This window comes from Lolium perenne, chromosome 7, assembly GCF_019359855.2.
Source record: "Lolium perenne isolate Kyuss_39 chromosome 7, Kyuss_2.0, whole genome shotgun sequence".
Lineage (NCBI taxonomy): Eukaryota > Viridiplantae > Streptophyta > Magnoliopsida > Poales > Poaceae > Lolium > Lolium perenne.
In genome coordinates, this window is record NC_067250.2 from 189,264,911 (window position 1) to 189,336,999 (window position 72,089).

The 72,089-nt window shown below is 47.0% G+C and overlaps 1 protein-coding gene across 1 annotated transcript; it reads left to right on the forward strand.

Annotated features, from left to right (window-relative positions):
• Positions 1 to 35,347: 35,347 nt before the first annotated feature.
• Positions 35,348 to 38,385, forward strand: LOC127326257 (polyphenol oxidase I, chloroplastic). Its single transcript, XM_051353111.2, has 2 exons — positions 35,348 to 36,319; positions 37,063 to 38,385. Exons 1-2 carry the CDS (start codon positions 35,351 to 35,353, stop codon positions 38,167 to 38,169), a joined length of 2,076 nt encoding a protein of 691 aa, XP_051209071.1. The 5' UTR covers positions 35,348 to 35,350; the 3' UTR covers positions 38,170 to 38,385.
• The last annotated feature ends 33,704 nt before the right edge of the window (positions 38,386 to 72,089 follow it).

The window sequence follows — 72,089 nt, forward strand, 5'->3', positions numbered from 1 at the left end:
ATCCGTTTGCAATAGCTCAGAGCGAAATACAACGTTTATTGTCTGCAAAATAAAATATCACATGTTTCTTGTACGGGGAGGCTAACATCGGGGACCCATGAGCCAGCAGCGTCGTCAACGTTTCAAAGGCGGCAGGGGATCAAAAATAAAAAAAAAGCCAAAAATCAGTTGGTAAAAAAATACAAGAAAAGAAAACATTTATCGTTCTGAGAGGATGACATGCGGGACCCATGAGGCAGCAGCATCCTCAACGTTTCAAAGTCGGCATGAGATCGAAAGAAAAAGCCAAGTGACATAATATCAGGAGCCAAAAATAATCCAAGAAAAGAAACTTTATTGTACATAGAGGATGACATGCGGGTCCCATTTTATAGCAGCGGTCTCAACGTTTCCAAGGCGGCACAGGACCAAAAGAAAAATGAGGCAGCAGCATTCTCAACAATTCCAAGGCGGCAGGGGATCAAAAGAAAAAAAAGGAAATAGCCAGAAATTAATTAGGGGTCAAAAATAAATCCACCAAAGGAAACTTTTATTGTTCATAGAGGATGACATGTGGGACTGACCTGCCAACAGCGTCCTCATCGTTTCAAAGGGGGCAGGGGATCAAAAGAAAAAGGCAAATAGCCAGAAATTAGGGGTCAAAAATAACTCCAAGAGAGGAAACTTTTATTGTTCGTAGAGGATGACATGCGGGACCCATGAGCCAGCAGCTTACTCAACGTTTCAAAGGTGGCATGAGATCGAAAGAAAAAGGCAAGTGACCAAATATCAGGAGCCAAAAATAATCCAAGATTTATTGTACATAGAGGATGACATGTGGGTCCCATTTTGCAGCAGCGGTCTCAATGTTTGTAATGCGGCTTGAGATCAAAAGAAAAAAAAAGTAGCTAGTAATTAGGGGATGAAAAAAAATCCAAGAAAAGAAAGTTGATGGACATAGAGGATGACATGCAGGTCCCTTGAGCCAACAGCTTACTCAATGTTTCAAAGGGGCAGGGGATTAAAAGAAAAAGGCAAGCCAAAAATCAAAGGGTGAAAAAAAATCCAACAAAGGAAACTTTTATAGCACATAGAGGATGACATGCAGGTCCCATGAGCCAGCAGGTTCCTCAACGTTTCAAACGTGGCATGAGATCGAAAGAAAAAGGCAAGTGACCAAATATGAGGTGCCAAAAAAACTCCAAGAAAAGAAAGTTGATTGCTCATAGAGGATGACATGCGGGTCCCATTTAGCTGCAGCGGTCTCACTGTTTGAGAGGCGGCAGGGGATCGAAAGAAAAAGGCAAGTGACCAAATATCAGGAGCCAAAAATAATTCAAGAAAAGAAAGTTTTATAGTCCATAGAGGATGACATGCGGGTCCCATTTAGCAGCAGCGGTATCACCGTTTGAGAGGCGGCAGGGGATCGAAAGAAAAAGGCAAGTGACCAAATATGAGGTGCCAAAAAAAATCCAAGAAAAGAAAGTTTTATAGTACATAGAGGATGACATGCGGGTCCCATTTAGCAGCAACGGTATCACCGTTTGAGAGGCGGCAGGGGATCGAAAGAAAAAGGCAAGTGACCAAATATGAGGTGCCAAAAAAAATCCAAGAAAAGAAAGTTTTATAGTACATAGAGGATGACATGCGGGTCCCATTTAGCAAGAGCGGTATCACCGTTTGAGAGGCGGCAGGGATCGAAAAAAAGGCAAGTGACCAAATATGAGGTGCCAAAAAAAACTCCAAGAAAAGAAAGTTGATTGCACATAGAGGATGACATGCGGGTCCCATTTAGCAGCAGCGGTCTCAACGTTTCCAAGGCGGCAAGGGATCAAAAGAAAAAGGAAGTTGACATAATTATTGGGGTCAAAAAAAATCCAAGAATAGAAAGAATTTTGGTTCATAGAGGATGACATGCGGGACCCATGATCCTGCATCGTAAACGGCTCGATCGGAGAACGTTGAACGAGATGGCGCGATCTAGAAAAAAAACAATGCCAGAGAGGCTGCCATCTGGGCCCTACATCCCTCGGCGGTGCGGATTTGCGTTGACTCGGCCGGCGAACCCGAGATTTCGAGATGCACCACGTCCCGGGCCACCATACGCGACGTTTTGGCCGCTTTCGTCGGGCTAGGTGGCCTCAAAAACGAGAAAAAAAAAAGTTTTGACATGCACCACGGAGGGACCCAAAATCGTCGGCCATGGTACACCAGCAACCACGGCGCGACTTCAACTTCGTCGGCCATGGCAACTTTTCTTGTAGTGCACTAGGGATAAAACATCAATGCTTTGTCTAAGGATATTTGTATTGTTTACATTACGCACAGTACTTAATGCAATTGTCTGTTGCTTGCAACTTAATACTGGAAGGGGTGCAGATGCTAACCGGAAGGTGGACTTTTTAGGCATAGATGCATGCTGGATGGCGGTCTATGTTCTTTGTCGTAATGCCCTAAGTAAATCTCATAGTAGTCATCATGATATGTATGTGCATTGTTATGCCCTCTCTATTTGTCAATTGCCCAACTGTAGTTTGTTTACCCAACATGTTATTTATCTTATTGGAGAGACACCACTAGTGAACTGTGGACCCCGGTACATTCTTTTACATCTGAAATACAACCTACTGCAATCATTGTTCTTTTTTTTTCTGCAAGCAAACATCATTTTCCACACCATACGTTTAATCCTTTGTTTTCAGCAAGCCGGTGAGATTGACAACCTCACTTTTAAGTTGGGGCAAAGTAGTTTGATTGTGTTGTGCAGGTTCCACGTTGGCACCGGAATCCCTGGTGTTGCGTCGCACTACACTCCTTCACCAACAACCTTCACCTGATCTTCATCTCCTACTGGTTCGATAACCTTGGTTTCTTACTGAGGGAAAAATCGCTGCTGTTGTCGAGGGTACTCCTCGGCAATGCCCTCCGATTGGGGCTTAGGGTTGATGGAATCCTGTAGGCTGACACGAGACATCGGTTCGCAGACAAGCGGGGAGAGCGATTTACCCAGGTTCGGGGCCCTCGATGAGGTAAAACCCTTACGTCCTGCCTGTCTGATCTTTGATTATAAGAATATTGGGTTACAATGGGGTGCCGAAGGGTTCGGCTGAGATCTCGTCGAGAGACTAAGTGATGCGGCGACCTAGCTCTAGACTTCTGGTGGCTAAGATTGCTAAGATTGATCATGTCCCTCGGCAGCCCCTCTCCTGGCCTTTATATAGGAGGCCAGGTCTCAAGAGATCTAACCGAGTACGACTAGGTTTACAGTAGTCCTATCTCTAAACATTTCTTGTTCGGCTCCTTCCTTGTCTTGCCCGCCAAGGAATCTTCTGCTGCACCATCCAAGTGGCCCGCCTTGCCATCGAGTACCTTCGTGGGCCTCCAGTTAGATCGCACAGGATAGGGCAATGCCGGTTACCCGAAGGGTAATGCCCACGTCAGTAGCCCCCGAGTGTCTAGCCGAAGATAGTTCAGGTAGAGACTAAAGCATGCCTCCACCTAACGTTCTTCTCCTTGATTGTTTTTGTCCATCTTGTATCAGCATCATCTTCTTCTATCGGGTGCGTGTCCAGCGCTCCCGATGGGAGTAGCCCCCGAGTCTAGGTACGGATGCTTGCAATCCGTGCGTAGACTCAAGTTGTACCACTCAAGTGTTTTGCTCTGCTGAAGTTTTTCTGCAAGTCTTCATGGGTCATCCGATATTTTTGCACTAAGGCTTGTACTCTTCGATAAGTTTTTCCGCACGTAAGGGATAATGAGTAACGTGCCCAACTTTTGCTGGTTAACTGCCGATGGCAAAACAACGTCACCCTACGCAGAATCAAGTCCCCAGGCATGATCCTGAAGTGCAAAAAAGTTCTGTCGGGTGCGCATCCAGCGCTCCCGATGGGAGTAGCCCCCGAGTCTAGGTACGGATTCTTGCAATCCGTGCGTAGACTCAAGTTCTTCACAGGAATTTCTTCGAGTTCTCATTTCATCGGGTGCGCGTCGAGCGCTCCTGATGGGAGTAGCCCCCGAGTCTGGACAAGAGTGCTTGTGACCGGGTGCAGACTCAAGCGTGACCATCCGATGATTCTTCATTTTCCTTCGACTGCTCACGACATTTTTAATGACATCATTGATGACGTATCGCTGCTGTGGTTTGACTGACAAGACTTGACCTGACGGGCCCACCCTAGGTCTGCGCAGGCAGTTTTTAGGGAGTGACCAGTGCACGCGCATCGACCGAGGCGTCTCCTCGATTTTCGCGCGTCGTGGGAATAATGGGCCGCCGGTTCCGTTCTTCTCTTAGACGCCACGTGTATAGCCAGATCTGATCCACCTCCCACGATGCCTATGAAGTTATGGCCACGATCTTGCATCAATTTTTACGGCATAAATAGAGGGCCTCCTTGATTTTACTTTTTACGCCTCCCACTGCTCATCTTCTCGCCCATCCTTTCCTGTCACCTCTGTTCTTCCCTCAAGAGCTTCACGCGTCATGGGCAAGAAGAAGAGCGCCAGCGCCTCAGACGCGGCCAAAGTCAGCCGCGACGGGAGCGCCTCCGCCATTTCTAATCGCGACGTGAACAGGCTGCGAGCCCTCGGCCTTATCTCCTCATCTGATGATGACATCCGTCTCCCAGGTGCCGTTTCTCGTCCAAGGCCTCCGAAGGGCTTTACCGTTTTGTTCGCTGCTTTCTTATTCCGTGGTCTCTCTCTTCCTACCCACGAGTTTCTCCGTTCCCTTCTTTTCTTCTACGGGATTCAGCTCTGGCAGCTGACTCCAAACTCCATTCTCCACCTTTCTATCTTTATCACTGTCTGTGAAGCCTTCCTTGGCATTGACCCCCACTGGGGTCTTTGGATGAAGATCTTCTATGTTAAGCGTCACAATGACAGCAATGCCCCCCCCCCCCCGTCGTTGGTGGCGTTGGCTTTGTTGTCAGGAAGGAAGTCGACTATTTCGACTACCCGATGAAGGAATCCATCCAAGGCTGGCGCAACAAATGGTTTTATCTGCGAGACCCCTCGATGCCTGGGCGGCGCTCGAATCTCCCTCCTTTTGAAGATGTCCTGATAGCTCAGCCAAAGAAGTCCTGGCGAAACGTCCTTTCTCCCGAAGAGAGAGCGGTAGCTGACAGGCTGTTCGACCAGGTCGTCGTCCTGAAGAATACGGGAGGCTTGACGATGTGCGGCATGGAGGTAGTCTCAGTGTTCTTACAACGTCGAGTGCAGCCGCTAATGTCTCGACCCCACCAATTGTGGCTTTATGATGGCAAGGGCGACAAGTCTAGGGTCAGCTTTGCCGACCTGTCGGCCGATGAACTCCGAGATGAAGTCCGCCGTTTGACGTGCCTCGGTATGAAGGACAATATTGTCTTGACATCGGCTCGTCCCCCTTATGATCTAGACCATCTTCCGACCGAGGTATTTCTTGATGTTTCTTGCTTGTTGTTGTTGTTTCTTTCTTCGTTGTGCTCCACAAACTTTCTTCTCTCTATAGGCCTCCGTCGTTGCTCAATGCTATCCTCCTACGCCCGAAAGCGGTGTGGAGCCAGAGGATGACGATGATGACTCTGAGGAGACCGAGGACGTCCAACATGTCCTCGAGGACAGCGATGTCCAAGAGGATGAGGCTTCCGAGGATGATGCCTTCATCAGGAGCAGGCGACGTAAGCAGATAAACGAAGATTTTATTACAACGGCTGAATCAAGTCCTAGCGGACAAGATATTGATGCCGTTGGAACTGATTCACCTTCTCCTGCTAAGAAAGGTTCGACAGGCTTTTTCGCTGCCGAAGATGACCTGGACCTGTGAGCATCTATATCCCTTTGCGACTTATTCTCTGTTGTGTTGCATGCTAATTGTCCACTCTTCTTAAGTAGCTCTGATGATGATACTGTTCCTCTCGCAAAGAGGACCAAATTATCCTTTGAGAGAACGGTATCAACTAAGGAGCCGAATCCCTCTCCCGCCAAGTCGACGCCGCCCTTACGAACGACTGTAGAGAAGATTCCAATGTCGAAGGTTATTCCTTCCGGTGACGCTCCCACCTCGTCGGCTGCTCGCGACCACGTAAGTGTTTTATTTGTCTTGATTTCTTTCTTGCTTCGCCAAGCTTTTTTTCATCCAATTGAATCTTCTTGGTTTTCTTCGTTGCAGCCGATTTATGCCACAGTCGATGCTGTGGTAGACTTCGCCGAGCAGTTCACTCGACTGGAGTCTGAAAACACTCAGCTTCGGAAGACCGTCAAAACTTCGGCTGATCAGGTGCTGGAGGCTGATGCGTGCAATTAACACACGTCCGTTGGGAACCCCAAGAGGAAGGTGTGATGCAGACAGTAGCAAGTTTTCCCTCAGAAAGAAACCAAGGTTTATCGAACCAGGAGGAGCCAAGAAGCACGTTGAAGGTTGATGGCGGCGAAATGTAGTGCGGCGCAACACCAGGGATTCCGGCGCCAACGTGGAACCTGGACAACACAACCAAAGTACTTTGCCCCAACGTAACAGTGAGGTTGTCAATCTCACCGGCTTGCTGTGAACAAAGGATTAACCGTATTGTGTGGAAGATGATTGTTTGCGAAGAACAGTAAAGAACAAGTATTGGCAAGAGATTGTATTTCAGATGTAAAGAATAGACCGGGGTCCACAGTTCACTAGCGGTGTCTCTCCCATAAGATAAATAGCATGTTGGGTGAACAAATTACAGTTGGGCAATTGACAAATAAAGAAGGCATAACAATGCACATACATATATCATGATGAGTACTATGAGATTTAATCAGGGCATTACGACAAAGTACATAGACCACCATCCAGCATGCATCTATGCCTAAAAAGTCCACTTTCAGGTTATCATCCGAACCCCTTCCGGTATTAAGTTGCAAGCAACAGACAATTGCATTAAGTATGGTGCGTAATGTAATCAACACAAATATCCTTAGACAAAACATCGATGTTTTATCCCTAGTGGCAACAGCACATCCACAACCTTAGAACTTTCTGTCACTGTCCCAGATTTAATGGAGGCATGAACCCACTATCGAGCATAAATACTCCCTCTTGGAGTCACAAGTATCAACTTGGCCAGAGCCTCTACTAGCAACGGAGAGCATGCAAGAACATAAACAACATATATGATAGATTGATAATCAACTTGACATAGTATTCAATATCCATCGGATCCCAACAAACACAACATGTAGGATTACAAAGAAACGATCTTGATCATGATAGGCAGCTCACAAGATCGAGCATGATAGCACAATTAGGAGAAGACGACCATCTAGCTACTGCTATGGACCCATGGTCCAGGGGTGAACTACTCACACATCAATCCGGAGGCGATCATGGCGATGAAGAGACCTCCGGGAGATGATTCCCCTCTCCGGCAGGGTAGGTCAAGAGGCGCCACGGGGGCCCCACACAACAGGGCCACGCGGGCCCCTTGCTGGCCGCGCCACCCTATTGTGGCGGTGCCTCGTGGCCCCACTTCTTATCCTATTCGGTCTTCTGGAAGCTTCGTGGAAAAATAGGCCCCTGGGCGTTGATTTCATCCAATTCCGAGAATATTTCCTTACTAGGATTTCTGAAACCAAAAATAGCAGAAAACAACAACTGGCTATTCGGCATCTCGTCAATAGGTTAGTGCCGGAAAATGCATAATAATGACATATAATGTGTATAAAACATGTGAGTATCATCATAAAAGTAGCATGGAACATAAGAAATTATAGATACGTTTGGGACGTATCAAGCGTCCCCAAGCTTAGTTCCTACTCGCCCTCGAGTAGGTAAACGATAACAAAGATAATTTCTGAAGTGACATGCTATCATAATCTTGATCATACTATTGTAAAGCACATGAGATGAATGCAGCGATTCGAAGCAATGATGAAGATAATGAGTAAACAAATGAATCATATAACAAAGACTTTTCATGAATAATACTTTCAAGACAAGCATCAATAAGACTTGCATAAGAGTTAACTCATAAGCAATAAGTTCTTAGTAGAAATCTTTGAAACAACACAAAGGAAGATATAAGTTTCAGCGGTTGCTTTCAACTTTAACATGTATATCTCATGGATAATTGTCAACACAAAGTAATATAACAAGTGCAATAGGTAAACATGTAAGAATCAATGCACACAGTTTACACAAGTGTTTGCTTCTAAGATAGAGAGAATAGGCAAACTGACTCAACAATAAAGTAAAAGATAGGCCCTTCGCAGAGGGGAGCATGGATTACTATTTTTGTGCTAGAGCTTTTATTTTGAAAACAAGAAACAATTTTGTCAACGGTAGTAATAAAGCATATGAGTTATGTATAAGACATCTTATAAGTTGCAAGCCTCATGCATAGTATACTAATAGTGCTCGCACCTTGTCCTAATTAGCTTGGGTTAACACGGATTATCATTGCATAACATATGTTTCAATCAAGTGTCACAAAGGGGTACCTCTATGCCACCTGTACAAGGGTCTAAGGAGAAGGTTCGCATTGGATTTCTCACTTTTGATCATTCTCAACTTAGACACCCATACCGGGACAACATAGACAACAGATAATGGACTCCTCTTTTAATGCTTAAGCATTCAACAACAGTTAATATTCTCATAAGAGATTGATGTTTTATGTCCAAACTTAAACTTCCACCATGATTCATGGCTTTAGTTAGCGGCCCAATGTTCTTCTCTAACAGTATGCATACACAAACCATTTGATTGTGAAAACCGCCCTTACTTCAGACAAGACGAACATGCATAGCAACTCACATGATATTCAACAAAGGTAAAAGAGTTGATGGCGTCCCCAGAAAACATGGTTACCGCACAACAAGCAACTTATTAAGAAATAAGACACATAAGTACATATTCTTCACCACGATAGTTTTTAAGCTATTTTGTCCCATGAGCTATATATTGTAAAGGTAAAGAATGGAATTTTAAAGGTAGCACTCAAGTAATGTACTTTGGAATGGCGGAGAAATACCATGTGGTAGGTAGGTATGGTGGACACAAATGGCATGGTTATTGGCTCAAGGATTTGGATGCACGAGAAGAATCCCTCTCAATACAAGGCTAGGCTAGCAAGGTTGTTTGAAGCAAACTCAAGTATAAAATGGTGCAGCAAGACTCACATATAAACATATTGTAAGCATTATAAGACTTTACATCGTCTCCTTGTTGTTCAAACACCTCAACCAGAAAATATCTAGACTTAGAGAGACCAATCATGCAAACCAAATTTTAACATGCTCTATGTAGTTATTTATTAATGGGTACAAGGTACATGATGCAAGAGCTTAAACATGATCTATATGAGCACAACAATTGCCAAGTATCACATTATTCAAGACATTATACCAATTACCACATGCGGCATTTTCCGTTTCCAACCATATATCAATGAATGAGGTAGTTCAACTTTCGCAATGAACATTAAAGATAAAGCTAAGAACACATGTGTTCATATGAAACAGCGGAGCGTAATCTCTCGAATATAAAGAATGCTAGGATCTGACTTTATTCAAACAAAACAAAAACTAAAGCAAACAGACGCTCCAAGCAAAGCACATAAGATGTGACTGAATAAAAATATAGTTTCATTAGAGGAACCTGATAATGTTGTCGATGAAGAAGGGGATGCCTTGGGCATCCCCAAGCTTAGATGCTTGGGTCTTCTTAAAATATGCAGGGATGAACCACGGGGGCATCCCCAAGCTTTGACTTTTCACTCTTCTTGATCATATTGTATCATCCTCCTCTCTTGACCATTGAAAACTTCCTCCACACCAAACTCGAAACAAACTCATTAGAGGGTCAGTGCATAATTCATATATTCAGAGGTGACATAATCATTCTTAATACTTCTGGACATTGCACAAATCTACTGAAAGTTAATGGAACAAAGAAATCCATCAAACATAGCAAAACAGGCAATGCGAAATAAAAGGCAGAATCCATCAAAACAGAACAGTCCGTAAAGACTAATTTTAAAATGGCACCAGACTTGCTCAGATGAAAATGCCCAAATTTAATGAAAGTTGCGTACATATCTGAGGATCACGCACGTAAATTGGCAGATTTTTCTGAGTTACCTACAGAGAATTCTTCCCAGATTCGTGACAGCAAGAAATCTGTTCCTGCGCAGTAATCCAAATCTAGTATTGACTTTACTATCAAAGACTTTACTTGGCACAACAATGCAATAAAATAAAGATAAGGAGAGGTTCCTACAGTAGTAACAACTTCCAAGACTCAAATATAAAACAAAGTACTGTAGTAAAAACATGGGTTGTCTCCCATAAGCGCTTTTCTTTAACGCCTTTCAGCTAGGCGCAGAAAGTGTGAATCAAGTATTATCAAGAGATGAAGCATTGACATTGTTATCAGGGGTGTTGGGAGTTGCCTCAATAATGCATTTTATCTTATCTATGTGAGTTTCATAGGCTCCCTTTTCATTATTCTTAGGTTTGCTATCCTCGTCAAACAAATTTTCAGGGACAAGCCAACCATAATTAGTTTCTAGAGCATCGCTCATTCCTAGGAGCTTACAAGGTATTGTTGTCTTAATCTCCCCACCATCATTAATATCATTAGTGTACCTTACTCTCTCCATGTCCATCTTTTCAAGGATACTAACAAAATTGGTATAAGAGCCAAGCATATTGTATTTAATAAAGACCTTTCTAGCCTCTCTTGCTACACCACCAAATTCTTTAAGAAGGGTTTCTAAAACAAAATCTTTCTTTTCCCCTCCTCCATATCACCGAGTGTGAGAAACATGTGTTGGATTATAGGATTGAGATTAACAAATTTAGTTTCCAACATGTGAACTAAAGAAGCAACAGCAATTTCATAAGTAGGAGCAAGTTCTACCAAGTGTCTATCTTCAAAATCTTCAGCGGTACTAACATGAGTGAAAAAATCTTCTATATTATCTCTTCCAATTATAGACCCTCGGCCTACTGGTATGTCTTTTAGAGTGTACTTAGGAGGAAACATGATGAAATAAACAAAAGGTAAATAAAGTAAATGCAAGTAACTAATTTTTTTGTGTTTTTGATATAGAGAGCAAGACAGTAAATAAAGTAAAGCTAGCAACTAATTTTTGTGTGTTTTGTTTAAGTGCAGCAAACAAAGTAGTAAATAAAGTAAAGCAAGACAAAAACAAAGTAAAGAGATTGGAAGTGGAGACTTCCCTTGCAGCGTGTCTTGATCTCCCCGGCAACGGCGCCAGAAAAAGAGCTTGATGCGTGCAATTAACACACGTCCGTTGGGAACCCCAAGAGGAAGGTGTGATGCAGACAGTAGCAAGTTTTCCCTCAGAAAGAAACCAAGGTTTATCGAACCAGGAGGAGCCAAGAAGCACGTTGAAGGTTGATGGCGGCGAAATGTAGTGCGGCGCAACACCAGGGATTCCGGCGCCAACGTGGAACCTGCACAACACAACCAAAGTACTTTGCCCCAACGTAACAATGAGGTTGTCAATCTCACCGGCTTGCTGTGAACAAAGGATTAACCGTATTGTGTGGAAGATGATTGTTTGCGAAGAACAGTAAAGAACAAGTATTGTAGTAGATTCTATTTCAGATGTAAAGAATAGAATGGGTCCACAGTTCACTAGCGGTGTCTCTCCCATAAGATAAATAGCATGTTGGGTGAACAAATTACAGTTGGGCAATTGACAAATAAAGAAGACATAACAATGCACATACATATATCATGATGAGTACTATGAGATTTAATCAGGGCATTACGACAAAGTACATAGACCGCCATCCAGCATGCATCTATGCCCAAAAAGTCCACTTTCAGGTTATTATCCGAACCCCTTCCGGTATTAAGTTGCAAGCAACAGACAATTGCATTAAGTATGGTGCGTAATGTAATCAACATAAATATCCTTAGACAAAGCATCTATGTATTATCCCTAGTGGCAACAGCACATCCACAACCTTAGAACTTTCTGTCACTGTCCCAGATTTAATGGAGGCATGAACCCACTGTCGAGCATAAATACTCCCTCTTGGAGTCACAAGTATCAACTTGGCCAGAGCCTCTACTAGCAACGGAGAGCATGCAAGAACATAAACAACATATATAATAGATTGATAATCAACTTGACATAGTATTCAATATCCATCGGATCCCAACAAACACAACATGTAGGATTACAAAGAAACGATCTTGATCATGATAGGCAGCTCACAAGATCGAGCATGATAGCACAATTAGGAGAAGACGACCATCTAGCTACTGCTATGGACCCATGGTCCAGGGGTGAACTACTCACACATCAATCCGGAGGCGATCATGGCGATGAAGAGACCTCCGGGAGATGATTCCCCTCTCCGGCAGGGTGCCGGAGGCGATCTCCTGAATCCCCCGAGATGGGATTGGCGGCGGCGGCGTCTCTGGAAGGTTTTCTGTATCGTGGCTCTCGGTACTGGGGGTTTCGCGACGGAGGCTTTAAGTAGGCGGAAGGGTAGGTCAAGAGGCGCCACGGGGGCCCCACACAACAGGGCCGCGCGGGCCCCTTGCTGGCCGCGCCGCCCTATTGTGGCGGCGCCTCGTGGCCCCACTTCTTATCCTCTTCGGTCTTCTGGAAGCTTCGTGGAAAAATAGGCCCCTGGGCGTTGATTTCGTCCAATTCCGAGAATATTTCCTTACTAGGATTTCTGAAACCAAAAACAGCATAAAACAGCAACTAGCTCTTCGGCATCTCGTCAATAGGTTAGTGCCGGAAAATGCATAATAATGAAATATAATGTGTATAAAACATGTGAGTATCATCATAAAAGTAGCATGGAACATAAGAAATTATAGATACGTTTGGGACGTATCAGAGGCCAATAGGCTTGCCACCGACGCCAAAAACAAAAATGTCTTGCTGAAGGAGGAGTTGAAGAAGCTGAAGCGACAGATGAAGGATGAACAAGACGCCAAGCACGAAGCTGCAGCCGCAGCCGACAAGAAGGAAGGCGTCCTCCGTGAATCCATCACGAATTTATTGGGTAAAGTTCTTGGCACATAGCTCATGTTTTAGCATTTCCTTTCTGGTTGCTGATCTGTCTTCTTTCAGAGGCTGCCGATATGACCATTACTCGGGTGCGCATGCTTCGGGAAGACTCTACATCTGACGCCCTTTCTCTCTCCGCTGTGTCCAATGTCCAAGTTCTTGGACTTCTGCAGAAGACTAAAGGAGCATTGTCGAGGCTATACTCAGATGATCTTCCCAAAGGTGAAGCAGGACAAGACTCTTGGCGAGATGGCAGATGCTTTCCTCATCGACTCTTCTGAGCCTGTAGAGGTATTGAAACGCCATTCCCGCTTTTTTGGGGCGGTTCTTACTTTCCAGCTGCTGATGGGCCATGGGATGGGGACTGACTTAGAGAAGTTGTCTAAGGCATTGCCTGTGGACGACGACAATCGTCTAGTCGACCTTGAACCCTTCAAACGATCGGTTGTGGCATGTGCTAATCAGCTCCTCAAATTGGTTGATGAAGCAAAGACCAAGTCTGCACCTGAAGCTGCCCCTGGCTCATCATCGGCACTTCCTTGAATGCTTGCTCTATTAATTGTAATTAAGACCTGATGCAATTTGACTTGATCCTGTTTTATTTTGGCTCTGTAGCCAGTTCGAACAATCTTTTGAATGTAACATATACACTCCAGCGCTCCCGATGGGAGATTTATGTTAGTGATGTTCTGATCTGATAGTTGTACTGCAGATTCCTTCATCTTCTTCCCGTTCCGAACCTTTTCTAAATTCTTCGGCTAGCGATGAATCTGCCCTTGTTCGTTGTTTACGTGACCAAGTGTCTCATTTGAATAAGGATATTACCTCCCTTCACGCGATGGTAGCGTTGTTGAAGAAGAAGAGTGAAATAGCAACTGCCATTGAACAACACGCTCTCGATCGTCTTCATACTGCTACCGAAAGTTTGGGCTGTAAGTGTTAACCCATTTTTTGATTCCTAACGGAGCTTAGATTTTCCCTTAACTGATATTCGTTCCTTTACAGTCGTATCTTCAGATAAATCTGAGGAAAACAGGAAGATCCATGAAAAGGTCGAGGCGATGACTGACGTTGCTCACCCGAAACACGATTTATGGTTGCATCGTCTGAAGGCTGTTATTGTGGCGAAGTTCGAGCATCAGGCAGAGAAGGTGCACTACTACTTTGATAAATTCCACGCTCATCTCACGATGGTTTGGAAGAGTTTGTTCCCTCTGGATCAAGCACCCGAAACTTTGTTTGCTTTGTTTACCCGATTCAAATCTCCTGAGAGGATTCGACTACTGGTGCCGAAAGAGCTCCTGGCTGCTGCTGAACTTGCCTTTGCTTCAGTATTGGCATGTCATCCATCTTTAGACTTGAAGGCCATAGCAAACACCGAGAGAAGTTTAGACCAATATTATGATATCGCTAGAGGTCCTGCATATACCATCATCTCACGGATGGAGACAGGTATCGAGAGAGATCTGAGGGCCCAAGGGAACCAGGGAGCCCCGTCGTGAATGTAATAACCTTGTACCTGTACAAGATAGTTTTGTGTAGATTCAACGTGTGCTTTGCACATCATGTAGTCCTGGCGAATTTTTTTATTCGATTGATAATTTATTGTCGAGGGCGGCTGAGTGATCAATTCAACCTGCTCTCCCGACGACTTCGTTGTAATTTGCAAATTTATTGCGAAGTCGATATGTAAGTTTTGTAGGAGCGATACCCGTCGACTTAATCGAGGGAATTAGACGCTTGGCTTCGTCACGCGGTACACCGGTTTGAGCCTCATTTCATGATAGTATAACCATCGACTGCAGCACTCGCGTATTTTCTCGAGGCTTGGATTGGTTGTTTTGTGTGTCATTAACCTTAGCTCCCGCTGAGAGTATTTAATTAATGACACTGTGCGAGCGTGTTTTTGGCCAGCGCTCCCGATGGGAGTAAGAACCAACGACAGGGCCCCGAACGATTTGTTCGGATGATGAGGCCTGGATCAAGAAAAAAGGTGGAAAATCTGATTAGAATTTTATTCATAATGAAAAAGCGACCTTAAGGGCTGTCGAGTAAATAAAAACAATTGTATCCTATGTATAGAACCGTCGCAACTGTGCGATGTTCCATGGATTCCCAACGTCTTTTCCCGAATTTGGGTTTTTGAGTCGATATGCTCCTCCTGGTATCACTTCAGTGATGATGTATGGTCCTTCCCATGGAGATTCGAGTTTCAAGGGTCTCTCTTGCTTCAGCCGCAATACCATATCTCCAACATAAAAGCTTCGACTGCGTATTCCTCGGCTGTGATAATTTCTCAACGCCTGCTGGTATACCGTCGTTCTTGCCAAAGAATATCTCGAGCTTCGTCAAGGAGGTCCACAACATCCTGCAGCGCGATGTTGGAAGAGGATTCTGTGTATGCTGTCACCCGAGGAGCTTCGAACCGAACGTCGGCTGGCAGAACTGCTTCGGCTCCATGTACCAAGAAGAACGGGGTGTATTGGGTCGACCTGTTAGGTGTAGTACACAAACTCCAAAGTACAGATGGTAACTCCTCGACCCAGGCTCCAGCCGCGCCCGTAAGGCGTTTCTTGAGGCCATCCCCTATTAGACCATTGATCCTTTCCACCTGGCCGTTGGTCTGTGGGTTGGCCACTGATGCAAATTTCAGTTTGATTCCTCCGTCATCACAAAATTTTCGAAACTCTTTGGAGTCAAAGTTAGATCCATTGTCTGTGACGATACTGTGAGGCATACCAAATCAACAGGTTATTCCCCTGAAGAATTGAACTGCTGTTTCGGCTTTCTGGTTTCGAACATGCACTGCCTCGATCCACTTGGTGAATTTGTCGACTGCGACCAGTAGGTACGTGTGTCCTCCAGGCGATGACCTTGGTAGTGGTCCAACTTGGTCGAGTCCCCATTGAGCGAAGGGCCACGCCAGAGGTATTGTCATCAGATCTGTCGCAGGGGCGTGCGGTTTTGGTGAGAAACGCTGGCAGGGGTCGCACTTCATGACCAGATCTCGAGCATCCGATGCCGCCGTTGGCCAGTGAAATCCTGCCCTGAAGGTTTTTGCCACAAGATCCCTGCTTCCCGCGTGGTGTCCGCAAGTTCCTTCGTGTATCTCGCGCAAAAGTGCTTTTCCATCGTCAATGGCAATACACCTTTGGAAAATACCAGAAATGCTTTTGACCACAGTGAAAGCTTTTGACCGTCTAACGATTCGTCTTGCTTCTACTGGATCTTCCGGCAACTCCTGCTTTGTTAGGTATGTTAGGAATGGTTTGGTCCATAGTGGCTCAAGGAGGAGGACCTGTTCCGCAAGTGTTGGTGGAGATTCTTCGGTAGTTTGTTGCGGGCTCGCCTCCGATTCGTCAGCCGATGGTTTTGGAGGTGCCAACGCTTTCTCTTTTATCGATCGCTGAGTGATCACTTCGTAGAACACTCCGTCCGGAATGGGGGAGCACATGGACCCGATGTTTGCCAGAGAATCGGCCTCCTCATTGCTGGCTCTGCCGATAAGTTTAAGTTCGCACCCTTCAAATTTGGCTTCCATATTTTGGTACAACTGTCGGTAGGCGATCATGTTGTCACTGACCGCGTCACATAGGTTCATCGACTGTTGTACCACCAGGTTTGAGTCTCCATAAATTTCCAGGCGAGTTGCCCCACATGCCTTCGCCATCTTCATTCCGTGCAACAGCGCCTCGTATTCTGCCTCGTTATTTGTTGGCAGGGAGAAATTCATACGTAGTATGTACTTCATCTTATCTCCCTGTGGCGATATTAGTATCACCCCTGCTCCTGAGACTGTGCTCCGTTTCGACCCATCGAAGTTCATTGTCCATGACCCCGACATGTCGGGTGCTGCTGGCTTCTGTGACTGGATCCAATCTGCCACGAAATCTAGGAGGATTTGGGATTTTATCGCCGTTCGATTAACGTAAGTTATGTCGTGTGGTGCTATTTCGATGGCCCATTGAGACACTCGACCCGTGGCCTCTGGGTTAGTCATTATGTTCTTCAATGGTGCTTCGCTTACGACGATAATCGGGTGCTCCGTGAAATAGTGCCGTAGCTTGCGAGCTGACCTCCATACTGCGTATGCCAACTTCTGATGGTGGGGGTACCTCTGCTTTGCAGGCGTGAGCACTTCACTGAGGTAGTAAACAAGCCTCTGCACACCGTGAACCCTCCCTGCTTCTTCTCGTTCGACGACCAGAACGCTGCTGAAGACTTGGGCCATTGCAGCTATGTACATAAGCAGTGTTTCTTTCTCGCGTGGGGTTACGAGGACTGGGGATGTGATACGTCTCCGACGTATCGATAATTTCTTATGTTCCATGCCACATTATTGATGTTATCTACATGTTTTATGCACACTTTATGTCATATTCGTGCATTTTCTGGAACTAACCTATTAACAAGATGCCGAAGTGCCAGTTCCTGTTTTCTGCTGTTTTTGGTTTCAGAAATCCTAGTAACGAAATATTCTCGGAATCGGACGAAATCAACGCCCAGGTTCCTATTTTCACCGGAAGCATCCAGAACACACGAGAACCACCAGGGAGGGGGCAAAGGCCCACCAAACCCTAGGCCGGCGCGGCCAGTGGGGGCCCGCGCCACCCTATGGTGTGGGCACCCCTTCGACCCTCTGGCGCCGCCTCTTCGCCTATATAAAGCCTCCGTCGCGAAAACCCTGATGCGTTCGACGAAACCCACAGAAACCTTCCAGAGCCGCCGCCATCGCGAAGCCAAGATCTGGGGGACAGGAGTCTCTGTCCCGGCACGCTGCCGGGACGGGGAAGTGCCCCCGGAAGGCTTCTCCATCGACACCGCTGCCATCTCCACCGCCATCTTCATCACCGCTGCTGCTCCCATGAGGAGGGAGTAGTTCTCCATCGAGGCTCGGGGCTGTACCGGTAGCTATGTGGTTAATCTCTCCCATGTACCTCAATACAATAATCTCATGAGCTGCTTTACATGATTGAGATTCATATGAGTTTTGTATCACAATTCATCTATGTGCTACTCTAGTGATGTTATTAAAGTATTCTATTCCTCCTGCATGGTGTAAAGGTGACTAGTGTGTGCACCATGTGGTTCTTGTCGTAGGCTATGATCATGATCTCTTGTAGATTGTGGAGTTAATTATCATTATGATGGTATTGATGTGATCTATTTGGTTATGTTGATCTATCTTACACTATAAGGTTACTAAAATATGAACATTAATTGTGGAGCTTGTTAACTCCGGCATTGAGGGTTCGTGTAATCCTACGCAATGTGTTCATCATCCAACAAGAGTGTAGAGTATGCATTTATCTATTCTGTTATGTGATCAATGTTGAGAGTGTCCACTAGTGAAAGTCTAATCCCTAGGCCTTGTTCCTAAATACTGCTGCATTACTACTGCTTGTTTACTGTTTCACTGTGTTACTACTGCTGCAATACTACCACCATCAACTACACGCCCGCAAGCTATTTTCTGGCACCGTTGCTACTGCTCATATATATTCATACCACATGTATTTCACTATCTCTTCGCCGAACTAGTGCACCTATTTGGTGTGTTGGGGACACAAGAGACTTCTTGCTTTGTGGTTGCGGGGTTGCATGAGAGGGATATCTTTGACCTCTTCCTCCCTGAGTTCGATAAACCTTGGGTGATCCACTTAAGGGAAAACTTGCTGCTGTTCTACAAACCTCTGCTCTTGGAGGCCCAACACTGTCTACAGGAAAGGAGGGGGAACGTAGACATCAAGCTATTTTCTGGCGCCGCTGCCGGGGAGGAAAGGTAAAAGGCACTCATACTTCGGTTCCAGGTAAAGTACTTTTCTGGCGCCATTGTGTTTGTGCTCGAAGCTATTTCCTTTAGATCCTGCAATTGCAACTTTTTGTTTCTTGTTTTACACTAGTAAGGCATAATGGAAAACATCTGTGAGCTTTTTATTCTATTTCCTGAGTCAAGACATGAATGGTTTAATGCGAAAATTAAAAAACCTATGGAATCTTATTTGCATGCTAGTAGCAATGATATTAGTATGAACGCTTTGAACACCATTGTTGCTAATGATATGGAAAATTCTAAGCTTGGGGAAGCTGGCTTTGATGAGCATGATATTTTTAGTCCCCCAAGAATTGAGGAGAAAATTTTCTTTGATGATACTTTGCCTCCTATTTATGATGATTATAATGATAGTGGTCTATTGGTGCCACCTACTATGGAGAGTAAATTTTGTTGTGATTATACTATGCCTCCTACACTTGATGAGAATAATAATGATAGCTACTTTGTTGAATTTGCTCCCACTACAACTAATAAAATTGATTATGCTTATGTGGAGAGTAATAATTTTATGCATGAGACTCATGATAAGAATGCTTTATGTGATAGTTATATTGTTGAGTTTGCTCATGACACTACTGAAAGTTATTATGAGAGAGGAAAATATGGTTGTAGAAATTTTCATGTTACTAAAATACCTCTCTATGTGCTGAAATTTTTGAAGTTACACTTGTTTTATCTTCCTATGCTTGTTACTTTGCTCCTCATGAACTTGTTTATTTACAAGATTCCTATGCATAGGAAGCATGTTAGACTTAAATATGTTTTGGATTTGCTTCTTGATGCTCTCTTTTGCTTCAAATACTATTTCTTGCAAGTGCATCATTAAAACTGCTGAGCCCATCTTAATGGCTATAAAGAAAGAACTTCTTGGGAGATAACCCATGTGCTATTTTGCTACAGTACTTTGTTTTATATTTATGTCTTGGAAGTTGTTTACTACTGTAGAAACCTCTCCTTATCTTAGTTTTGTGTTTTGTTGTGCCAAGTAAAGTCTTTGATAGTAAAGTCAATACTAGATTTGGATTACTGTGCAGAAACTGTTTTCTTGCTGTCACGAATCTGGGCCTAATTCTCTGTAGGTAACTCAGAAAATTATGCCAATTTACGTGAGTGATCCTCAGATATGTACGCAACTTTCATTCAATTTGGGCATTTTCATATGAGCAATTCTGGTGCCATTTTAAAATTCGTCTTTACGGACTGTTCTGTTTTGACAGATTCTGCCTTTTATTTCGCATTGCCTCTTTTGCTATGTTGGATGAATTTCTTTGTTCCATTACCTTCCAGTAGCTTTGAGGAATGTCCAGAAGTGTTAAGAATGATTGTGTCACCTCTGAACATGTGAGTTTTTGATTATGCACTAACCCTCTAATGAGTTTGCTTTGAGTTTGGTGTGGAGGAAGTTTTCAAGGGTCAAGAGAGGAGGATGATATACTATGTTCAAGAAGAGTGAAGAGTCTAAGCTTGGGGATGCCCCCGTGGTTCATCCCTGCATATTTCAAGAAGACTCAAGCATCTAAGCTTGGGGATGCCCAAGGCATCCCCTTCTTCATCGACAAATTTATCAGGTTCCTCCCTTGAAACTATATTTTTATTCGGTCACATCTTATGTACTTTACTTGGAGCGTCTGTTTGTTTTTGTTTTTGTTTGTGTTTGAATAAATTGGATTACATCATGCTTGTGTGGGAGAGAGACACGCTCCGCTGGTTCGTATGAACACATGTGTTCTTAGGTCATAATATTCATGGCGAAGTTTCCTCTTCGTTAAATTGTTATATGGTTGGAATTGGAAAATGATACATGTAGTAATTGCTATAATGTCTTGGGTAATGTGATACTTGGCAATTGTTGTGCTCATGTTTAAGCTCTTGCATCATATACTTTGCACCCACTAATGAAGAAATACAGAGAGCATGCTAAAATTTGGTTTGCATATTTGGTCTCTCTAAGGTCTAGATAATTTCTAGTATTGAGTTTGAACAACAAGGAAGACGGTGTAGAGTCTTATAATGTTTATAATATGTCTTTTATGTAAGTTTTGCTGTACTAGTTCATACTTGTGTTTGTTTCAAATAACCTTGCTAGCCTAAACCTTGTATCGAGAGGGAATACTTCTCATGCATCCAAAATACTTGAGCCAACCACTATGCCATTTGTGTCCACCATACCTACCTACTACATGGTATTTCTCCGCCATTCCAAAGTAAATTGCTTGAGTGCTACCTTTAAAATTCCATCATTCACCTTTGCAATATATAGCTCATGGGACAAATAGCTTAAAAACTATTGTGGTATTGAATATGTACTTATGCACTTTATCTCTTATTAAGTTGCTTGTTGTGCGATAACCATGTTTCTGGGGACGCCATCAACTACTCTTTGTTGAATATCATGTGAGTTGCTATGCATGTTCGTCTTGTCTGAAGTAAGAGAGATCTACCACCTTATGGTTAAGCATGCATATGTTAGAGAAGAACATTGGGCCGCTAACTAAAGCCATGATCCATGGTGGAAGTTTCAGTTTTGGACATATATCCTCAATCTCAAATGAGAAAATTATTAATTGTTGTTACATGCTTATGCATAAAAGAGGAGTCCATTATCTGTTGTCTATGTTGTCCCGGTATGGATGTCTAAGTTGAAGAATAATCAATAGCGAGAAATCCAATGCGAGCTTTCTCCTTAGACCTTTGTACAGGCGGCATAGAGGTACCCCTTTGTGACACTTGGTCAAAACATGTGCATTGTGATGATCCGGTAGTCCAAGCTAATTAGGACAAGGTGCGGGCACTATTAGTACACTATGCATGAGGCTTGCAACTTGTAAGATATAATTTACATGATACATATGCTTTATTACTACCGTTGACAAAATTGTTTCATGTTTTCAAAATCAAAGCTCTAGCACAAATATAGCAATCGATGCTTTTCCTCTATGGAGGACCATTCTTTTACTTTCAATGTTGAGTCAGTTCACCTATTTCTCTCCACCTCAAGAAGCAAACACTTGTGTGAACTGTGCATTGATTCCTACATATTTGCTTATTGCACTTATTATATTACTCTATGTTGACAATATCCATGAGATATACATGTTAGAAGTTGAAAGCAACCGCTGAAACTTAATCTTCCTTTGTGTTGCTTCAATGCTTTTACTTTGAATTATTGCTTTATGAGTTAACTCTTATGCAAGACTTATTGATGCTTGTCTTGAAGTGCTATTCATGAAAAGTCTTTGCTATATGATTCAGTTGTTTACTCATGTCATATACATTGTTTTGATCGCTGCATTCACTACATATGCTTTACAAATAGTATGATCAAGGTTATGATGGCATGTCACTCCGGAAATTATCTGTGTTATCGTTTTACCTGCTCGGGCGAGCAGAACTAAGCTTGGGGATGCTGATACGTCTCCGACGTATCGATAATTTCTTATGTTCCATGCCACATTATTGATGTTATCTACATGTTTTATGCACACTTTATGTCATATTCGTGCATTTTCTGGAACTAACCTATTAACAAGATGCCGAAGTGCCGTTCTGTTTCTGCTGTTTTTGGTTTCAGAAATCCTAGTAACGAAATATTCTCGGAATCGGACGAAATCAACGCCCAGGTTCCTATTTTCACCGGAAGCATCCAGAACACACGAGAACCACCAGGGAGGGGGCACAGGCCCACCAAACCCTAGGCCGGCGCGGCCAGGGGGGGCCCGCGCCACCCTATGGTGTGGGCACCCCTTCGACCCTCTGGCGCCGCCTCTTCGCCTATATAAAGCCTCCGTCGCGAAAACCCTGATGCGTTCGACGAAACCCACAGAAACCTTCCAGAGCCGCCGCCATCGCGAAGCCAAGATCTGGGGGATAGGAGTCTCTGTCCCGGCACGCTGCCGGGACGGGGAAGTGCCCCCGGAAGGCTTCTCCATCGACACCGCTGCCATCTCCACCGCCATCTTCATCACCGCTGCTGCTCCCATGAGGAGGGAGTAGTTCCCCATCGAGGCTCGGGGCTGTACCGGTAGCTATGTGGTTAATCTCTCCCATGTACCTCAATACAATAATCTCATGAGCTGCTTTACATGATTGAGATTCATATGAGTTTTGTATCACAATTCATCTATGTGCTACTCTAGTGATGTTATTAAAGTATTCTATTCCTCCTGCATGGTGTAAAGGTGACTAGTGTGTGCACCATGTGGTTCTTGTCGTAGGCTATGATCATGATCTCTTGTAGATTGTGGAGTTAATTATCATTATGATGGTATTGATGTGATCTATTTGGTTATGTTGATCTATCTTACACTATAAGGTTACTAAAATATGAACATTAATTGTGGAGCTTGTTAACTCCGGCATTGAGGGTTCGTGTAATCCTACGCAATGTGTTCATCATCCAACAAGAGTGTAGAGTATGCATTTATCTATTCTGTTATGTGATCAATGTTGAGAGTGTCCACTAGTGAAAGTCTAATCCCTAGGCCTTGTTCCTAAATACTGCTGCATTACTACTGCTTGTTTACTGTTTCACTGTGTTACTACTGCTGCAATACTACCACCATCAACTACACGCCCGCAAGCTATTTTCTGGCACCGTTGCTACTGCTCATATATATTCATACCACCTGTATTTCACTATCTCTTCGCCGAACTAGTGCACCTATTTGGTGTGTTGGGGACACAAGAGACTTCTTGCTTTGTGGTTGCAGGGTTGCATGAGAGGGATATCTTTGACCTCTTCCTCCCTGAGTTCGATAAACCTTGGGTGATCCACTTAAGGGAAAACTTGCTGCTGTTCTACAAACCTCTGCTCTTGGAGGCCCAACACTGTCTACAGGAAAGGAGGGGGAACGTAGACATCAGGATGACGATAACATTTTCTTCAGATTGTCGAAAGACTCCTGCGCCTCATTCGTCCACTCGAATTTTTCTGACTTTTTCATCAAGTTGTAGAAGGGCAAAGCTTTTTCTCCTAGTTTGGCGATGAATCTGCTAAGTGCTGCCAATCGTCCTGCCAATTGCTGCACTTGGTGCAGGTTCTTTGGCGGCTCCATGTCGAGAATGGCTTTGATCTTTAAAGGATTAGCTTCTATTCCTCTAGCTGAGATGAAGTAGCCGAGTACTTCTCCCCCTGGCACCCCGAAGAAGCATTTCTTCAGGTTCAACTTGATTTTATACTTGTCTAGGTTGTCGAAGGTTTCCCGCAAATCATCGATGAGAGTGGTGGCGTGCTTCATTTTTACCACGATATCGTCGATGTAGACTTCGATGTTCCTCCCAATCTGTTCTCCAAGGCAAGCTTGCATGCACCGTTGGTAAGTCGCCCCTGCATTCTTCAACCTGAAGGTCATGACGTTGTAGCAGAAAACTCCGTGTGGGGTGATGAACGCAGTTAACTCCTGGTCTTCTTTCTTGAGCTTGATCTGGTTATACCCGGAGTATGCATCAAGGAAGGAGAGGCGGTCGCATCCAGCTGTGGAGTCGACTATCTGGTCTATACGAGGCAGCGGGAAGTGGTCCTTTGGGCAGTGCTTATTAAGACTGGTGTAATCGATACACATGTGGAGTGCGGTTGTGTCTTTTTTCGGTACCATGACAGGATTAGCCACCCACTCAGCTTCCTTGAGCTCTCGAATGAATCCTGCCTTGCGGAGTCGACTAACTTCTTCGCCAATTGCTCTTCTCTTTGGCTCAGAAAATCGGCGCATCGAATGTTGTACTGGTTTGGCTGTTGGGTCAACATTGAGGGCGTTCTCAGCGAGTTCCCTGGGGATACCTGGCATGTCGGATGGTTCCCATGCAAATATCTCCCAGCGCTCACGGAGGAACTCGATGAGCACGCCTTCCTATGCATCAGTAAGGTCAGCCGACGTATTGACCGTCTTCTTCGGGTCAGTGGGGTGCACCTGCAGCTTCTTTGCTTCCTTCGCAGCGTCAAATTCGTCGGGCCTTACGTTTCGATTGTCGGCTGGTGGTTGCGTATGATCCGTGACGGCGTCGACAGTGTCGGCTGGTGGTTGCGTATGATCCGTGACGGCATCGATAGCGTTGAGTTCTTCCTTGGCTCCGAACCTTGAGGCGATCTTTTGGAATTCTCTGTCGCAGTTGTCTGAACGGGTAAAGCTTCCATGAACGGTTATTGGTGTCCCATTGTTGCCAGGCATCTTCAGTTTCAGGTACGCATAATGAGGTATGGCCATAAATTTGGCAAAGGCAGGCCTGCCGAGGATGGCGTGGTACTGAGATTCCCAGTCAACTACGTACTTCAAACTCGATTTTTTCATTCCTGAAATTGCCAGGCGTGCCGAAAACTACATCCAGTGATGTTTTACCTAGAGAATAAGCGGGTCGAGTCGGTATAATGCCATGGAATCCTGTATCGGACTCTCTTAGCATGTCGACTGTTAAACCCATTGCTTTCATCGTGTTGGCGAATAACAGGTTCAAACCACTTCCTCCATCCATGAATACTTTGCTCATATTGTACCCTCCGATCTGCGCCTCAAGGACAAGGGCTGCATGACCTGGCCTAGGAACGGCCTTCGGGTGATCTGCCCTGCTGAAGGAGATGCTCTGATCTGACCAGTTGATGAATTCAGGTGTATCAACCATAACGACTTCCGCATATTTTACTTCTCGTGAGAATTTTTTGATTTCCCTCTTTGAAAAGCTGGTTTTATGGATCATGTTGACCTGCCCACATGGTTCCGGGAACACCTCGGTTGGTACATACTTGTCTCCTTCTGCTGGCTCGTATGGCTCCGGCACGTATGGTTCTGGCGGATAACTGTAAGATCCTGCCCTTCTCCCCATTATGTGAACCCTTGACATGGCTTCGGCTTTGAGGTCGTCGCAGAACTGCCGAATTACCAGGAAATATCGGCAGTCCCTTAGCAGGTGGCTAGATTTCTCTCGACCATCCTTCGGATCGATGTAAGAGTGAAGGTAACACGGTGCCTCGAGCTGCTTCGTAGCCGATAGATACGGTGAGCGAGTGCGGCCCTGGATCGATTGCGTGTCCTGGCATCCTCGTTCGAACTGATGAGGGCGAGTTGCTATTCGTTCTTCCTCTTTGCGGCACAAGTCCCTTCGTCTTTTCCTTCGCCCCGTTGTGACGTCGAAACTTCTTCGCTTGCCTTCTTGCATGTTTCTGGATGGAACTTCCAGGGTTGTTGCCGGAATGACACCTGCCGAAACTGAGGTCCTCGGGCTAGATGCACTTGTCCTAGGGAGGCGAAGGAAGCCTCCAGAGTCGATGATGAAGTGGACACCACCAAAAGTAGTATTCATGCCGCCGCACGATTCTGCAGGGATCAGGTGCGGTGCCTCGGGATGTGGTACGAACTCGAAGGATCCGCAGCGGATCGAGCCTTTCGGATCTGATGGCGTCGGTGACTCGAGTAAGAACGCCGCAGATGTGACTGGTACTGCCGATGACTTGTCTGGTGCCAACAGGCTTCCCACAGACGGCGCCAATTGTCGAGGGTTCTCCTCGGCAATGCCCTCCGATTGGGGCCTAGGGTTGATGGAATCCTGTAGGCTGACACGAGACATCGTTCGCAGACAAGCGGGGAGAGCGATTTACCCAGGTTCGGGGCCCTTGATGAGGTAAAACCCTTACGTCCTGCCTGTCTGATCTTTGATTATAAGAATACTGGGTTACAATGGGGTGCCGAAGGGTTCGGCTGAGATCTCGTCGAGAGACTAAGTGCTGCGGCGACCTAGCTCTAGACTTCTGGTGGCTAAGATTGCTAAGATTGATTGTGTCCCTCGACAGCCCCTCTCCTGGCCTTTATATAGGAGGCCAGGTCTCAAGAGATCTAACCGAGTACGACTAGGTTTACAGTAGTCCTATCTCTAAACATTCCTTGTTCGGCTCCTTCCTTGTCTTGCCCGCCAAGGAATCTTCTGCTGCACCATCCAAGTGGCCCGCCTTGCCATCGAGTACCTTCATGGGCCTCCAGTTAGATCGCACAGGATAGGGCAATGCCGGTTACCCGAAGGGTAATGCCCACGTCAGTTGTACTCATCATACCTTCCTCTTGGGGTTCCCAACGGACGTGTGCTTTACCGTCACAAGCAGCTACTTTTCTGGCGCCGTTGCCGGGGAGATCAAGACACGCTGCAAGTGGAGTCTCTCACACCCAATCTCTTTACTTTGTTTATTTGTCTTGCTTTATTTTATTTTCTGTCTTGTTTGCTTTCTTTATATCAAAAACACAAAAAATTAGTTACTTGCATTTAATTTATTTTGTTATCATGTCTAGTCCTGTACTTGTTACTCTGTCACCTGAGGAATTGATCTTTACTTTTAAACAAGGGGATGAGGAGAGTTTTAAAGAAGCTTGGTCTAGAATTTTTGATTCTTATGGTAAAACTGAACCTAAAATGACTCTAAGCCTGCTTCTTAGTAACTTTTATTTTGGGCTTATTCTTCGCTATAGATATGCTTTGGATGCTGTAGTGAGAGGAGATTTCCTTCACTGCGATGGGGATCAAGCTTTTAATGCCATAAAAAAATTGGTTGCATCATCTAGCTCAGCTAATAAATTTGATTCATCTCTTGCTAGCATTCATGATAGATTAAACACTCCCGAGAAAAATATATCTTGTTTAAAAGAAGGGTATAATCAGATTCGTGAATATTATGATTATGTTCCAGTAAACTTTGAACCTTCAATGTGGGTCCCTGGTGAAACCTTTTATGCCCGTTGTGATATTATGTCTGAGTTTTGCGTTATGCCTAAAAGTATTTATGAATCTTTGAAAGTTTGGGGACTTACTGAAGGTGGAGAAGGAATAACTCTTGCTGATAATTCCTAAGGGGATAGCTGAAGGTGTGTTCACAACCTTTCTTGGAAGAACGGTATCCACTGATTATCTCGTTATTGAATGTGTATGGACAGGACAAATCACACTTGGAAGATCCCTGCTGAAACTCTTGGGAGCAACCGTAGATGTGGGAAAAGGCACTCTAAATTTTACCTCTACACCCGGATGCTGTCATGTATTCCCTAGACCAAAGAGTAAGAATAAGAGTAAAAGGGTAGGTGTAAAGCCCTTGGTAATAATGTTAATTCTTCTTCTCTTGATGTTACTTGATTTTCACTTTCTGCTCCTAGCTGAAAGGCGTTAAAGAAAAGCGTTTATGGGAGACAACCCATTATTTTATTTCTGCAATTTCTGTTTTATATTTGAGTCAAGGTGCTTGTTACTACTGTAGCAATACCTTTGTATCTTTATTTTCTTGCATTGTTGTGCCAAGTAAAGTCTTTGATAGAAAGTTGATATTAGATTTGGATTTCTGCGCAGAAACAGATTTTTAGCTATCACGAATTTGAGCTTTTATCTCTGTAGAAAAATCTAAAAATTCTTAAAAAATTCATGAGTAATCCTCAGATATGTATGCAACTTTCGTTCAACTGGAGCTTTTCCATCTGAGCATGTTAAGTTCCTCGAAAAAAATCGCCTTTACGTACTATTCTGTTTTTGACAGATTCTGCCTTTTTAATTCGCATTGCCTCTTTTACTGTATTTGAGTGGATTTATTTGCTCCATTAAATTTCAGTAGCCTTGGGTAATGTCTAGAAGTGTTGGGAATGATTGTGTCCTTGCTGAACATGTGAATTTTTAATTATGCACTAACCCTCTAATGAGATTGCTTTGAGTTTGGTGTGAAGGAAGTTTTCAAGGATCAAGAGAGGAGGATGATATAATATGATCAAGAAGAGTGAAAAGTCTAAGCTTGGGGATGCCCCCGTGGTTCATCCCTGCATATTTCAAGAAGACTCAAGCGTCTAAGCTTGGGGATGCCCAAGGCATCCCCTTCTTCATCAAACTTATCAGGTCACCTCTAGTGAAACTATATTTTAATTCCTTGACATCTTATGTGCTTTACTTGGAGCGTCCGTGTGCTTTTATTTTCGTTTGTTATTTTAAGTTTTCTTAATAAATCGGATCCTAACATGCTTGTGTGGGAGAGAGACACGCTCCGCTTTTTATTTGAACACTTGTGTTCTTCGTTTTATTTTTCATGTTTGTGGCGAAAGCTGAAAGCCGCAGCACTTGTTGTTATTTGGTTGGAAACAGAAAATGCTTCATGTGGTAGTTGGTATATTGTCTTGAATAATTTGGCAATTGTTTTGAGCTCTCAAGTAGATCATGTTTAAGCTCTTGCATCATGTAGTTTAAACCTATTAGTGAAGAACTACCGTAGAGCTTGTTGAAATTTGGTTTGCATGATTGGTCTCTCTAAGGTCTAGATATTTTCTGGTAAAAGTGTTTGAGCAACAACGAAGACAGTGTAGAGTCTTATAATGCTTGTAATATGTTCTTATGTAAGTTTTGCTGTACCGGTTTATACTTGCGTTTGCTTCAAACAACCTTGCTAGCCAAAGCCTTGTACTGAGAGGGAATGCTTCTCGTGCATCCAAAACCTTGAGCCAAACCTATGCCATTTGTGTCCACCATAACTACCTACTATGTGGTATTTTTCTGCCATTCCAAGTAAATACTTCATGTGCTACCTTTAAACAATTCAAAACTTTATTACTCCTTATTTGTGTTAATGTTTCATAGCTCATGAGGAAGTATGTGGTGTTTCATCTTTCAATCTTGTTGGGCAGACTTTCACCAATGGACTAGTGGCATATACATCCGTTTATCCAATAATTTTGCGAAAAGAGCTGGCAACGGGGTGCCCAGCCCCAATTAATTAGCTTTCACTAATAATTCTCTTCACATGTTTTGCCCTGATTTATCAGTAAGCAACTTAATTTTCCAATAGACACTCCTCCATGGTATGTGAAATGTTGGAAGGCACCCGAGGATTCGGTTAGCCATGGCTTGTGAAAGCAAAAGGTTGGGAGGAGTGTCATCTATAAATAAAACTAAAATACATGTGTAAACAAAAGAGAAGAGGGATGATCTACCTTGCTGGTAGAGATAACGTCCTTCATGGGAGCCGCTCTTTGAAAGTCTGTTTGACAAGGGGGTTAGAGTGCCCACTACCATTCGTTGACAACAACAAACACCTCTCAAAACTTTATTTTTTATGCTCTCTATATGATTTCAAAACTTGAAAAGCTCTAGCACATGATTTAATCCCTGCTTCCCTGTGCGAAGGACCTTTCTTTTACTTTATGTTGAGTCAGTTTACCTACTTCTTTCTATCTTAGAAGCAAACACTTGTGTCAACTGTGTGCATTGATTCTTACATGCTTTCTTATTGCACTTTTTATATTACTTTGTGTTGACAATTATCCATGAGATATGCATGTTGAAGTTGAAAGCAATTGCTGAAACTTAAATATTATTTTGTGTTGCTTCAAAACCTTGTATTAAGAATCTATTGCTTTATGAGTTAACTCTTATGCAAGACTTTTTGATGCTTGTCTTGAAAGTACTATTCATGAAAAGTTTTTGCTATATGATTCAGTTGTTTAGTCATTATATTTTTGTTAGCAAACTATAGACCATTGCTTTGAGTCACTTCATTCATCTTATATGCTTTACAATAGTATTGATCAAGATTATGTTGGTATCATGTCACTTCAGAAATTATTCTTTTTATCGTTTACCTACTCGAGGGCGAGTAGGAACTAAGCTTGGGGATGCTTGATACGTCTCCAACGTATCTATATTTCTTATGTTCCATGCTAGTTTTACGACAATACCTGCATGTTTTATTCACACTTTATAATGTTTTTATGCATTTTCTGGGACTAACCTATTAACAAGATGCCACTGTGCCAGTTCCTATTTTCTGCTGTTTTTGATTTCAGAAAAGTTGTGTTATAAATATTCTCGGAATTGGACGAAACAAAAGCCCACGGCCATATTTTCCATGGAGTGTTCTAGAAGACCGAAGAAGAGTCGGGGAAGGCCAGCAGGGGGCCCTCCCCATATGGCGGCGCGGGGGGCCCACAGCCGCGCCGTGACGTGGGGAGGGAGCCCCCTGGCTCCCCCGATGCTGCCCCTTCGCCTATTTATTCCTTCGTCCCCGAAAACCCTAGTACCGAGAGCCAAAATACCAGAACAGTTCCAGAGACGCCGCCGCCGTCAACCCTAACTCGGGGGTTCAGAAGATCTCCTCCGGCACCCTGCCGGAGAGGGGAATCATCACCGGAGGGCTCTACATCACCATGCCCGCCTCCGGACCGATGCATGAGTAGTTCATCCTTGGACTACGGGTCCATAACAGTAGCTAGATGGTTGTCTTCTCCTATTGTGTCATCATGTTTAGATCTTGTGAGCTGCCTATCATGATAAAGATCATCTATTTGTAATGCTACATGTTGTGTTTGTTGGGATCCGATGAATATGGAATACTATGTCAATTTGATTATTGATCTATCATATATGTGTTGTGTATGATCTTGCATGCTCTCCGTTGCTAGTACAGGCTCTGGCCAAGTTGATACTTGTAACTCCAAGAGGGAGTATTTATGCTAGATAGTGGGTTCATGTCTCCATTGAATCTGGGGGAGTGACAGCAACCCCTAAGGTTGTGGATGTGCTGTTGCCACTAGGGATAAAACATCAATGCTTTGTCTAAGGATATTTGTATTGTTTACATTACGCACAGTACTTAATGCAATTGTCTGTTGCTTGCAACTTAATACTGGAAGGGGTGCGGATGCTAACCCGAAGGTGGACTTTTTAGGCATAGATGCATGCTGGATGGCGGTCTATGTTCTTTGTCGTAATGCCCTAAGTAAATCTCATAGTAGTCATCATGATATGTATGTGCATTGTTATGCCCTCTCTATTTGTCAATTGCCCAACTGTAATTTGTTTACCCAACATGTTATTTATCTTATTGGAGAGACACCACTAGTGAACTGTGGACCCCGGTCCATTCTTTTACATCTGAAATACAACCTACTGCAATCATTGTTCTCTTTTGTTTTCTGCAAGCAAACATCATTTTCCACACCATACGTTTAATCCTTTGTTTTCAGCAAGCCGGTAAGATTGACAACCTAACTGTTAAGTTGGGGCAAAGTAGTTTGATTGTGTTGTGCAAGTTCCACGTTGGCACCGGAATCCCTGGTGTTGCGCCGCACTACACTCCTTCACCAACAACCTTCACGTGATCTTCATCTCCTACTGGTTCGATAACCTTGGTTTCTTACTGAGGGAAAACTCGCTGCTGTACTCATCATACCTTCCTCTTGGGGTTCCCAACGGACGTGTGCTTTACTGTCACAAGCAGGGGTGGAGCAAGTGAGCCTAGTGTGATGGCACAAATATCAATATCTTGTGCATCCTACCTGACCTCACTTACTCCATCCCTAAATGTTAATATTTTTTTCGACCAACAAAGTATGAATTATTCCATTTAGTTCATACTATTCAGTTGTCTATTATTTGAGTTGGCACTTCTTAATTGCATTGGCCAATGATTAGAATGTTTGGTCACTTGTACACTCAGGGGTGGAGCAAGCGAGCCTGGTGTGATGGCACAAATATCAATCTCTTGTGCATCCTACCTAGCCTCGCTGACCCCATCCCTGAATGTTAATATTTTTTTGACCGACAAAGTATGAGGCATATGATATCTAGTTGAGATACCACTTGGCTCTTTCTTCCATTTTAGTGCTGATGATTAGAATGTTTGGTCACCTATACGCCGCAATATACTTTGTAGACGGGCCCCCCTTTCCCCGGCCGCCGTTCCGTGAACGAGTCCTTGACGAGACAACAACGCCGACCTTCCTCTCCGGCGCAGAACCACGCCAGTCCCAGCCGCCTCCATTGTGGCCGCGTCTCCTGCGCTCTGCGCTTTTCTCCATGGCCGGACCACGATTGGACACACCGAGGGAATAATGATAATCGCCATCACCACTATCGTCAGACTCCACAGGTGCAGAGTACTTTGCAGCAGATGCCACTTTTCTTCTCTCGCCGTCCAGTGAACGAGTCCTTGATGCAAAGACCGTGCCGGCCTCCCCAGCATCATGCCGACCCCTGTTGTCGCGCTTCAGGCCGTGTCTCCCGCGCCCTGCACTGTTCGCCTTCTTGCCCGGTGAACCAATAGACTGATCGTTGGAATAAGGAAACCGATGACGGCCGATCGTAATTGCGACCGGTCGTCATCGGTTTCCTTATTCGAACGATCAGTATATTGGTTCACCGGGCAAGAAGGCGAAGAGTGTAGGGCGCGGGACACACGGCCTGAAGCGCGGCAACACGGGCCGACATAATGCTGGGCAGGCCGACACGGTCTTTGCATCAAGGACTCGTTCACTGGACGGCGAGGGAAGAAAAGTGGCATCTGCTGCAAACTGCTATGCACCTGTGGAGTCTGACGATAGTGGTGATGACGATTATCATTATTCCCCCGGTGAATCCAATCGTGGTCCGGCCATGGAGAAGAGCGCAGGAGACGCGGCCACAAGGGAGGCGGCTGGGACTGCCGTGGTTCTGCGCCGGAGAGGCAGATCGGTGTTGTTGTCTCGTCAAGGACCCGTTCACGGAACGGCGGCCGGGGAAAGGGGGGCCCTTCTGCAAAGTATACTGCGGCGTATACTGCAACTATGGTTTCTGACCATAGTATTTGTGTTGACCAACAGTGTATGAGGCATTTATTCCATTTTGTCTTGTGCATCGGACTTGTTGGTCTCACTTTCTTCCATTTTAATCATAGTAGGAACCGGATGAAGACCCCGATGCAAGCGAGCCTGGTGGGCAGAGAGGAGGGAGCAAAGGAGGAACCGGATGAAGACTACTTTGTATCTCGCAATTGTGAAATTTGTATGAATTAAGAGTTGTATGCAAAACATTTGACACTTGCCACTATATATGTATCTCGATCGGGCTCTAAGTACTGTGATGATGATGTATAATGTTGCTATGTTATATGTGTCCATATTATATCTGTCTATCTGTCTATATTATACATGTATATTGTGTACAAAACATGTATAAAACCTTTATAATACACCAGGGAGCACAAAATCGAGTATACATGTACATTGTTCTGTGGCGCGCCAAAATAGAATTCAGTGGCACACCTATTTCTGCGGTGCAGCTGGTTCATATGCGGCACAGAACACCTTATTTTTGTGGCGCACCACTGCCAGTGCGCCACAGAAACCTTAATTCTGTGGCGCATGGTCCGGTGCGCCACAGAAACCTTATTTTGTGGTGAAGTTTCTGTGGCGCACCGCCCATGCGCCACAGAATCATTTTTTCGTGCGCCACTGATGAGACTTTTCCTACTAGTGATGGCAGCAGCTTGGTGGCGTTTGGTGAAGCAGCTGGCGGCGGGGTTGACCCCAATTGCGGCGGATCCGGAGGCCTTGGCGGCGCGATCGACATCGGCTGGGGCCGGTGAGTTCCATGTCAAGGCTTCTCCCGCGTCATGGTGGTGGTGTTCATCTCCTACATCGGAGGTGGTCGGCCTGAGGCTGGGTTGTCGGATCGCGAGATCCGTCATCTAGTCTTGGCTATGAGTTGGGAAGACATTGTTGCCAGTGAAAACCGAGCCGTTTGATGGGCGATGGCGGCGTTCTACGTCCTTACCGTGATGTAGGCATCGCCGAGCAATGAATGTCGACCTACTCGTGTTGCTCCTGGGGAAACCCTAGTCTTTCAGACCGGATGATGGTGGCACTGTGGTGTCGTTTTCGCTCTTGGGAGCATCGTTTGTGGAGCAGCGCCGGTGGACAGAGGTTGTAGGAAGAGATGTCAAGTCATGCTTGGCTGATAGGTGCTACACTGAGTCATGCATGTTCGGCAGGTGCTATGCACGACATATCTTTCATGGTGTCGTCGTCAACAAGACTAGCAAAGGGCTATGCGGATCTCTTCCCTAAAGATGAACTAGCGGTTCGATGGTGGTGATGACTTTTGAGGCGAGGGCAAAGGTGCTTGCTAAGGGTCCGCTATGCCGAGTGTGTGCTCCTGTTTTCACCATAGGGCGACTCAGGGATGCCCTTGATTTTTAGCTGGTGGGGCGTTTGTTTATGTTTTTAGGGCAAAGACCCTAACAACATGTTACTTCACCCATTATCGGGTTTCTAGGTGTTGGGTGGTGGCATCGGGTTTGGTGATGTATGATCTTGACAAATCCTTGTTGAATAAGATATAAATAAAAGCCATATGCATCGCTTTGATGCAGAGGCTGGGGCTTCCCCGTTTCGGAAAAAAACTGAAATTCAGTAGGTTTTATGAAGATAAACTTTCCCCCTGTCCTACTCTGGTACAGTTTAGTTATGGAAATTAACATATTAAATTCATGTAAATATGACTGGAATGCTCTAACACAATTAGGATCTTTTATATTATCATGCTCTTATCATGTTCTCGTTACGGTATGTGTTTTCTGTATTACTTTGTTTCATTATTATCAAAACTCGCATGCGAAAGATGTTGTACCCGTAGGAACGCAGGGATATTATGTTAGCTTTGTGATAAATAATAGTGGAACCCGGAGCTATTTTTCCCTTCGTATGTGAAAACAAATAGAAAAAGAAACGCAGGTCATGCATACGCCACTATAAATACACATCCACGGGGCATGGGTATAAGCACGCAAATAGTAGAGCACACATTCTCTAGTATATCGGTGGCCATGTCGAGCGCCTCCAGCTTCGTGTGCTCGCCTATAGCCTCGGCCTCCTCTGGATGCCTGCTTCCTCCAAGTAAGCACGGCACCGGTCCTTCCATCGGCAAGTTGCAGGGCCGCCGCCTGTCGTGCAGAGCCGCAGCCACGTCTGGTAGTGGCGGCGACGAAAACCAGCAGGTCCGCCGCAACATCGACCGCCGGGACGTCCTTTTCGGCCTCTCCGGGTTCGCCGCTGTCACAAGCACAAAGCTCGGCCTCGCGCTCGCCGCTGACGCCGAGCCAGTGTGCGCGAGCGTGCCCATCACGGCCGAGGTGCTGAAATGCAGCTTGACGGACGATTTCGACTGCCCCGCCGAGTACGACGCCACGAAGGTCATCGACTTCAAGAGCCTGCCACTACCGAGTGGGCCGCCTCGCGTCCGCCGGCCGGCGCACGAGCTAGACGACGCGTACGTGAAGAAGTTCGAGGAGGCCATCCGTAGGATGAAGGAGCTGGACGAGGACGACCCGCGCAGCTACTACAACCAGTCGGGGATCCACGAGGCCTACTGCGACAAACACTACAACGTGGTGTCGTCGGGCAGCCCCGATGTCACGTTCGACGTGCACTTCTCCTCCATCTTCGCGCCGTGGCATCGCATGTACATCTACTTCTTCGAGCGCATCCTCGGCGACCTCATCGGCGACCCCACTTTCGCGCTGCCCTACTGGAATTGGGACTCCCCGGAAGGGATGATGCTGCCCTCCATATTCCTGAATGAGTCCTCCCCGCTCTTCAACGCCAATCGCAACCAGGCACACCTCCGCTCCTTCATGGATCTCAACCTGGGGCCCGCAAAGCAAAAAAACCTTCCTGAACCTGAGTGCACCGGCGACGCTTTATGCCTCCTGGAGAACAATCTCTACAGCATGTATCGTCAGGTGAGCAGTGCTGGCATGCGCGCGGCCTTTACAAAACTCACATGATTCACAAAACGATTACGGTAATAACATTTGACGCTAAATAAAGTACTGTAGAATTGTTATGTTTGTTTACTAAATTCTCATTAGATACAATAACGTAATTTAGGATTACATATGAACAGTTTCTGGTAATCCAGAATTCCCAAAAATATAGGAAACTGAATATATCCTAATTAAGCAACTGAGAAAAGGAAAAAAAATAGATTACTACAAGCACGTTATGTACTATGTTTGGACACGACCACATAATATACCCGATTTTGTGTGAACCGTGAGATACTGAAGTGAGTTGCAAGTTATCAAGTTAGTTCAACGAAGGAAAGTCACGTAGTACAATTGTAGAATCTAGAAGTTACACTGGTTCAAAATATCGGTATCTTGGATCATATCAGTTTGGCTTCGCCATACTCATATCAGAGATCGACCTTGGATATCAGGTGATATATCGGATCCGAGATCCCACTCTGTGCCCAAATAAGTTTAATTATGTCGTTTAATGCAGCAAGGCATATTTTTCTTTTCAAAATGTAGTACTATATTGTAACTGTATTTACGTGATCTTTTTGAAGGGGATCCAAACATAAGAAAAGACAAGATCTTTGTGTGGCTATGAGCATGCACCCACTGTCATGCTTTTTTTTTTACCTGCACTGTTATGCTTATATATTGGTAAACTTGTGTACATGCCTCTCTCTTTTCAGATGACCGTGGACACGCCGGAGGAATTTTTCGGCAACAAGTTCTGCGCGTTTGATGCGAAGTTCACCGGGTCACTGGAGAACGGGGCACACACGGCGGCACACATCTGGGCTGGGGGAGACATGGGGAGCCTGAAGACGGCGGCACGCGACCCCGTGTTCTACTGCAACCACTCCAACGTTGATCGCATGTGGCACCTGTGGACAACCACGCTAGGCCGCGACAACCTCCCCTACAAGGAGTGGCTCGACACCAGCTTCGTCTTCTACGACGAGATGAAGCGGCCGGTGCGCATCAGTGTCCAGGACGTCCTAGACAACGGCAAGCTCGGGTACACGTACCAGGAGAAGAGGAACCTGGAGTGGTTGCAGAAGCGCCCCGTGCCGTCCACCGTAATCAACCGCCCGGTCAGCACCCAGAAACCTGTTACCCCTGCCTCGTCGTTCCCCTTAACTCTCAACAATGGCCAGAACCAGTACGTGACGGTGGCGAGGCCGCAGAAGGCCCAGGCCGCTGGCGGCAGCAGCAGGAAGGCACCGGAGGTGCTGGTGTTCGACCTCACGGTCGACCCCTGCCAGTTCGCCAAATTCAACGTGCTCCTAAACGTGCCTAGGGGCCAGGAGGGGATAGTGGGGCCCAAGAACAGCGAGTATGTAGGAAGCTTCATGTACGTTCCGCACAGCAGTGGCGACGACGATGACGGCAGCCGTTTCAGTCGCGGCCGTGGCCGCCGCGATCGGCGGGACGACGACCGCGGCCGCGGCCGTGGCGATCGTGGCCGTGATGATGACCGTGGCCGCCGCAGCGACCGTGGCCGTGGCGATCGTGGCCGTGACGATGACCGTGGACGCGGCCGTGGCGGCGATCGCGGCCGTGACGATGACCGTGGACGCGGCCGTGGCGGCGACCGCGGCCGTGACGATGACCGTGGACGCGGCCGTGGCGACCGCGGCCGCATGATGGAGAACCAGGATGTGTCGTACCGCCTCAATCTGCGAGAGATCATCGCGGACCTCAACTGCGGCCGGGACACGACTCTGGACATCACGATTGTACCAATCGCGGGTGAGAAGACCCTGGTCAACAGTCTGCGCGTCGACATCCTTTGATCGCTCAGCTGCTGGCCTGCTGCCATGCATACAAGATATGCTCCAGCTTCCAGAACTGTATCTGCATCACGCTGTTTTTCTGAAGTTTGCCTATCTACTTATGATTACACCATTGTATGATTGATTTTTCCTTCTTCTGAAGTTATCCTCCTCATCTTCATCATCATCCTCATATATCATGATCGTCACCTTCGTGAGCACCAAAGTTGTTCTTCATCAGATCGTCTCTCGAGTACATCTTTATGTTTGGGGCTCCTGGGATGTCCTGTTATAATCAATAGTGTGTCCGTAAGATTTGAATCGGCATATATGGTATACACTTGTACAAAGTTACATGCATAACAGCTAAATTATATATACCTCTGTTGATCTTATTGTCTTCTCCATCTCAGCATTCTTTGATGCCTTCGAAGTAAACGGGCCAAAACCGAAAAATAACCGCCGTTTTACGGGTTCGGGGCGAAAAACGGCGCCGATCAGTGACCGAAAACGGCCCAAAACCAAAAATATTTTTTCGGGCCGAGACCGAAAACTCAAAACAGCATGTATTTGTAGGGGTCGATCGAGCGAACCGAACGCTCGATCCCTATCTAGGGCGCGCTGAAGTTTCAGCTGACGCAACCGCTCGCTCGCTCCTTCCCCCACGCTCCCCATGCCGCCACCACACTCTGCCGCCGCCCCGCCCGATTCGCCCGAGCCACGCAACCCGGGCGTAGCGCCGGTCGCCCCGCACCCCGTCCACTGTTCCTCGCCCAACTCCGGCTGCCGCCCCCACCGCCGCCGCCGCTGCTCCGTCGGAATCGAGGATGAGCTCGGGCGACGATTTCGATCTGTCGGATTCGTCGAGCTCCGACGATTCCGACCTCGAAGAGCTGCTCCAGGACGACGACTTGGAGGCCACCATGCTCCTCCTCGCCGTCAAGGACCTGGAGGATCGCGCGAAGCTGCTGAATCGGAGGCGCGGCTCCGTGTTCGGCCGGAACCACATCCCGCGGAATCGCCTCCTCGGCCACGAGCAGCTGATGGAGGACTATTTCGCCGAGGTACCTACCTATCCTGCCCATATGTTCCGTAGGAGGTATCGCATGCGGCGTAGCTTGTTCGTCCGAATCATCAAGGACTGCGAATTGCATTCGAATTACTTCAAGCAACGTAGGAATGCCACCGGGGTGATGGGTTTCAGCGCTTTCCAAAAGATCTCTGCTGCCATGAGGGTCATTGCGTATGGCATCCCTGCGGATTACACCGACGAGTATCTTCGAATTGGCGAAGATACTACCACGGAGTCAGTCCGCAGGTTTGCTCACATGATTATCAAGTTGTACGGGCCTACGTATCTCCGAGCTCCCAACGAGGATGACACCAAACGGTTGATGGAGATAAATGAGAAAAGAGGTTGGCCTGGCATGCTTGGTAGTCTTGATTGTATGCATTGGACATGGAAGAATTGTCCAAAAGCATGGCATGGACAGCACTGTGGCAAGAGCAAAGATGCAACCATTGTCCTTGAGGCCGTAGCATCACAAGATTTGTGGATTTGGCACTGCTTTTTTGGTTTGCCGGGGACACTCAATGACATCAACGTCCTGCAAAGGTCTCCCTTGTTTGCTAAATTAGCAAATGGGGAAGCACTCACTTGCAACTATAAGGTCATGAACAATGAGTACACAATGGGATATTACCTAGCCGATGGCATCTATCCGGATTGGGCAAATTTTGTTAAGTCTGTCAAGTATCCCCAAGATAGAATAGAAGCTGAATTTGCCAAGGCTCAAGAAGCATCTCCACTAGTAGGAAAAGCCTCATCAGTGGCGCACTAAAAATGGATTCTGTGGCGCATGGGGGGTGCGCCACAGAAACGTCGCCACAAAAATAAGGTTTCTGTGGCGCACCGACCCATGCGCCACAGAATTAAGGTTTTTGTGGCGCACGGGTGCTTGGGTGCGCCACAGAAAAGGGTGCGCCACAGAATTGATTTTCAGTGCGCCACAAAACTTGCTTGTATTATACACGATTTTGTGCTGCCTGCTATACACATGCAGTTTATAGACAGCAATATACAGGTTATATACAACAACATATAGAAATATGCAGATATAATATAAATAGCATGTACATTGCACATATATAATGTAGACATCATCATCACAGTACTTAGAGCCCGATCGAGATACATATATAGTGGCAAGTGTCAAATGTTTTGCATACAACTCTTAATTCATACAAAATTCACAATTTCGAGATACAAAGTAGCTAGTCTTCATCCGGTTCCTCCTTTGCTCCCTCCTCTCTACCCACCAGGCTCGCTTGCATCGGGGTCTTCATCCGGTTCCTACTATGATTAAAATGGAAGAAAGTGAGACCAACAAGTCTGATGCACAAGAGAAATGGAATAAATGCCTCATACATTGTTTGTCAACACAAGTCTTAACATTTAGGGATGGCGTAAGTGAGACCAAGTCCGATGCACAAGAGATTGATATTTGTGCTATCTTACCAGGCTCACTTACGCCACCCCCAAGTGTACGGTCCATTTTCTTCAAAGGATACCACAGTGGCATTCATTTACATGATTCCCTAATGTGAATATCTCTATTTTAGTATACCATCATAAGCATTCCATTTAAATCACACATTTTAGTATCTGTTCTTATCCAAGTTTTTGCCTCAGCCTTTGCATCATTGGCTGAGCCAAGACATCAAGCATCTGGCCAGGGAGCATTCTTTCTTTTTAGGGAACTATATGAACTATATGCACATGATCCAATAAGCATCCCCACTAATCAGAGCATTATAAGCATAGTAGCATACCATAAGCTCACAACAATCCATCAAGTAAATCTTCACAAGGATACCACAGTAGCATAGTAGCATACCATAAGCTCACAAGAATCCATCATTTTCTTCACAAGGATACCACAGTAGCATACCATAGTAGAATTTCATGCATTTAAATGAACCAGTAGCATCAAAACCAACCAAATGTCCAACTAGCAAGCAATACCAAGTGAGCAAGTCTTCATTACCTTGTACAGGTTCAGACATCAAATTAACATCATTGAATTAAATTGAATCATTACCATCACATGGTTCATCAATAACAATTAGGGGCAATGCATCCAGAGCAACAACAGCAATGCATCCAGAGCAACAGCAACAATGCATCCAGAACCAGTAAGTAAATCACTAGCACATGATGATCATTTGACCATTTAGAGCATGGACACACAAGCAATAGCAACAGTATAGTTCACCAGGAATGGTGAGAAGCTGCAAGAGCATGCATCTAGCTGCAGCAACAATGACAACAAGCTAGGATAGATAGATCAACAGCAACAGAGACATCAACAGCAAGAAAGACACAACCAGAGCATGCATCTAGCTGCAGCAACAATGACATCAAGCTAGGATAGATAGATAGATTGCATCCAGTAGCACATCAACAGCAACAGCAACAGCAGCACAACCAGAGCAGCACACGTGCATTTCGTCGAGCACTTTGTGCTCGCGCGGGAGAGGAAGAGGGAGGGGAGGGGAGGGGAGAGAGTTCACCGACGACAGGGGTGGAGGAGGAGGTTGACGACGACGGCAGCGGTGGAGGAGGAGGAGGACGCGGCGGCTCCTCCACCTTCACGCGACGGCGGCCCCTCCTCGCGGCGGCCCCTCCTCGCCGTAGCGGTAGCTTGTGCTGCAGGTGGCGGGGATGGGAGGACCGTGGCGGCATGCGGCCCTCGCGGAGGAAGGCGGCGGCGACAGCGATGGCGATGACCATGGCGGCGCGCGGCGGATCGGAGGAGAGGGGAGAGGGGAGAGGGGAGGGGAGAGGGGAGAGGAGAGAGGTGAACAGGCGTGGGGGAGGGCACGGGCGATGATATAAGTTACCTTAGTTCTGTGGCGCACCCGAACAAGTGCGCCACAGAATCAACTTCTGTGGCGCACCGAAGCACGTGCGCCACAGAAAGAGTTATTTCTGTGGCGCAGCACGCCATGTGCGCCACAGAAATACCTACACTAATAATTGGTGGTGGCAGGATGTGGGCCCCCTATAATTTCTGTGGCGCAATGTTCAGTAGTGCGCCACAAAATTAAGCTATTTCTGTGGCGCACCTAGCATGGTGCGCCACAAAATAACATTCTGTGGCGCATTTTTAGTGGTGCGCCACAGAACTAAGCTACGCCTATAAGGGTTTTCCTACTAGTGCTCGCAAGGACATTGAGAGAGCTTTTGGTGTTTTGCAAGCAAGGTTTGCTATTATTTGTGGCCCAGCTAGATTTTGGGACAAGAAAACCCTTGTCAACATCATGACATGTTGTGTGATTCTTCACAACATGATCATCGAGGATGAAAGAGACTTGAGCTTGCCTTGCTTCTATGACAATATTGGCACCCGAGTGGAACCCCAACGCAATCCGGATCGCATTGAAGCTTTCCTTGAAGCACATCGGTAGATTGAGAATTCCAGTACCCATGCCCAGCTCGTCTATGATCTGAAGATGCACCACTGGCAGCGACATGGCCGTCGCCTTTGATCCTACCATTCCATTCATTTGCTTGTAACATGTATCATTGTTGAGACATTTGTGCATTTGTCCAATTTTCCCGAAGTTGTTGTAATTTGGTTGAGACATTTTACATTTGTTCAATTTTCCCAAAACTGTTGTAATAATTTGGTTCAGACAATTATTTATGTGTTGTAATAATTTGGATGATTATTTGATTAATTAAGATACATTGTTGTATGTGTTGCATATGAAAAACCCTGCCTTTTATGGGTTCGGAACCCGCAGGCGCAGAACACAGCCCGTAACGAAAACTGAAAAACAGAGTACCTTTTTCCGGCCCGTTGATGCGTGCAGTTAACACACGTCCGTTGGGAACCCCAAGAGGAAGGTGTGATGCGTACAATAGCAAGTTTTCCCTCAGTAAGAAACCAAGATTTATCGAACCAGTAGGAGCCAAGAAGCACGTTGAAGGTTGATGGCGGTGAAGTGTAGTGCGGTGCAACACCAGGGATTCCGGCGCCAACGTGGAACCTGCACAACACAATCAAAGTACTTTGCCCCAACGTAACAGTGAGGTTGTCAATCTCACCGGCTTGCTGTAACAAAGGATTAACCGTATAGTGTGGAAGATGATGTTTGTTTGCGAAGAACAGTAAAGAACAATTGCAGTAGATTGTATTTCAGATGTAAAGAATGGACCGGGGTCCACAGTTCACTAGCGATGTTTCTCCCATAAGAGAAATAGCATGTTGGGTGAACAAATTACAGTTGGGCAATTGACAAATAAAGAAGGCATAACAATGCACATACATATATCATGATGAGTACTATGAGATTTAATCAGGGCATTACGACAAAGTACATAGACCGCTATCCAGCATGCATCTATGCCTAAATAGTCCACTTTCAGGTTATCATCCGAACCCCTTCCGGTATTAAGTTGTAAACAACAGACAATTGCATTAAGTATGGTGCGTAATGTAATCAACACAAATATCCTTAGACAAAGCATCGATGTTTTATCCCTAGTAGCAACAGCATATCCACAACCTTAGAACTTTCTGTCACTGTCCCAGATTTAATGGAGGCATGAACCCACTATCGAGCATAAATACTCCCTCTTGGAGTTACAAGTATCAACTTGGCCAGAGCCTCTACTAGCAATGGAGAGCATGCAAGAACATAAATAACATATAAGATAGATTGATAATCAACTTGACATAGTATTCAATATTCATCGGATCCCAACAAACACAACATGTAGCATTACAAATAGATGATCTTGATCATGATAGGCAGCTCACAAGATCTAACATGATAGCACAATGAGGAGAAGACAACCATCTAGCTACTGCTATGGACCCATAGTCCAGGGGTGAACTACTCACACATCGATCCGGAGACGATCATGGCGATGAAGAGCCCTCCGGGAGATGATTCCCCTCTCCGGCAGGGTGCCGGAGGCGATCTCCTGAATCCCCCGAGATGGGATTGGCGGCGGCGGCATCTCTGGAATGTTTTCCGTATCGTGGCTCTCGGTACAGAGGGTTTCGCGACGAAGGCTTTAAGTAGGCAGAAGGGCGGAGTCGGAGGAGTCACGGGGGCCCCACACGCTAGGGCCGCGCGGGCCCCCTCTAGGCCGCGCCGCCCTAGTGTGGCGGCGCCCCGTGGCCCCACTTCATTTCTCCCTCGGTCTTCTGGAAGCTTCGTGGAAAAATAAGCCCCTGGGCGTTGATTTCGTCCAATTCCGAGAATATTTCCTTTGTAGGATTTCTGAAACCAAAAACAGTGAAAACAAGAATCGACTCTTCGGCATCTCGTCAATAGGTTAGTGCCGGAAAATGCATAATAATGACATAAAGTGTGTATAAAACATGTGAGTATCATCATAAAAGTAGCATGGAACATAAGAAATTATAGATACGTTTGAGACGTATCAAGCATCCCCAAGCTTAGTTCCTACTCGCCCTCGAGTAGGTAAACGATAACAAAGATAATTTCTGAAGTGACATGCTATCATAATCTAGATCAATACTATTGTAAAGCACATGAGATGAATGCAGCGATTCGAAGCAATGATGAAGATAATGAGTAAACAACTGAATCATATAGCAAAGACTTTTCATGAATAGTACTTTCAAGACAAGCATCAATAAGACTTGCATAACAGTTAACTCATAAGCAATAAATTCTTAGTAGAAAGCTTTGAAACAACACAAAGGAAGATATAAGTTTCAGCGGTTGCTTTCAACTTCAACATGTATATCTCATGGATAATTATCAACACAAAGTAATATAACAAGTGCAATAGGTAAACATGTAAGAATCAATGCACACAGTTTACACAAGTGTTTGCTTCTAAGATAGAAAGAATAGGTAAACTGACTCAACAATAAAGTAGAAGAATGGCCCTTCGCAGAGGGAAGCATGGATTACTATTTTTGTGCTAGAGCTTTTCATTTTGAAAACATAGAAACAATTTTGTCAACGGTAGTAATAAATCATATGTGTTATGTATAAGATATCCTATAAGTTGCAAGCCTCATGCATAGTATACCAATAGTGCTCGCACCTTGTCCTAATTAGCTTGGATTAACACGGATTATCATTGCATAGCATATGTTTCAACCAAGTGTCACAAAGGGGTACCTCTATGCCGCCTGTACAGAGGTCTAAGGAGAAAGTTCGCATTGGATTTCTCGCTTTTGATTATTCTCAACTTAGACATCCATACCGGGACAACATAGACAACAGATAATGGACTCGTCTTTAATGCTTAAGCATTCAACAACAGATAATATTCTCGTAAGAGATTGAGGTTTTGTGTCCAAAGTGAAACTTCCACCATGATTCATGGCTTTAGTTAGCGGCCCAATGTTCTTCTCTAACAATATGCATACTCAAACCATTTGATCATGAAAATCTCCCTTACTTCAGACAAGACAAACATGCATAGCAACTCACATGATATTCAACAAATGTGTAATAGTTGATGGCGTCCCCAGAAACATGGTTACCGCTCAACAAGCAACTTATTAAGAAATAATACACATAAGTACATATTCTTCACCACGATAGTTTTTAAGGCTATTTTCCCATGAGCTATGTATTGTAAAGGCAAAGAATAGAAGTTTAAAGGTAGCACTCAAGTAATGTACTTTGGAATGGCAGAGAACAACCATGTGGTAGGTAGGTATGGTGGACACAAATGGCATAGTTTTTGGCTCAAGGATTTGGATGCACGAGAAGAATCCCTCTCAATACAAGGCTAGGCTAGCAAGGTTGTTTGAAGCAAACTCAAGTATAAAATGGTGCAGCAAGACTCACATATAAACATATTGTAAGCATTATAAGACTTTACATCGTCTCCTTGTTGTTCAAACACCTCAACCAGAAAATATCTAGACTTAGAGAGACCAATCATGCAAACCAAATTTTAACAAGCTCTATGTAGTTCTTCATTAATAGGTGCAAAGTACATGATGCAAGAGCTTAAACATGATCTATATGAGCACAACAATTGCCAAGTATCAAATTATTCAAGACATTATACCATTTACCACATGCGGCATTTTCCGTTTCCAACCATATATCAATGAACGAAGTAGTTCAACCTTTGCAATGAACATTAAGAATAAAGCTAAGAACACATGTGTTCATATGCAACAGCGGAGCGTGTCTCTCTCCCAGACAAAGAATGCTAGGATCCTATTTTATTCAAACAAAAACAAAAACAAACAGACGCTCCAAGCAAAGCACATAAGATGTGACTGAATAAAAATATAGTTTCACTAGAGGTGACCTGATAGGTTGTCGATGAAGAAGGGGATGCCTTGGGCATCCCCATGTTTAGATGCTTGAGTCTTCTTAAAATATGCAGGGATGAACCACGGGGGCATCCCCAAGCTTAGACTTTTCACTCTTCTTGATCATATTGAGAAGTCTTATGTTATATATGGTAATCGTTGTGGCTATAGTACCCGAATTCTATCTGGACCTTCCTATTTTGAAAATAAAAATGGAAAAATAGGAGAAAAAATAAAAATGACAGAAAAAAAAATAGGAGAGAAAAAAAACCCGAGAGAAGCAAAAGTCACTTTTGAAGGTTTAGTTATGGAAGCCCTACCCAACGGAATGTTTCGCGTTCGGCTAGAGAATGATACCATCATCCTGGGCTATATTTCAGGAAAGATCCGTTCTAGTTCTATACGAATACTGATGGGGGATAGGGTCAAAATTGAAGTAAGTCGTTATGATTCAAGCAAGGGACGTATAATTTATAGACTCCCGCATAAAGATTCGGTGGTTATAAAGATGGGATTAAGTATTTGGAAAGTGTGAGTTGAGGCATATGGATCAATAGTGGGATTTGTCCATCCTGATGACGGATAGATATACTCTGGGCCCTCTCGGTGGAATGTCGTCTGATTAGCTTGCAAGCACAAGATTAGATCATGAGAGATGACATACCGTGGTACGAGTAAAGAGTACTTGTCGGTAACGAGGTTGAACAAGGTATGGAGATACTGATGATCAAACCTCGGACAAGTAAAATATCGTGTGACAAAGGGAATTGGCATCGTATGTAAATGGTTCAATCGATCACTAAGTCATCGTTGAATATGTGGGAGCCATTATGGATCTCCAGATCCCGCTATTGGTTATTGCTCGGAGAGGAGTCTTGACCATGTTTGCATAGTTCGCGAACCGTAGGGTGACGCGCTTAAGGTTCGATGTCGCATAAGTAGATTTGAATATGGTATGGAGACGAAGTTTGTTCGGAGTCTCGGATGTGATCCAGGATGTCACGAGGAGGTCCGGAATAGTCTGGAGAATAAGATTCATATAAGGGAAGTTGATTTCTGGGTTTCGGAAATGTTCGAGATTTTTCCGGTGGTTGACTGGAAGGTTCTAGAAGGTTCCGGAGGGGTCCACCATGGGGCCCACGACCTAGGAGGCCTAGCATGGGCCGAGGGGATTCTCCCTGGCCTAATGGGCCGGGGGCACATGCCCCCCAAGGCCCAGGCCGGCCAAACCCCTATGGTTTCCTAGGGGGGATCAACTTGGGGGAGGGGAAAGCCCTCTCCCCCCTTTGGCCGCCGCCCCCCCTAACCCTAGATGGGAAGGGGGCCACCCCAGCTGACTGGCCCCCTATATAAAGAGGGGAGGGGGTGGCCGGCCATCACACCCCATCATTAGTCCCTCCTCTGGCCGCCTCTCCCTCCACCATACGCTGCTCCGGCTTAGGCGAAGCCCTGCAGTTTTCTTCCTCCACCTCCACCACCACGCCGTCGTGTTGCTGGAATTTGGAGGAGATCTACCACACCTCCGCTGCCTGCTAGAACGGGAGAGGAAGGAGCTTCATTGACACCGTACGCGCGACCGAGTACGGAAGTGCTGCCGGATTGCAGCACCGGGGACGATCGTCTACACCAACAACGAGATTAATCTCGTAAGCTTTGGAATCTTCGAGGGTTAGTCTCATCTTCGTCTCGTTGCTTCGATCTTGTAGATTAGATCTTGGGTGTTCCATAGATTAGATCTTGGATTTATTCGTCTTTGCGGTAGGAAAATTTTTGTTTTCTATGCTACGAACCCCATCAGTGGTATCAGAGCCATGTCTGTGCATAGATCTGTTGCACGAGTAGAACACAATGGTTTTGTGGGCGGTGATGCTTTTGTTGCTTTAGTTTGTGTACTTTGCTTCTTGCGGGATGGTGGGATGAAGCGGCCCGAGCTAAATTTACATGACCGCGTCTCATGAGACTTGCTCCACGCTTGACATGCAACTTGTATTGCATAAGTGGCTTTGCGGGTGTCTGTCTCTCCCACCATAGTGAAGATTGTAATTTGCACTTCTATTGTCAACACTAGTATCACCGTTGTGGTTCATGTTCGTAGGTAGATTAGATCTTACTCGAAAACCCTAAACCACGTAAAATATGCAAACCAAATTAGAGGCGTCTAACTTGTTTTTGCAGGGTTTGGTGATGTGATATGGCCATGATGTGATGATGATTATATTTGATGTATGAGATGTTCATTGTTGTATTATGGCAACCGGCAGGAGCCTAATGGTTGTCTTTAATTTTTGTTAAAGACCTGCGTGTCTATTCATCATGTAATAGCTTTATTTCAAGTAGTTGTTATAGTAGCTATAAGTGATGGACAACCATGAAGCGGCGCCACTGACTGATGTCTACGCACGCTTCTATTCCTGTTGTCGAGGGTGCTCCTCGACAATGCCCTCCGATAGGGGCTTAGGGTTGATGGAATCCTGCAAGCTGGCACGAGACATCGGTTCACAGACAAGCGGGGAGAGCGATTTACCCAGGTTCGGGGAACGCGATGAGGTAAAACCCTTACGTTCTGCCTGTCTGTTCTTGATTATGATGATAACAGGTTACAATGGGGTGCCGAATAGTTCGGCTGTGATCTCATCGAGATGGCTAATTGCTAGGGTAACCTAGTTCTAAGCTTCTGCTGGCTAAGATTGCTAAGATTGATTGTGTCCCTCGATAGCCCCTCTCCTAGTCTTTATATAGGTGGCCAGGTCTCGAGAGGTCTAATCGAGTACGAGTAGGTTTACAGTAGATCTATCTCTAAACTTTCCTTGTTCGGCTTCTTCCGTGTCTTGTACTTCAAGTAATCATCCGCCGCACCGTCCTAGTGGCCCATTTTGCCATCGGGTACCTTCATGGGCCTCCAGCTGGACTGTATAGGGTAGGGCAACATTGGTTACCCGAAGGGTAATGCCCACGTCAGTAGCCCCCGAGTGTCTAGCCGAACATAGTTCGGGTAGAGACTGAAGCATGTCTTCTTCCGACGTCCTTCTCTTTGATCATTCTTGCTTTTCTTCTGTCTGTATCATTCTCTTCTATAGGGTGCGCGTCAGCGCTCCCGATGGGAGTAGCCCCCGTGTCTAGGTACGGATGCTTGCAATCCATGCGTAGACTCAAGTTGTACCACTCAAACATCTTCTGCCGAAGTTTTTCCTGCAAGTCTTCGTAGGTCATCCGATATATTTTCTTTATGCAAGGGATAATGAATAACGTGCCCAACTTTTGTTGGTTAACTGCCGATGGCAAAACAACGTTACCCTACACAGAATCAAGTCCCCGGGCATGATCCTGGAGCGCGAAAAAAGTTCTGTCGGGTGCGCGTCCAGCGCTCCCGATGGGAGTAGCCCCCGAGTCTGGGCACGGGCGTTTTCGTCCGGGTGCAAACTTGAGGCAAATTTTTCCTTCGAGTCCTCATTCTGTCGGGTGCGCGTCCAGCGCTCCCGATGGGAGTAGCCCCCGAGTCTAAGTGCAGATGCTTTGCAATCTGTACATAGACTCAAATTGTCCATCCGATAGCTTTTTATTCCTTCGTATGCAATTATTTCGCATGACGTCATTGATGACGTTTTTCTGACACCTCAATTCTGACTGATAAGACGTGACCCGCCGGCCCTTTTTTCGAGCAATTCCCGCTCCTCTTACACGGTTAGCGAGGCACCTCCTCGATTTCTGCAACCATTAACTGAAGGAAAGGTCCACTAGCAGTACGAGGCCTTCCTTAAATCTTCCAAAGGATAGAAATCCCTAATCTTCTCCTTCATTCATCACAACATCCCTTCGTTGTTCTTCCTCTTCTCCCTTTCACAACTGCTTGCGCCGCCACCACTGCTTTCCAGTTTTTCCCAGATTTCGCGATGGTGAAGAAGAAGAACCCTAGTGCCGCTGCCAGCTCCACGAGCGGAGGCGCCGCCGCCAAATCTTCCTCGATTCTTCCGAAGGAGGGCACCCCAAACGCTCCTCCCCCAGCTCCGGTGCCGCCAGCGCCACCAGGCTAAGTAGCCAGGCCCGGAGATTGGATAGCATCGACCATCACCAGGTGTGACGAGAAGAGATCCCGAAGCCTGGGATTGATCTCCTCCGATGAGGGGAATGTGATCTTTCCAGGTGTGATTTCTGGACCTAATCCCCCTGCTGGCTTTACTGTGATGTTCTTATCATTCTTATATCAGGGTCTTTCGCTTCCCGTTCACGAATTCCTCCTCCATCTCTTGCGAACTTACGAGATCCAACTATGGCAACTCACTCCCAACTCAATCCTCCACATTGCCGTGTTTATCACCCTTTGCGAAGCATATCTGGGCATTGAGCCTCATTTTGGGTTGTGGAAAAAGATCTTGTCGTCGTGGTGAACAGACAGATGCCATAGGATGGCTTAAATTGGGGCCGAATGGACGCTAGAGGATTCGGGGGAGGGTTTGCGATCAGATGGGATGAACTTCCGGATGCTTTCCTCAAGAACACAACCAAAGGCCGGTATGCAAGAAGAGAGACAAGAGGAAGAACTCTTTACTAGATCGCTTGCTTCATTGATCTCAACATGATTACAGGTGCTTGGCTACAAGTTCTATCGTCTAATCTCCTCTCTGGACACGCGCCTGTATGAGGCAGTACCCCCTCTCCTTATATAGGGGAGAGGGTGGCTTACAGAACAAGAAACCCTAATGGCATCTTTGACTGGACAAACTACTTTACAAAGCTACTTTAATCATAGATGACGCCGGAGTCTTCTTTAATCAGGGACGCTGACGTCCTCCAGCTTCTTTCAGCGTCATCTCTCTCTTTGGCGCCAGGGCTCTGATTAAAGCCGCTTAGCTTAGCTCATCCTTGTCTTCTTGCTCTGAAGAGAATCTTTGACCAGTCCCGCCGACAGGCCCTTCTCTCCGGTATCTTCTTTACCGGGTTCCGGCATACCCCCTTGGGGATACCGGCTTAGCTTCACTTACCCCAAACTCTTACCTTTGTGTTCCGGTAAGAATATTAAACCGGTATCTCGATGCCTCAAACCATCCGGTTTGGCATGCCTTTGGCATACCGGGGGTCATCCCCCCAACATTAGTCCCCGAAGCTGGTATAGTCTGGCGGATTCTATCCTACAGACCATGCCAGGTTTTTATCTTTTTAGGATACCGGTTTAATCTCTCCGGCTTCGTACTTGGATCTGGCATCTTTGCCCTTATTTGCCTTTTCTATCTTTGCAAGGCATCCCCCGGCATCTCTTTTCTCCGGTATCATTCGCATTTACTCTCTCCTCGGCGAAGTCGAGAATATCTCGGGCCCCGCGCCTGTCAGTGACATGCGCACTGTCAACTGGCGCGCCAGTGTCAGTTGTCACTTCGCTTCGACTCCCGCGCGTTCATTAAATGCACCACTGCGGATCCCACTAGCCACTTCGGATCTCGTGTGTGCCTCCGTGTGGCTTCTTATTTTTTCGCGTGTACTCCCTCGCCACGTGGCGGCCCATGGTGCGAACCGTTGCGGGCCGCGAGGCGAACCGCCGCGGCCCGGCGGTTTTCGGCCCACCTTCTCTCTACTTTATAAGGAGAACTGCCCTTTCTTCTTCCTCTTCTTGCATTCCCCAACCTTCGCGCACAGTACTCCTCGCCTTCTGCGCCTCCGCCGCTCTTCGTCCGCCATCGTTCACTTGAGCTCTGTCGCCCGGCGAACTCACGCCGCGTTTCCGCCGGACCTCGCCGTGCGGAAATCTGCCGCAGCACCTCCGTCGCGCCCGCAGCATTCTTGCTTCTTCGCGTCCTTCTCTGCTTCATCGTCGACGGTGCTCGTCGGCGACAGTAGGTCCGCTCCTTCGCCGGCGAACGTCTTCCCCAGCGACTGCGCCGCTCGAGGTTTGCGCCAATCTCACTTTGCTTGCCATTTGCTTGTTTTCTAGATCTTGGGTCGATAGTGTTCTTATTTCCTCTTTTTCTTTGATTTTCTTCTTACTCGTAGATCTTCGCGCGGGGTTCAATTGTGGGATTTCTGTTTTTTCGCCTCCAAACCCATGTCTAGCGAGGAATCTTCCTCTGCTTCGTCTTCTTCCTCCTCCGGTAGCCGGCGTAGACAATCTTCCGGTGGATCTACGGCTTCAGATCCGATGGATACCGATTCCGGCAACCAGCAGGGATCCGGTAGCCGCCAAGAATCCGGTAGCCACCTAGAATCCGGTAGCTCTAGCCAAGCATCCGGCGTAGAGCCTTCCCCCATCACTCGTGGAGCCTGGATGGGCTCCAATGTTACCGAATACGAGATCGATTGGCTATACCGGTCCCGCAGGATTCCGGAAGGAGTAACCTGCCGGCTTCCCGGTGACGAAATTGAACCGGAGCCCCAGCCCGGTGAACATGTTGTTTTCCTTGCTCATTTTGAGCGTGGCTTCGGCCTTCCTGCCTCTCCTTTTTTTCGGGAGTTCCTAGATTTCTACGAACTCCAACCTCATCACCTTCCTGGCAATGCCATCTTTTACCTTTCCTGCTATGCCACCTTCATGGAGGCCTACATCGGCATTCGTCCCACTCGTGAGACGTTTGCCCGCTTCTTTTCTCTGCGGATTAATTCCGTTCAGGGCAAGGAAATTCCTAAGCCCAAGCCGCCTGTGGAGTGCGGGTCCTGTATCGTTGGCTCCCGCCAGGGGAGTCCTTTCTTTAAGTTCACCGGCCTCGAGTCTTGTCGTGCCTGGCAAGGAACTTTCTTCTACGTGAAGAACAACGGCCGCGCGAATCTCATTGATCTTCCGCCGTTCAAAGTGGGGCCTCCCAGTAGAGCCAACTGGAGCTATAACCCGAAGACAGATCACACCGAAACCAACCGGGTGGTACGCTTCATGGCCACTTTGAAGAAGGAGACCAACATCTGCTCGGATGATATCATTCACACTTTTATTTCGCGCCGGGTGCTTCCTCTCAAGCGCCGGGTGCATAGGATGAGCGAGATGTACGGTCCTGGCGATCCCACCGAGATCACAGGCCGTCCCCTTAGCAAGAAGGACGTCATCCGCAAGGCTAGGCAGATCTGCCAAACTGCCATGCCGTTTGACTGGGAATGGGGCCTCCTTCCCCTCAGCACTACTAACCCTCCGACCCAAGAAGTAAGAGATTACGCAATTAGGGTCGGTTTTGCCGGTAACTTTTTTGCTCTTGTTAACCCTCTTTTTTCATGTTTCAGGCCAAGGACCGCTTCCCCCCTCATTCAAGCAGAGCGGCGTGGGATCTGCGTGAAGCGCGCCCTTGACTCCGTCGACCCAGATCCCTACATTTTTTGGAAAGATCTGAAGATGGGCAAGACCCTAGCCTGGCGCCTTGGCAGGTCTCCGCCGAAGCCAACCGGTTCTTCGGATGATCTGACCATGCTTGAGGTATTTTTCTTTTCCGGTTTCTTCTTCTTCTTTCATTGTTGCTTTTTCGCGAATCGCTTCTTAGCCATTTTTAACTCATACGTCCATGAGCACGTGCCGCCCTTGCGCGCCGAGGCCGGCTCCGAGTTTGTGGACAAACTCATGGCCCAGGGCCAAAAGAACAAGATGCCGGCATCTGATGCCGGTTCCAGTCAGGCCCCTCCCTCCAAGCGCTTCCGGACTGAGCCCTTGGGGGAGAAGGAAGTGGGCATGCGTCGGTACGGTCGCAAGCAGATGCCGACTGCCTCCGGGTAAGTTTCGTGTTTTCTTGCTTGCCTCTTTTTGCCAAGTTCTTTTTCTGGTTGCTTTTCTCCAACTGTTTTTCTTTCTTTTTCTCAGCCCTGCACTCAAGCTTGGCTCAAGGCCAGCGGGCTCTGAAGGTTCCGCAAGGACCTCAACCCCTCCTCCTCGCTCAAGCCCGGCACCATCTGGTGCCGACAACACCTCTGCCTCCCCTCTGGGGGGCACAACAAGTTTGGGGCATGCGGCCCCTACACCGCCAGAACACCGCACGGAGGAGGATCTTTCCTTCCCTCCAGAGAACCAGGATACCGGCGCCAGCAACATCGGCGCCAAGGAAGAAGCTGCCGGGCGGGCGGAGCCTTCGGCTCCTCCCGTCCTTGAAAAGAAGACAACTTCCGCGCCGGGAACTTCCGCGCCGGAAAGTTCCAACCTGGGTGGCGCGCCCAGCGCTCCCCCTTCTCCACGAACTGCTCTAATGCCACCGCCAGATGCTCCTCGCATCAAGCCCTCCGGGGCTGCTCCAACTGCGCCGCCGCCCAAGATCTCCAAGCTTATCAAGGGGAAGGCGACGACCTCCAACGCCCCTTCCGGCGGCCAGCAGCCCCTGGTGCTGCACGTCTCCAAGGCCGCCAGTGCTGCTAGCAAGAAGGCCACCGGCCTGCTTGGCCGTATCACTGAGTTCCAGCGCAGGGGCCGGGAGCTGGGGCATCTGCTGCCCTACGCCCAGAAGTGGAACGCCGCAGATATGACTCCGGCGACCCGCGGTATGGGCAAGGACAGGCTACCGGCACCTGACCCTGTTGGGGATCGGTCTTCCGAGGAGCACTTTATGCGGCTTCGCTGCGCCGTGAAGGAGCTCGACAGCGCGTGGTATGATGCCACGAACAACTTGATGGTACGCTTTACTAACTCTTTTCAGCTTTTACCGGTTTCCTTGCTTCCGGATTTTTTTTCTATCTTTTCTTTAGTTTCATGCCGGTTCCTCTCTTGTCTATCTTCCCAGTCCCCGAGTTTTGTGGTGAGAGCGCAGCTTTTAGCACAAAACTTTAACTTAAAAACTTAGCGTGAAACCGGTACTGCCAGTCCCCGAGTTTTGGGTTAAGAACTTTGTTCTTAGCGCGAGACTTAGCTTAAAAACGCGCAAAACTAGCACTGCCAGTCCCCGAGTTTCGGGTTAAGAACCTTGTTCTTAGCGCAAAACTTAGCTTAAAAACGCGCGAAACTAGCACTGCCAGTCCCCGAGTTTCGGGTTAAGAACCTTGTTCTTAGCGCAAAACTTAGCTAATCTCTTTTTCTTGAACAGCTCACGGCTGACGCTCGGAAGGTCCTCTTTGAGGAGCTTCTATGGGAACATCGGGACCTCGCTGAGGCACATGATAAGTGCCAAGGTAAGTTTTTGTACCACCGGCATCTTCTTACCGGAAACCTTTTTTCCTCCTAACATTTATAATTTTTGCTTAACAGTGATCCCGGAAGCTTCCATTGAGGCTCTCAAGGAGCAGCTCGCCGCCGCCCAACGTACAATTTTCCCTCTTTCCTGTTAGCTTGGTTTTCTTTTCATCTTAACCAGCACAATTTTGTTAACACCTTCTTTTCCGGGTTACAGGTGAGAAGGACCAGCTCATCCGGCGGCATCAGGAGAAGCTGAGCGCCCAAAAGACCAGCTACCAGGAGCTCAAGTCCCAGTTCATCCAGCTGGGGCTTGATCATGCTAAGGCTTCCAAAGCTGCTGAAGCTGATGCAGCGGCCAAGATGCATGAGGCTCTTGAAGATGCCGGCAACGCCAACATGGTGTTGCAAGCTGAGCTGGAGGAGCTGGCCAAAGCCCGGAAGGCTGCCGAGGAAAAAGCTGCACGGCTGGAGGCGGAGCAGAAGGAGTACAACCGGCTGGTCGCGCAAACTGACGCACATGCCTACCGTAAGTCCTTTCCTTTTGCACTTCCTGACTACTGCCCACAAGCCTTTTTTCTTCCGATCGCATTTTCTTTTCGTTATCTTTCCTTCCGGTTGCATTTTCTTCCGGATTCCTTTCCTTAGCCTTTTTCTTTCTTTGCACAGGCCTCTTCCCGGACTCTCAGAGGTTTGCTGTCAAGAAGGTTGATGAGCACCGCACTGCCCAGGGCCAAGAGAATCTTGGCGTGCCATGGACCCCCTATGACCATCTGGTCGCGCTGAGCGCGCGGGTGTCTCATATGCGCGCCATAGATCGCAACCTGTCTGACATTCCTGATGTAGCTACCCAGCTCTTCAGGACTCTGTGGCCTGGCGAGGAGGTGCCGGATACTTTTTCACTGATCAGCGACCGCCTTAAGGGCGCCGGCAAGAGGATCCGCGAGTGGCAGTGCTCTGCTGCCCGCGCTGGAGCAGACTCTGCCCTCCGCGTTGCTTGCTCATGGTATCCGGAGCTGAACTTGGATGCCCTCACCGGAGTGCGCGAAGGCGCGGAAACCGATCTGGACCCGATTCTTACCGCTAAGCGGCAGGATCGCGCGTACCACATCGCGGAGTACGCTGACATGCGCACCTTCATCCCTCCCCCTCGTGACGTCCAAGATTATCTCGACGAGGAGGAGGATGAAGCCGAGGAGGAGCCTCTGGGCGATGCCGGTGCTGGCGATGCCCCTCTTGAAGCCCCCGCTGCCTGATCATCCACTTGCTTGAAAATTTACCTGTGTTATGCTCTTTGGTCCTGCTTATCTCAAAACAATGTCCCGTTAAATTCTACCCCGGTATGCCGGGGTTTATGATGTAAAACTCTAAGTTCGCTTTTGGTTGCCGTACAACAGTTTATGCCGGTAAGTTATACCGGTAGTCAATTATCTTAAGTTTGCCTTAGTATAATTGCTTTTGGTTTTGCTTTTATCCTGCACTGCAAAGATTTCCAAATTGTTTCCGCATCCAATTCGATGCACACTTGGTTCTTTTGCCTTGGCTCTGCCTGCCTTCTCTGGGCGTTCTTTGGCGTATGAGCACAAGGTTCTTTCACCAAACAAGCATTTTCTTGAACTTAGAAATAACTTTGAAATTTTGCAAAAAACCGGTTTAACCGGGGTTAGTTAAATTTTTCCGGATTGTTTGTTCCCACTCTCTCTCTTCGCGGTTCGCGTGCTTAGTTGCTACCGGTTTATCTTGCTTGCCATGAAGCCGGTTTGCGGACAGCAGCAGAGTCGAAGACTCCGGTAGGTTTAGCACGCTACTAAACCGAAAAGAAAAAATGTTCACCAAGCAGCCGGTGAACTGGAAAAATAAACATGTTGCATGCAACTTAGGTTGGGGTAGTCCCCGAGATTCATTTGAGGTTCCGACATCTTTTATTCATTGCATGTAAGGTACAAAAAGGAACTTCTTACTCCACAACTTCAAGAGTAGAAAGGACGCAATAGAGCTACATTCCACGGACGCTTGCTCTCCTCTCCGGACCTGTCCGCCTTTCCTTTTTTCCATTCCTGTGCATCGATCAAGTAGTATGCATCATTGTGAAGCACTTTGCTTACAATGAAGGGACCTTCCCATGGTGGTGAGAGCTTATGCCGGCCTTCAGTGCGCTGCACTAGGCGTAGCACGAGATCTCCTTCCCGGAAAACTTTCGGGTTAACCTTCCGGCTATGATAGCGTCTGAGATTTTGCTGGTAAATGGTTGTTCTTGCCAAAGCTAGCTCTCTTGCTTCTTCTAGCAAGTCCACATCATTTTCTCTGGCCTCTTTGACCTCTTGCTCCGTATAGAGCTGTACCCTTGGTGAATCATGAATGATGTCAGTTGGTATGACTGCTTCTGCTCCGTATACCATGAAGAATGGAGTGTACCCAGTGGACCGGTTTGGAGTTGTTCTTATGCTCCACAACACTGATGGTAGCTCATCAAGCCAACACCCCGGTGACTTTTCTACCGCCTCAACGAGCCTTGGTTTGATACCGGAAAGTACCAAAGCATTCATTCTTTCCACTTGGCCATTGCCTTGTGGGTGTGCCACTGAGCACAAATCCAACCGGATGTAGTTGTCCTCACAAAACCTTTTGAACTCACCTTGAGCAAAGTTGGTTCCATTGTCAGTGATGATGCTGTGCGGGTATCCATACCGCAAAATGACATCTTTTAAGAACTTCACCGCTATATGCCCATCACATTTTGCGATAGGTTTCACTTCTAGCCATTTGGTGAATTTATCCACCATAACCAAGATGTGAGTCATGCTGCTCCTTGCAGTTTTGAATGGGCCGACCATATCGAGGCACCAAACGGCAAACGGCCATGTTAATGGTATTGTTTTTAAACCGGACGCTGGGGTATGATTTTGCTTGGCGTACCTCTGGCACCCGTTGCATTTTCTTACTAAATCCTCAGCGTTTTCCAAAGCAGTGGGCCAATAAAACCCATGCCGGAATACTTTTGCTACCAGCGCCCTTGATGAAGCATGATGCCCACATTCTCCTTGGTGAATCTCCTCAAGCATTTCTTTCCCTTCTTCCGGTTCCACACATCTTTGAAGGACACCGGTAACGCTTCTCTTGTACATCTCACCATTGATGAATGTATATGCTTTGGACCTTCTTTGGATTCTCCTTGATTCATTTTCGTCATCCGGCAAGGTGCCGTTGATCAGGAATTCCTTAATAGGTTTAACCCACGACGGTGTCTCTCGAACCAAAAACACCGGTGCATCTATCTCCATGCTATCTACCAGCATCGTTTCTTCCGGTACGGCTGCAGCAGTCCCCGAGCTTGTTGGTGCAGTCCCCGAGTTTACCGGTGCAGTCCCCGGGTTTCCTTCATCGATATCCATGGGTACTACATGTGATTCCGGTATGAAAATTGATTCCGATTCCGGGCTTGGTTTGATCGATGGTACTCTTAAGTGAGCTAAAGCTATTCCGGGAGGAATTTCTTGCCTAGATGAGCCCAGCTTGGACAAAGCATCCGCGGCTTCGTTTTTTGCCCTTGGCACATGGTGAAACTCACAGCCCTCAAAGAAGCCGGCAATCTTTTGCACGTGAAATCTGTACAAGGCCATGTTTGCATCCTTCGCATCCCAATCACCGGAACATTGCTGCACCACAAGATCTGAATCTCCATAGCAAATGATCCGGTGCGCACCGATTTCTTTTGCGACCTTTAATCCATGGATCAAGGCCTCATATTCAGCGACATTATTCGATGCCCTGAAATGCACTTGCAAAACATACCGGAGGTGATCTCCTTTTGGCGAGGTAAGCACCACACCAGCACCTAGACCCTCTTTGAGTTTGGGTCCATCAAAGTGCATTTTCCAGTATTCTATCCTCTGATCTGGCGGTTTGTATTGCATCTCCGCCCAATCGACGAGGAAATCAGCCAAAGCCTGTGATTTTATGGCATCTCTTCTTTCGTATGCTGGTACATATGGTGATATCTGGATTGCCCATTTTGCAATCCTTCCGCTAGCGTCCTTGTTGCACATGATATCAGAGATTGGTGCTTCACTCACCACCATCATAGGATGTTCTTCAAAGTAATGCTTGAGTTTTGTGGCGGCCATGTACACGCCATAAGTCATCTTTTGGAAGTGAGGGTAGTTTTGTTTTGAGAGGGAGAGCACCTCGCTCAGGTAGTATACCGGCCTCTGGACGGTTTTTCCTTCCTCTTCTCTTTCAACCACAACCACTACGCTCACAACCCGGTTTGTTGCTGCTATGTATAATAGCATAGGCTCTCTTTCTAGAGGTGAAGCCAGTATAGGTGTTGTGGCCAACATTGTTTTCAGTTCTTTAAACGCTGCGTCTGCCTGAGGGGTCCAGACGAACGTGTCAGATTTTTTCATGAGAGCATAGAGTGGCAGAGCTTTTTCTCCCAACCTGCTTATGAACCGGCTTAGCGATGCCAAGCTACCGGTAAACTTTTGCACGTCTTTTAGTTCTCATGGGATAGTCATTCTTTCTATTGCCCGGATTTTTACCGGATTGACTTCAATGCCCCGGCTTGACACAAGGAAACCGAGCAGCTTGCCGGCAGGGACACCGAAAGTGCATTTTGCCGGATTAAGTTTCATCCGGAACCGTCTTAGGTTATCGAATGTTTGCCGGATGTCACTGATTAAGGTGTTCTTTACCTTAGTTTTTATCACAATGTCGTCTACATAGACTTGCACATTCTTTCCGATTTGATCAAACAAGCATTTTTGCATACAGCGCTGGTATGTTGCACCAGCGTTGCGCAAACCAAAGGGCATAGTGATATAGCAATAAGCCCCGTGCGGGGTAATGACCGCAGTTTTTATTTGATCTTCCTTTTTCAAGGAAATTTGGTGGAAACCGGAATACGCATCCAGAAAGGACAACAACTCGCACCCAGCAGTTGAATCAATCACTTGATCAATCCGTGGCAAAGGGAAAGGATCTCTTGGGCAAGCCTTGTTGAGGTTAGTGTAGTCGATGCACATGCGCCATACCTTTGGAGCTTTTACCTCCAGGTTCTCATCTTTTTTCTTTTCGACCATTACCGGATTGGCCAGCCACTCTGTGTGCGTGACCTCCACAATGAATCCGGCAACGAGCAGTTTAGTCACTTCTTCTCCAATAATCTTCCTCCTATCTTCAGCGAACCGGCACAAGGGTTGCCGCACCGGCTTGGCGTCTTTCCGGACATTTAAAGAGTGCTCAGCCAGCTCCCTCGGAACACCCACCAAGTCGTCAGTTGACCAGGCAAAGATATTCCGATTCTCACGGAGGAAGCTGACAAGCTCGTTTTCCTATGCTTGATCGAGTCCGGCACCGATGCGAACGGTGCGCTCTGGGTAAGCCGGATCCAGCACAATGTCCTTTGTTTCATTTGTCGGCTTAAATGCCGGTGAGCCCAAGCTTCCACTCATTGCCGCTAAGCTCAACTGTGAGGACTGAGCCAGCGCAACCGCAGTTTGCATTCTTCTTTTTTCCTCCGCGATCACCAGCGATTCCGCTAGGTTTGATCCGGCAGATGCAGTTTCCAGTGAGACCTTATAGTTCCCCACCACAGTTAAGGGTCCACGAGGTGCCGGCATCTTCATCTTGAGGTAAGCTGTATGAGTCGTAGCCATGAAAGCTGCCAACGCTGGTCTTCCCAGCAACGCATGGTAAGGACTGTCTAGGTCCACCACCTCAAACTCAACATTTTCAACCCGGCAATTGTCACGTCCTCCAAACGCTACGTCCACCCGAACTTTTCCTACCGGAGCACAGGACAAGCCCGGAACGATTCCGTGGAACGTTGTACGCGTTGGCTGAAGCATGTTTTCTGTTATGCCCAGCGTATGCATGGTATGCTTGTACATGATGTTTATGCTACTGCCGTTGTCTATCAGCACCTTGCTGAATTTTACTCGGGTTTGCGGCCCTTTCATGATTGGGTCCACAACAAGAGTATATCCACCCGGATTCGGCATGATTTTGGGGTGATCCTTAAATGACCAGGTAATTTCCTGATCTGACCACAGCATGTATCTGGGAACTGCCGGCATCACGACGTTTATCTCCATGGAGCGGCGATGCACACTTTGCCTGTCTGTCGGCTCAGTGACAAAGACAACACAGCACAGATGGGGGCCCTCGTAAACATTCCGGCCTAAAGGTGCCGGTGGAGGTGGTTGATCATCGTTTTGCTCCACCCGGTTAACTTGCTGGTATTGTTGCCTATTTGGCTGATGCTGTACCGGTAAAGCATTTGCTCCGGTGAGTGGTGGCGGTGGTGGTAGTTGTTGCTGACGCAGCATATCTTGTGACGGTGGCAACACTGTTGAGCACCCTTGTGCTTGTGCGTCCTTTACCGCTCCCTTTTGCATCAAGTACTTGGTCCAAGAACAATCCTTCGTCAGGTGATTTGACGGGTGATCCGGGTTTGGCGTGTGCCACCGGCAAGGTTGATCCATGGCGGCTTCCATGGTGTATTTCACGGGTTCCTGCCAATTCTTTTTCTAGCCCCAGGGTTTCTTTTCGACCCACTGCTTTTTTGGACCCGCCCATGGCTGCGATCCGGTTTCTTGCCTTTGGCTGCCGCCGGCATCATAATTTTCTTGCACGGCAGCAACGTGCTGCGGTGCGTACCTTCGATCCGGGAAATCTTCCCTTCTCTTGTTGTTCCGGTTGTCCCGGTATTGTTCCTGTCGCTGCTCCGGCTCAGCTTGTACTGCTGGTTGCAATGGGTCTCCCAATGCATAGCTATCCGCCACACGTATCATCTCTGCCAAGGTTGCTGGCATGCTCCTCTGCAGCTTTTGCCACAGCGGTGATCCTCTCCGGCATCCTTGACTGAACCAAGCAATTGCTTGTGCTTCAATCACTCCTTCACACGTGTTTCTTGTTGAGTTCCATCGGGTAAGATAATCCTTGTCTGTCTCACCGGCACGTTGCTGGCATAAAGCGAGCTGTTGGGGCCGGTTTGGCCTCTTGTAAGTGCTACTGAAGTTGTTCACGAAGGCTTCCTCAAAGTCCAGCCATCCGTTAATGCTTCCTGCCGGCAAGTTGTTAAGCCAAATCCGTGCAGGGCCCACCAGGTAGGACGGTATGATTCTCACCGCCCAACGCCGGTTTACTCCACCACCGGCTACATAAACAGTTGTGACATAGTCCGCCAGCCAATCTTCCGGCTTGGTCGTGCCATCATACGTTTTTGTGTCTCGGGGCAGCTGGAAATTGCGTACCGGTGGCTCTTCTCCCATGATCCGTGGGCCAAAACATTTTGGGCCAGGAGGACCCTCAGATTCGATCATTTCAGAAAGATGTACCCTGTCCAGCCTGTGCCTCGCATCCTGGTCTGGCAAACATCTCTCCCCCAGGCGATCCCCCAAGGGGTTCCGGTAGACTCTTGTTCGTTCTACTTCGGAATCTCCCTCTTCGTATCTTTCCGGTTGTGCGGCTCTTGCCTGCCGGTACCTTGGTGGTGGCATTTCCTCATACGCTGCCCTTGCAGCTCGATGATTTTGCCCGGTTTCATATCTACCGGCATGATTGTTTCCGGCATAGCCTCCTCTGGCGTAGCCTCGACCTGCCCCTTGGCTTTTTCTATCGGCATCGTGTTGCCCGGCTTGTTGTTTTCCGGCAAGAACCGGATCGTACACAGTCATCTGTTGTGCGTTCATCTCTTTTTCTCTTCTTCTGTCCGGATGGGGGGACGATGCCTGCCCATGGGACTTGCTTCTGGCATTCTTTGTTGAACGCACGGATTTTGAGGCCGCGGCCTTGTTCAGCTTAGCCAGTTGCTCAGCATTCTGCTGCTCAATAGTTTCCAGCAGCTCTCTAACACGCTCTTGCTGTTTTGCCAAAGCATCTCCGGAAAGCGATTCACATAGCTCTACTGCAGCTTTAGCAGCTTTTATAGTTTTATCCGGGCTACTGTACTTAGGTTTTTCCACGATGCTAACAGATGCAGAGGTACTTTTGCCGGCAAGAACTTCTTTGCGCAAATCCTGATCTAGGTTGCGAGCTTTTAGCCGGTTCTCCGGTATCCTAGCAGCATGAGCGCTAACAGAAGCAAAGCCATGGGCAGCGTTATACTCACGTAGGGTTAGGTTCAGCTCGCGCTGCGCCCGGACGATGTCGGCGCCGTTTGCGAGCAGCTTCTGGCGTTGTGCCTCCAGCTCCGCCTGAGCCGCTGCCGGGTCGATGTTCTGCGCGATGGGCGTTGCCAGCATGTTCATCGCTGCTTGGAGTGGTGTTGCCGGTGGTGCGGAAGATGCTCCCGCAGCGCCAGCGTCGCGCTCCAGCGGTGGCTTGGCCGCGCGGGTCGAGGCCGCACGACCAGCACCTTCATCCACAGCTTCTTTTCCTGCACCAACCACGCCAGTCATCATTACCTCGACGCTGCCGGCGGCGCGACCAGCACAGAGCCACCTTGGCGGGTCCGCTGCCACCAGCACCGGCGAGAGGCGCTGGCGCACAGGGACGGTGCCGAAGTAGACGCGGTGGCTGCCGAACTCGATGGTGCGGCCGTTCTTGGGGAAGATGCCGCCGTTGGCGAAGCAGCGCGCGTTGTCGTTGATGAAGTCCATGTCGTAGATGCGCTGCACAAGCGCGGACACCGTACGCTCGCCGGCGACCTCGAGGATGCCCGCCCGAATGTGAACTCCTGCAAGCGCCACTTCATGCCCCACGGTGGGCGCCAACTGTCGTCATGGTGAACAGACAGATGCCATAGGATGGCTTAAATTGGGGCCGAATGGACGCTAGAGGATTCGGGGGAGGGTTTGCGATCAGATGGGATGAACTTCCGGATGCTTTCCTCAAGAACACAACCAAAGGCCGGTATGCAAGAAGAGAGACAAGAGGAAGAACTCTTTACTAGATCGCTTGCTTCATTGATCTCAACATGATTACAGGTGCTTGGCTACAAGTTCTATCGTCTAATCTCCTCTCTGGACACGCGCCTGTATGAGGCAGTACCCCCTCTCCTTATATAGGGGAGAGGGTGGCTTACAGAACAAGAAACCCTAATGGCATCTTTGACTGGACAAACTACTTTACAAAGCTACTTTAATCATAGATGACGCCGGAGTCTTCTTTAATCAGGGACGCTGACGTCCTCCAGCTTCTTTCAGCGTCATCTCTCTCTTTGGCGCCAGGGCTCTGATTAAAGCCGCTTAGCTTAGCTCATCCTTGTCTTCTTGCTCTGAAGAGAATCTTTGACCAGTCCCGCCGACAGGCCCTTCTCTCCGGTATCTTCTTTACCGGGTTCCGGCATACCCCCTTGGGGATACCGGCTTAGCTTCACTTAGCCCAAACTCTTACCTTTGTGTTCCGGTAAGAATATTAAACCGGTATCTCGATGCCTCAAACCATCCGGTTTGGCATGCCTTTGGCATACCGGGGGTCATCCCCCCAACAGATCTTCTATGTGAAGAGATACAGCAGTAGTAACGGATCCTTTGTCACCGGAGGACTGGGATTTGTAGCTCGTTCGGATGTCAAGTACTTCAATTTCCCAATGAGAGAGTCCGTGCAAGGGTGGAGATTAAAGTGGTTTTACGCCAAGGACTCCTTGTCACCCGAATCTCAGCTTCCTCGCTTTGTCGATGTCTTTGAAGCCAAGCCTAAGAATTCCTGGAAGAATATTCTCTCTCCCGACGAAAAAGTAGCAGCCGATGAATTATTTGACAGATTTCTTCGGATCAAGGGAGCTGACGGCCAAACTATGGTCGGCACAGAGGTGGCGGCGGTGTTCCTGAAACGTCGAGTCCAACCAGTCATGGCCAGAGTTCGCCCAATGTGGTTGTATTCTGGTCCGAAAGATGAGACCAGAATTAACGCTGCCGAATTGTCGGAAAAGGAACTGCTCGATGAAGTCCGTCGCCTCACTTTCTTTAGCCAAGAAGACTTGATCCCATTGACGTCTTCGTATACTCCTTTTGATGTCGATCATCCACCACCAGAGGTAACTTCCCTTCCCAAATTCTTATTATGTTACAATTTACTTAGTCGACATAATTGCTGCTGTTCTCATCTGTCTTTTCTTTGACAGACCCTTGTAGCCTCCGGAGACTTGCATAACTCACCAAACAACATTTCTGAGGGAAGAGGCTCTTCAGAACCTGTTGATTTTCACACTGTGGAGCATACAAGCCAGAAAAACGATCACAACGATCCGATAGATTCCGAAACCGTTCACACCAATCTCCCTCCATCAGCCGATGACACTTACGACACAGAGGGATCAGTGCGTGATGATGACGCTGATCGCGATGCCTTTGTTAATGCAGCTGCGGAGGAGACCAGGGCTCCGCCTACGAAGAGATCAATCGGCGGCTTTGCCGACTGATACGTCTCAAACGTATCTATAATTTCTTATGTTCCATGCTACTTTTATGACAATACCTACATGTTTTGTTCACACTTTATATCGTTTTGATGCGTTTTCCGGAACTAACCTATTGACGAGATGCCGAAGGGCCAGTTGCTGTTTTCTGCTGTTTTTAGTTTCAGAAATCCTAGTAAGGAAATATTCTCGGAATCTGACGAAATCAATACCCAGCATCCTATTTTTCCACGAAGCTTCCAGAACACCCGAGAGCCACCAGAGGAGGGCCCTGGGGGCCCACACACTAAGGCGGCACGGCCAAGGAGCCAGGCGCGCCGCCCTACTGTGTGGTGGCCCCGTCAGCCCTCCGACTCCGCCTCTTCGCCTATTTAAAGCTCCCTGACCTAAAACCTCGATACGGAAAAGCCACGGTACGAGAAACCTTCCAGAGCCGCCGCCATCGCGAAGCCAAGATCTGGGGGACAGGAGTCTCTGTTCTGGCACGCCGCCGGGACGGGGAAGTGCCCCCGGAAGGCTTCTCCATCGACATCACCGCCATCTTCATCAACGCTGTTGTCTCCCATGAGGAGGGAGTAGTTCTCCATCGAGGCTAAGGGCTGTACCGGTAGCTATGTGGTTAATCTCTCTCCCTATGTACTTCAATACAATAATCTCATGAGCTGCCTTACATGATTGAGATTCATATGATGATGCTTGTAATCTAGATGTCATTATGCTAGTCAAGTGGATTTTACTTATGTGATCTCCGGAGACTCCTTGTCCCACGTCTCAGAAGGTGACAGCAGGTGTGCACCGTGTGGGTCTCTTAGGCTATATTTCACAGAATACTTATTCACTGTTATGAATAGCATAGTGAAGTGCTTATTTATATCCCTTTATGATTGCAATGTGTTTTGTATCACTATTCATCTATGTGCTACTCTAGTGATGTTATTAAAGTAGTCTATTCCTCCTGCACGGTGTAATGGTGACAGTGTGTGCATCGTGTAGTACTTGGCGTAGGTTATGATTGTGATCTCTTGTAGATTATGAAGTTAACTATTGCTATGATAGTATTGATGTGATCTATGCCTCCTTCATAGTGTGATGGTGACAGTGTGCATGCTATGTTAGTACTTGGTTTAGTTGTGTTGATCTATCGTGCACTCTAAGGTTATTTAAACATGAATATCGAATATTGTGGAGCTTGTTAACTCCGGCATTGAGGGTTCGTGTAATCCTACACAATTAGTGGTGTTCATCATCCAACAAGAGAGTGTAGAGTATAGCATTTATCTATTTATTCTGTTATGTGATCAATGTTGAGAGTGTCCACTAGTGAAAGTATAATCCCTAGGCCTTGTTTCCAATACTGCAAACACCGCTTGTTTACTGTTCTGCTGCATGTTTACTTCCTGCAATATTACTACCATCAACTGCACGCCAGCAAGCACTTTTCTGGCGCCGTTACTACTGCTCATATTCATTCATACCACTTGTATTTCACTATCTCTTCGCCGAACTAGTGCACCTATACATCTGACAAGTGTATTAGGTGTGTTGGGGACACAAGAGACTTCTTGTATCGTGATTGCAGGGTTGCTTGAGAGGGATATCTTTGTCCTCTTCCTCCCTGAGTTCGATAAACCTTGGGTGATCCACTTAAGGGAAACTTGCTGCTGTTCTACAAACATCTGCTCTTGGAGGCACAACACTGTCTACAAGAATAGAAGCACCCGTAGACATCACCGACGAAGACGATCTCCTCGATATGTAAGTATCTTCCTCCTTTTTGCCATACTTTGCCCCTTTGTTTCTCGCATTCTTCTCATAACTTTGGTCGATCATGTCCTTCTTGTAGTGACGAAGCTTTTGCTGAGCCTCCGTCTAAGAGGGCCAGATCTGATGCTGTTTCACCGGCTGCCGCGGCTTCCGAAGCTTCGGCTCCTAAAGCAGCTCCTGCGGCACAAGCATCGACTGCTTCCTCCCTTTCCAAGGGGAAAGATGTTCCTGCCGCTACCACAGCTCCTCCTTCTGTAAGTCCTTTTCGAATATGATGTAAATTCCTTTGGGGTATGCCTTGCCTAATGATTCTTTGTAAAACACATTTTATTTTTTCTTAAGGACCTGCGAGGTGTGATATCCTCTCTAGAGGCCTTCGCGTCTCAATTTACCTCTCTAGAGGCGGACAAAGCTTGACTGCAGGAGGAAGTTAAGTCTTCCTCTTCAAAGTTGGACGACGCCATTAAAAAGGCTGCCATAGCTCGCCAGGAGGTCGACTCCCTAAAAGAGGAGTTGAGCAAGCTGACGGAGAGGCTGAAGGAGGAAGAAGCTCGGGCAGCTGAAAAGGATGAACTCCTTCGACAATCTGCTTTGGCTCTACTTGGTAAGCTCTTTCACACATCTCTGTCGATTATTACTCTTATGAATCCATTTCTTTATCGACGATTTTCTTCCAATTTGATTTCTTGCAGAAGCCGCCAGTATCCCTGCTACTGCCTTGGACGAAGTTCCGAATAACTCCCCGGCAAATGGTGTGTCGATGGCTCTCGCCTCCCACCAGCTTACCCGAGAGCTTCATAACAAGGGAAAGGGTGCCCTGGCGTGGATGCATTCGATGATTTTCCCCAAGGTCAAGCAGGAGAAGACTTTGGGGCAGCTGATTGATGCCTTCGCAGTTGACACCAAGGAAGTTATTGAGGTATTCAAGCGTACCTCGCGTACCTATGGTGCCCTCCTTGCCTTCCAACTTATGATGGGTTACGGCTTTAAAGCTGACATCGAAGAAATGACTAAGGAGCTGCCGAAAGAAAAAGATGGGCGATTTGTTGACTTAAGTGCCTTTAGAGTGTCTGCCCATACTTGTGCTCGCCAGCTCCTCGAACTAGTTTCGTCAGGAAAGACATCGGCTGGCCCCAGCCTATCGACTCAGACCCAGGCTCCTTGATTGTTGCAACAATTTTATCCTCGGGCTAGAGTGAAACATTATTCTGTTTGCAAAACTTAAGTTTGTAATGAACACTATGCTGGCAATGTTGCCAACACACCTTTGTCATAATATCTTCACTTGTACTTCTCCTGATAGTAATTACTTGTACTTCTCCCGATGGGAGTTACGTTGGATGCTCAACTTGACCATATCCGTCATCCTTTTTAACGTTGTTTCCTGCACGTTTTCCGGTGCCCTCGTTTGTCGACGACTCGTCGGGTGTTCTTCCCGAAGGTGATCGGATCCAGCGGATGAAGGATCGGATCGCCCAGATGGAAAAGGACCTACGCAGCACGTACGCCCTAGCTGCTATTGTCAATAAGAAGAGCGAGATTGCAGCCGACGTGGAGCGATATGTCCTTACTGAGCTGCATAAAGCTACCGAGAGCTTGAACTGTGAGTTTCTTGATCCCTGCGCCCTCTTGTCGACAACGCCTTATCTGATCCTTCATTTATTTCTTTGCCAGTCATAACTCTGAACCGTGCGGAAGAAAACAAATGGATTCACGAGCGAGTGCGTGCATTAACCCAGCTATCCTCAGCCGAAGAGATTTTCTGGCGGGAGCACTCGAAGGCTTCGGCTGTCGCGCAATTTCAGGATCGGGTTCAGCAGGTCCACCACTTTTTTGACAAGTGCTACAAGGCTATGAGGGTGGTTTGGAAAACGATGTTCCCTTTGAACGCAGTTCCTCCCACGCTCCTTGCATTGATGTCTGAGTTTGGTAATGCCAAGAAGATCCGAGACTTGGTGCGTGCGCAAGTTTTTGCAGGGGCCAGGTTTACACTTGCTCTTGTACTCGCCCGTTATCCCTCAGCGGGTTTGCTGTCGATTGCCAATGCAACTGGAGACTTGGAGGCACTGTATCCGAAGGTATTGTTGCCTGCCAACATAATTGTCGACAGACTCGAGGAGGACTCGAAGGTGCCTGAAGAAAGAGGAACTCCGCAAGGGTGATTTCAGGGATTTAATGTTTGTTTTGTAAATAGATAATTTGGCTACTTCATCCAAGTGTTTGGATTATGTAATGATGCCTTTTCATTCGGTAGATACATGCATATGTACTTTTACCATGTTATTGTCGTTGGCAAGTTTTGACTTGAGCGAATCTGAGTTGCTCGTTTAAATGTATATATATTGGTTGGTTAGCAAATCTTTTGAGTGATCAGCTCGTGTTGCAGGTTTTGCTAAACCTATTGTACGCGCAACTTTGCTTTCAACCGTTTTATGTTTCGACAGGCACTCCCGAATATTTCGGGTGTAGTGGTTCTGCCGATGAGCCCGTTGTTCCTTGATATTTCCATAAGTAAAATATCGAACGTGGGTTGTGTTTATATGTATTTCCAAACTCTTGCTATTTACGGCACTCGTAAAGGCATCTATAGCAGAGGGAAAGGTGAACGTCTTTTAGCACTCGTAGAGGCTTTTTGAAGCACGATCTTCTGCCTCGTACTATGTTTGCATAGTGATGGGGCTTAGAAGTTTGTAGTTACTGCAATGCTTAACAAAGAATCGAAGCTTAGGTTCTCATTAATAAGGTAGGCACGAGGCTAGAGGGCGAAAAAAGGAGGGCCGTTTTTAAAATAAAGGGAAAAGAAAATAAAGGCTGATAAATTGCTTAAGCAAGGAAGAGGTTCTTCTCTTCTTCTGGCTTCTTCACCACGTTAGTGGTTGCTGCAGCGTTGCTGGTTTCATCAGGGGTTTGGGCAGTGGTTGCCAGCGTCTTGATGTCTCCTATGCCTTCTGTGCCATCGACTGCCGAACCTTTTGCTGCTGAGGCTTCTGCTGCCGAAGCTTCTGCTGCCGAAGTTTTAAGGGCAAGAGCAGCAGGCTTCTTCTTGGGGTCCTTGACATCTTTTTCTTCCTTGATTTCTCGTAATGACAGCTTGGGTGAAGGGTCAACGATTTCTTGCTGTGACCCGAACTTCGCAGCAATCCTCTGAAAGTCGCGATCACAATTGTCCGAGCGTGAAAAACTTCCATAGACTGTGATGTTTGTCCCATTGTTCCCAGGCATTTTCAGCTTGAGGTATGCATAGTGCGGCACAGCCATGAACTTGGCATAAGCTGGTCTCCCGAGTATAGCGTGATACTGTGACTCCCAGTTCACTACTTCGAACTCGATCTTTTCCTTTCTGAAATTGTCGGCTTTGCCGAAGACAACATTCAGGTAGACTTTGCCAAGAGAGTAGCCCGGTGCGGTTGGAAGGATCCCATGGAAGCAAGTGTTTGTTTCTTCTAGCATCCTCATGGTGATCCCCATACTTCTGATTATGTCGACGAATATCAGATTTAGCCCGCTTCCACCGTCCATGAAGACTTTGCTCATCTTGAACCCCCCAATTTGTGCTTCGACTACCAAGGCAGCGTGTCCTGGTTTTGGTATGGTCGTCGGGTGATCTGCTCGACCGAACGTAATGTTATGAGAAGACCACTCGACATACTCGGGGATGTTTGCCATGATGCTTTCTGCCAAGTTGATCTCTCGGGTGAGCTTTTTCATCTCCCTTTTCGAAACACCTGTCCTATGGATCATGCTCATCTGCCCACGTGGTGGTGGGAATGCCTCGTTGGGTTGATGAGGTTGAGCCTGCTGAACTTGATGCTGCGGTGGAGGTGGGGTTGGCGGTGGTAGCTGTTGCTGGCCTGACTGCTGGATGAGTTTGTGCATGTCAAGGAACTGCCGATAGTCCCTGAGCAGGTGACTCGACTTCGTTTTGCCGTCCTTGGAATCGACATACGAATGCAGGTAACAGGGGGCGTTGATCTGCTCAGCGTAGGGTAATTCAGGAGTCCTCTGCTGTCGTGGTTTATAGTTGCCACGGTTCCCAGAGCTGTTCCGATTACCGTCGTGTCGATCGTCTCGATCATCCTGTCGATCGGAATACCCTGCGGCTACCAGATTGTTATCATCGTAGTTGCGGTTCTTCCTTCTTTTGTGACGATCCCTTCGGCCGCCCGAGTCGTGCTTTGGCTGGTCATCGTCTTCGTCGTCACTGCGCTGTCGTGGCCTTCGTACATTGTCCTCACCATCAGCCCAACTGTTGGCGATTTCCATTAACTTGGTTATGGTTTTTGGCTTTTTGCGCCCGAGTTCTTCTATGTAGCTCTCCCACTGAATGCCATCACTGAAAGCGTCGATTGCTCTATCGACAGATACGTCTTCGGCAGCGTTCAGGAGTTTTGTGAATCTCCCGATGTATGAACGCATCGACTCCTTCTGT

Excerpts from the sequence above, each read along its gene's own strand:
- LOC127326257 (XM_051353111.2), top strand. The coding sequence starts at position 35,351 with ATGGGTATAAGCACGCAAATAGTAGAGCACACATTCTCTAGTATATCG. Across the intron at positions 36,320-37,062 it reads TCTACAGCATGTATCGTCAG|ATGACCGTGGACACGCCGGA; the intron begins GTGAGCAGTGCT and ends CTCTCTTTTCAG.